General features: G+C 35.0%; 1 protein-coding gene across 1 annotated transcript; it reads right to left on the bottom strand.

The window, feature by feature from the left end:
• Positions 1-45,592: 45,592 nt before the first annotated feature.
• On the bottom strand, positions 45,593-57,743 carry LOC149224449 (uncharacterized). The gene is given in 7 exon segments (XM_089388183.1): positions 45,593-45,606; positions 45,822-45,876; positions 45,991-46,120; positions 46,232-46,338; positions 46,507-46,650; positions 47,054-47,193; positions 57,449-57,743. Coding segments are annotated over 7 exon segments (885 nt in total).
• Positions 57,744-72,089: the final 14,346 nt, after the last annotated feature.

Here is a 72,089-nt window from a genome sequence, read left to right as displayed (position 1 = left end):
TCTGTCATGGCTCCTAATTTATAGACATTTTACATCAAAAACCATAGCTATGACTGAGCCATTCTATACAAAGCAAGATGAACACTAATTACAACATATTGCTAACAATACTTTTAAGGTGAATTGTCGCTAATCACTAAGATCTTCTCCATATCATATTGGTCTCTTTTAGAAGAAGTTGTTATACTCTATGTGTTCTTTGTTGAATACTAGGGAAATATAGCGTGCTTTATCTTCAATCATGAACCTAGAAAATCTCTTACAACTTAGTTGACTTGCCAACTGGAATTTTTACCCACCGGTCTTCGCTCTTAACCTAAGTGCAGGAATCCCCATACTGGTGCAGGAAACCCAAAATGTGTAAGGTTACTTCCTGTCAAGTACCATCTACACATCATATGGGTTAATGACTCATGAAAGATAAACATCCTTAAGAATACATCAAATGTAAGAATTTTAACCATTAAAATTAAGCTATCAACCTTTTTTAAAGATAAGAAAATATATACCCATATTCTCATGAATACAACAATAGGAACTAGGAAATGTGTGCATGAAGGTCTTTAGATTGTATAATAGAGGGTAAAAAGGAGGGTTACGTCGCTGAAAATTGGGACATTCTTGGGGTGTGACATTGTTTTAATGAAGAAGAGGTGAGATTATTTTTTTCTGCCAAATATTAATTTTATGGAGAACATAGTATACACATGCCTTGGTTAAAGTTGCTACTAGATATTTGAAATTTTTTATTGCTTCATCCTCACTGCAAATCAAAAAAAAAAAAAACTCATGTAAGATGACAACACGCTCATGTGTCTCACATATAGCTGGAAAAATGAGATCAACAGTTGCATGAAAGAAGTAGTTCGCTCAACCATTTAGATCCAAAATTTAATGCAGGTTCATACGATTGTCAAGCCAAACTTCACTCATCTTCAGCAACACTAGATCAAGATTTATTGAAGAGCATCGATAGGTTTTCTATTTCATTCTTGGGAAATATTTAACCCTAGATGTGAGCCTGAACTCAATGGATTTTCTTCGACCCTTATAATTGGGAATTGTCGATCTCCTTAATCATCAGATATGCTAGTTCTATATTCACGAAGTTGTATTTACAAAATTTTAAGTCACTTTTATTTTATCTTGGAATTATTTTCCTCCTGGAAAAGAGGAACTTGACTTGAAATGCAATAGAATTCAAATAGATTTAGCATGTATTTAATTAAAAAATTATCTTTGGTGGTGCCTCTTGTCTTTGACTTGGACCAAAATTTTAATAGGGGGGTCAACGACATTTTGTGTGTAATGGTGTGTAATTCTTGCATTCTTGATGCTGCTATTTTTTTTCAAGTTTTGACATAAATCCAATTTACCATGCACCACAACATATATGGATTACAAGGGAACTAAGTAAAATCAAGGCAAACAAATAATATCATTCAATCATAAAAGCACATGTGATCAAGCACCCAAAATTAACAAGTTGCAAAGAACAATTCGAGCAATCTACATTAGGATTTCAAGGAAAGTCTACAAAGCTATATCAACATTCATAAATTCAAATAAATCAATTTCAGTATTTTATTTTTTGTAAGTGTCAAATAAAAAAATTGTCTTGCATTGTGACTTGTAAGTTGAGTTAGAATGTTGAATAGTATTGGGTGCATTCTCAGTTGAACCCAACACCCTAGCCCCTATTGAGTCGTTAAGTCAGAAACGATAGGGTAGAGTTCTTTCAAAGCTAGGTAACAAGTCATTTGAACTTGTCATCCACTCATAAAATCATAAAATCATTAACTTGGATGCATTTTCAGTGGTAGTCGACACCCTAAACTTGTCAAGTAAGCGTGAAATTGAAAGAAGCAAAATTTAAATCCAAGATAAAATGAGCATGAAAATAAAATAGGTGTTAAAATCAAGCGAGCGTGAAATTCAAGGGTTTAAACGAGTGAGTTCAAATGAATCAATATTAAAGTATTCGATTATTACAGTTACTAAATACTTTGATATTATTTACTGCTGAGGACATAGTGAAAATAAGAAAAGCCACTCTTGTTGATATTAAAATGCATCTATATCATGCACATGAGATGAATGAGTTTCAACAACTTTAGTCAAACTACAACAAGATGAGTTGCAGTAGAAGAGTTATGTTTTTGAATAATTTCTAGTTCATAACAAATTGATTTTTGAGTTTAATGATGAATATAATTTCAAGCCGCTCAACAATACAACTACAAGTGTGGAAGATGTACATGATAAATTTCAGCATTCTCTTTCCAAGCCAATCATCAAACCATGGGAAGAAATTTAGTACATAAAAAATCAGTATGGTTAAGGATATGGAAAATATGACAATAATTTGCATATTCCTAATTATTCAAACCCAATCAAGTTCATCATTGGAGGATTTCTTGATCAAGCAACATCAGAAATCAATGAAAAAGTTGAAGAAAAGCCATAATGTCAACATTGTCAAAGAACTGGTCATATGGAAGATATACTTTTTGGATCTCCAACCTTGTTACCATTGTGGAAAGAAGATTCAATCGTCAAAGAGATATTACAAATGAAACATCGTAGCAAGATTGAAGATTGATTATGCATGGATTGAACATTGGAGTAGTTATCAATAGTCAAATGATATATATATATATATATATATATATATATATATATATATATATATATATATATATATATACTACCAAAGAATTCAACCTTTAGTAATTACATGGTGTAGCTAATAGTCAAATGAAGATCGTACTCTCATGTGCTTGAAAGGGGGACTACAATGGTGAAACTCTCCTACATCTTAAGGGGGGAGTTCAAAAATCAAGTGAATCAGTCTCTCCTTTTAGATGAAAAAGGGGGAATTGATGATGAAATTGATATTGAATTGATGATGATGGTTTTTATACTAAAATTTTGGACAATAGCACAATTTTCCAGTGAGAAAGTAATTGGGATGTTGATTGGGAGTAAATTAGTCAAGATTTTTGTTCATTTGTATGGTCATTTGTATGATCATTTTGGATTGTATCTTGGAATTATATTGAGTTGTTAATCATTTTCAGGGATGTATCAAAATTGTAGTTGATTCACTTCTCTTAGTGTGTTCTCTTAATATTTGAGTTTTCAACATCCCGTTTTGGTGATTCTTCAAACAATTCTTCATTGAGGCTCAGCACAGAAGTTTCAACATCAAGACTTGGAGATGGTAGCAGTACAAGTTGCATTTATGGTATTATTTCTCAGACGTGTGACTATGGGGGAGTATGTTAGCCTCTTACTCACATAAACAATCATTAAGTCCTAATGTACCAACTTTATTTATTTTACATCTTAGGATGTAGTTTTTATCCTAGGTATGCTTCTAGAGTTTCTAGATTCTATATTCTAGAGCTTAGACCCTATTTTATCTCTTCTATGAGATGTCAAGGTGAGAACATATTAGTTGGTTTGTTCATTGTATTATAAAAAGTGGTATCATTAAACATTGAGATAATGAATACAATCATATTTCCTCTTTGGCCAATTTCAAGTTTCATTGTCTGATATTATTATTTTTTATATTTGCCATATTTCTTCAAGACCATTTTCTAGAGGATAATATCAAAATTCACAAATCGAGACTCAACGAAGGGAGATTTAAACCATTTTTTTATTATTTTGGAAATTGACTCTTCCATTCCCAACTCTGTTATCCCTTTTGAAATTGAATCCCCATTGGTTTGGATACTCATTGTTCTTTCAAGCACTAAAGGATGTCCAAAGACCACACAATCCATCCAATCATGCTTATCCACCTCCCGAGCTCCAAGTAAAAATTAAATGATCAAATAAACTATTATATTTTGGATGAAACAAAAAAGGAAGGAGACAACAAGAACCTTGAAGAATTATAAAAATGAGTATGTGAATTTTTGGAAGGATAGGAGAGGGTTTTTCATAAAAGTAGCATAGATACCTATTGAAATCTCTAGAGGAGAAAAAAGAAAAATCCTGACGATAAACCACACTAGATGGTTTGAAACACGTCGACATAGCTCTTATGATGTTATTTTCACAGAAATGTTTCTCATTATTCAAAGAAAAATCTTACTAGAGGGATTCTATGGGGCATAGTAATAACAATATGGGGGCAATAGGGGCACAACAATATTAATAAGGGGTATAACTACAATAGTAATGGGGTAATCACTAGTATTATAGGGACCTAACATGTGGAATCTTCAGCGGATAAGTTCTTCCACTTGATAAGATACTCTGAAATTGAATGATTTCGTAGCTGTCGAGTTCTTGTTTCTGTGACTGCTTCCGGTTCCAATATAATTTTTCCTTCCTCGTCAAGTTCTGGCAATATTGTTTGAACTGGGAGCTTGTCGCCTATAACCTTCTTTAAACATGAAACATGGAAAACTGGGTGCAATCGAGAAGCTGCAGGAAGCTCCAATTTGTATGCCATAGTACCAATCTTTTGCAACACCTTGTACGGACCATAATACTTTGGTGATAATTTATTATCCTTCTTAGCTTGCTTGAGGGACATTTGCTTATATGGTTGTAGCCGTAGGAATACCCAATCACCTACATCAAAACTTCTTTCACTGCGATGTTGATCTGCCTGTTGTTTCATTCTATTCTGTGCCAACACGAGGTTATCCTTTAAGAGTTGGAGGACTTGTTGTTGATGTTCGATGTGATGTTCCACTGCCTGAACCTTAGAATTTTCTCTTAAATATGATGTGATGGATGGTGGTTGATACCCATAAAGTGCCATAAATGGGGTCATTTTTGTTGCTGTATGGAAGGAAGTGTTATACCACCATTCAGCCAGAGGCAACCATTTGACCCATTGTGTCTGTTTATCAGATACAAAGCAACGAAGATATCCTTCCAAACATTTGTTTACTATCTCAGTTTGCCCATCAGATTGAGGATGATAAGATGAGCTATGAGCTAACTGAGTACCAAGACAAGAAAATAATTCTGTCCAAAAATTTCCAGTGAAAATGGGATCTCTGTCACTTACAATAATCTTTGGGTTTCCATGTAGCTTTTGAATTGTTTCCATAAATGCAGTAGAAACTGTACTGGCTTTAAATGGATGTGATAATGCACAAAAGTGTGCATACTTGGTAAGTCTGTCAACTACCACCATGATGACACTCTTTCCCTCAGACTTGGGTAAACCTGTGATAAAATCCATTGAAACCTCCTCCCAACGTTGGCTTGGAATGGATAAAGGTTGTAATAGACCCGGTGTCTTAATTGTTTCAACTTTATTTTGTTGGCAAACCAAACATTCAGCCACAAACTTTTGAATATCTGATTTAAGGCCATCCCAAAAAAATTCCTTCTTAACCCTGTGGTAAGTTTTTAAAAATCCTGAGTGCCCTCCTAAGGGAGAAGTGTGCAATTCCATAAGAATCTTTTGTTTTAGCTGGGAATTCTTACAGAGGTATAAGCGATCTTTGTACCATAACGAATCATTTTGCCAGCTAAATGTACCAGACGTACTGGAATCTTGTTGTAACTTTCGAATAAGTGCCCACACTTCTTCGTCATTCTTCCATTCCTCCCTTGCTTCATTTATCCAATCTGGTTGGATAATAGAAATGGCGCACAACAATGCTTCCACATCCTCATCCTTTCTTGAGAGTGCATCTGCCACCACATTTTGCTTCCCTTTTTTGTAGATGATTTCAAAGTCATAACCCAACATCTTTGTGACCCACTTTTGTTGCTCTTCAGAGGATAATCTTTGTTCTAAAAAGTATTTAAGGCTATCATGATCCGTTTTTACCTTGAAGTGTCTTCCCATTAGGTAGGGTCGCCATTTCTTAAGTGCATGGAGTATTGCCAACATTTCCTTCTCATAAATAGCTTTGCTTAAAAACTTTCCCTTGATTGGACGACTTTCAAAAGCAATGGGTCTTTCATCTTGCATTAGAACAACACCAATTCCATTTCCTGAAGCATCACATTCCACAATAAAGGTTTTTGTGAAGTCCGGTGTAGCTAAGACCGGTGCTTGGCACATTGCCTCTTTAAGATGTTCAAAGGCCTTTGTTGCTTCCGAAATGCATCTTTCTTCAATAATGTTGTTAGAGGTGCTGCTATTCTCCCATAATTCTTAACAAACTTGCGATAATACCCTGTCAACCCGAGAAATCCTCGCAGATGCTTTATGGATGTGGGGATTTTCCATTCCTTAATGGCTTTAATTTTGCTAGGGTCTACCTTAACTCCTTCATGAGATACAATATGACCCAAATATTCCACCTCCTGGACTCCAAAGAAACATTTGGATCTTTTTGCATATAATTGTTTCTCCTTCAATAGTTGTAGCACCTTGTCAACATGTTCAACATGATCCTTCCAAGACTTGTTGTAGATTAGTATATCATCAAAAAATACTAACACAAATTTTCTAAGGAATGGTTTGAAAATTGAATTCATCAAACCTTGAAATGTTGAAGGTGCATTGGTAAGGCCAAAAGGCATGACCAAAAATTCATAATGACCCTCATGAGTTCTAAATGCTGTTTTCGGAATGTCTTCAGTCTTCATTCTGATTTGATGATATCCTGAACGAAGATCCAACTTGGTGAAGTAAATTGATCCATGCAATTCATCCAGTAATTCATCAATGACAGGAATGGGGAACTTATCTTTAATAGTGAGCTTGTTGAGCTCCCTATAATCCGGACACATGCGCCATGATCCATCCTTCTTGTGCACCAATACTACTGGAGCAGAGAAAGAACTTTGACTCGGTTGAATTATACCAGCCTCTAGCATTTCTGCAACCATACGTTCAATTTCACTCTTTTGGACATAGGGATATCTGTACGGCCTGATGTTTGGAGGAACACTTCCTGGAATCAGATGAATAGCATGATCATGATCACGCATAGGTGGGAGACCTTTGGGAGTCTCAAATACCTTGGAATGATTGTCCAGGACTTTTTGGAGATCTGGAGAAATAGATGATTCCGATGTGGAAACATCTAGCGAGCATAATTGTGCAATTACACCTCTTTGCTCCTTTTTTAGAAGCTTTGTCATACTATTAGAGCTGATTATCTTTCCTGGTTTCCCTGCAATACCCCTTAATTCAACTTCCTTTCCTTCCGTAGAAAATTTGATGAAAAGTTCTTGAAAATTAAAAGCTATTGTACCCAAGGATTGTAGCCATTGGACTCCTAGTACAACATCAACACCTCCCATTGGAATGGAAAGCATTGGGCTAGTCAATACATATTCTCCCATGGATAGCTTGATATTATGGCACTTTCCAGAGCAATTTATTGTTCCTCCATTTGCAATCATCACTTGACACTCTGGTGCTGGATATAGGAAGCAATTCAATTCTTTTGCTACCTTACAATGAATAAAATTGTGGGTGCTTCCTGAATCAATCAACACTATTACCTTTTTCTTCTTGATTTGTCCTTCTATCTTGATGGTTTGAGGAGTGGTAATTCCCGCCAATGCATTACAAGATATGGTCGGATTTATTTGTTCTTCATCTAGGCTTTGTTCCTGGAGTATATCCTCTTCTTTTGACCTTTCTTGCTCCTTTTCTTCTTCCTCTTCACAATCTATGTAGAATAATTTCTTCTCAGCACACTTATGACCTTTAGTGTATTTGCTATCACAACTGTAACAAAGCCCTTTTGCTCTTTTTTCTTCCAATTGTTGTGGTGTCAACCTTATAGGTTGTGGAAGACTAGGGGCAACAACACTTCCGTCTTTATAGTTGTGAGTGGTATGCTTCCTGGTTGCCATAATTTTGCTTTCCATTTTTCTTGCTAACCTGAATGCCTTCTCTAATGAATCAGGTTCCCAAAGGCGAACATCATGTTGGATATTATCCTTTAAAGACCCTATGAACACATCAATCCTATGCTCCTCTGGAATATCTTTTACCCTTATGTTCAATTTTTGGAACTCCTCAATGTGCTCCATTATTGAACCCTTTTGTTTGAGACTTATCAATTGGCTAAAAAAAGTGTTGCTTTTTGTATCCTCATAATGTGCTATCAATTCTTCCGTAAAAATTGCCCAAGTGATAAATGGTTTACGAGAGCAAAGCCATTGATACCATACAAACTGATTTGGTTCCAAATATAAAGTTACCATACGTACCTTTTGTGTGTTTTGCACATTATTGAGATCGAAGAATTGCTCCATCTGTAATATCCATGTGGCAGGATCCTTGCCATCAAACTTCCTCATATCGATTTTTGGAATATGGTGAGTCTTCGATCCAACATTAGCGTCTATGGAATCATGATTAACATTTCTTTTGTTCTCATCATGAGTTTCCTTTAGTACCCTTTCACCCTTAGGGACCATTTCTTGTAGCAACTTATTCATATTTATCTTCAATTCGTCCATGTCTGTCTTCAAATCTATCTTCAAATCATCCATCTTAGCTTCCACGTCAATCATCTTAGCTTCTACGTCTTTCTTTAAACAATCCATCTTAGCTTCTACACCTTTCTTTAAACCATCCATCTTAGCTTCTACATCTTTCTTTAAACCATCCATCTTAGATTCTGTTCCTTTTTGTGCAAGGGACAGTTGTTGCACTTGGTCTTGTAATTTTGATATATCATGTTGCATTTCTTCCTCTTCTTCATGAGTCATGCTAGAGCTTTCAGGTTCCTTACTAGGTGTTTGCATTTTCTTTCCTCGGGGCATCAGTTACCGATAATAATTCTCTACTATGCCCTTTGAATTCCTTCAAAATAAATTTTCAAACCAAGCTTAAGCAAAAATTTAAGAAAATCTACACACCTTTTTTCACTTTGTAGGAGCTCGATATTGCCTCTGATGTATCTCTGTACTTTCCAATCATCTAGTTCTGAATTTGTGAGCTGTAGTAGTCCTCTGTGTCCTCTTTCCAATGCCACAAGTCTGACCCAAATTGGATTCTCCAAGGAAGAGTTATGTGAAATCTCCCACAGTGACTTGCTTATAGACTAGTTCAGTAGAGCGAACTTGTACGACGTGCCGCGAGTCACTGTTTCGACCTTTGGATCTGAAACATGCATACAAGAAACTACAGTCCGTCCTCTTTCTGTACCTTATTACGAAATTTCAATCCTATCCCCAGAGAGAAAGTTATGACGATTTTCCCCAGGTCACCTGTTTTGAATGTAATTCAGGAGTCTGCAAAAAGACCAACTTCCTCAGATCATATCTCCGCAAATATCGCGCGAAATCTCTAAAATTTGTACCTAAGGTTCAGCGCGATTTCTTCTCAAATGGATTTTTTTGCGACTTCTGAAACGTCACAGAAAAAAAGTTATAGCGAAAATGCCACGATGACCTATTTGGAGCAGCGAAACCCTAGAATCCAAAGCTCTGATACCAAATGTTATGAAACCAGCTCAAGAAAAGATAGATCAACGCCTTAGAATTCAGCCTCTTCGAGGGGGCAACCTCCTTTACATTACATAAATGAACAATTCTTGGATGATTCAAATGACAAAACCTCCTTTCTATATATAGGAGTCTAAGGAGTCACAATATAATCCAGCCGACCTAACAATAATAATATAAAGCCACAAAAATAACAATAGAGGGATTCTATGGGGCACAGTAATAACAATATGGGGGCAATAGGGGCACAACAATATTAATAAGGGGTATAACTACAATAGTAATGGGGTAATCACTAGTATTATAGGGACCCAACAGAATGAAAGGTGGATATTTATGGCTTAAAGCAAGAGATAAAAACACTAAGTTCATTCATCAATTTTCCTACGATAAAAAATCCATAAACTCAATTTGGCCCATCTCTAAACTTGATGTATATCAAGATACCTTATTTCCTAATTTTTTTGAAGAAGGTATTTAGTTCTTCTAAAACCTATAAAAAGAATAATCAAGGGCTACTATCAATGCCATCCTCTAGGTGGTATCCAACTTCCCTAGTTTTATAGATCAAGAAAAAAATTCCTAATTAATGGCTAAGCTATCCAAGGGGGAGCTTGAAAGTGTTCTTTGTAGCTTTCATTAACACAAAAAAACAAGACTAGATGTGCTCACAACTCATTTTTTGATTGGATTCTTTGAATTCATCACAGGAGACTTAATCAAAGTTGTGAGGTACTCCAGAAATTATAACCAGATATGAGCCCCTTTCAATTCTATTAGCCCTTTAGAAGAGATAGATCAACGCCTTAGAATTAGCCTCTTTGAGGGGGCAACCTCCTTTACATTACATAAATGAACAATTCTTGGATGATTCAAATGACAAAACCTCCTTTCTATATATAGGAGTCTAAGGAGTCACAATATAACCCAGCCGACCTAACAATAATAATATAAAGCCACAAAAATAACAATAGAGGGATTCTATGGGGCACAGTAATAACAATATGGGGATAATAGGGGCACAACAATATTAATAAGGGATGCAACTACAATAGTAATGGGGTAATTACTAGTATTATAGGGACCCAACATGCCCCTCTCCTTCAAAAAAAGTGTTGTCCTCAACACTTGAGTACTTCTGGATGCTTCTGTATAAAATTATCATCCTCCCATGTGGAATCTTCAGTGGATAAGTTCTTCCACTTGATAAGATACTCTGAAATTGATCGATTTCGTAGCTGTCGAGTTCTTGTTTCTGTGACTGCTTCCGGTTCCAATATAATTTTTCCTTCCTCGTCAAGTTCTGGAAATATTGTTTGAACTGGGAGCTTGTCGCCTATAACCTTCTTTAAAGATGAAACATTGAAAACTGGGTGCAATCGAGAAGCTGCAGGAAGCTCCAATTTGTATGCCATAGTACCAATATTTTGCAACACCTTGTACGGACCATAATACTTTGGTGATAATTTATTATCCTTCTTAGCTTGCTTGAGGGACATTTGCTTATATGGTTGTAGCCATAGGAATACCCAATCACCTACATCAAAACTTCTTTCGCTGCGATGTTGATCTGCCTGTTGTTTCATTCTATTTTGTGCCAACACGAGGTTATCCTTTAAGAGTTGGAGGACTTGTTGTTGATGTTCGATGTGATGTTCCACTGCTTGAACCTTAGAATTTTCTCTTAAATATTATGTGATGGATGGTGGCTGATATCCACAAAGTGCCATAAATGGGGTCATTTTTGTTGCTGTATGGAAGGAAGTGTTATACCACCATTCAGCCAGAGGCAACCATTTGACCCATTGTGTCTGTTTATCAGATACAAAGCAACGAAGATATCCTTCCAAACATTTGTTTACTATCTCAGTTTTCCCATCAGATTGAGGATGATAAGATGAGCTATGAGCTAACTGAGTACCAAGACAAGAAAATAATTTTGTCCAAAAATTTCCAGTGAAAATGGGATCTCTGTCACTTACAATAATCTTTGGGTTTCCATGTAGCTTTTGAATTGTTTCCATAAATGCAGTAGAAACCGTACTGGCTTTAAATGGATGTGATAATGCACAAAAGTGTGCATACTTGGTAAGTCTGTCAACTACCACCATGATGACACTCTTTCCCTCAGACTTGGGTAAACCTGTGATAAAATCCATTGAAACCTCCTCCCAACGTTGGCTTGGAATGGATAAAGGTTGTAATAGACCCGGTGTCTTAATTGTTTCAACTTTATTTTGTTGGCAAACCAAACATTTCGCCATAAATTTTTGAATATCCGATTTAAGGCCATCCCAAAAAAATTCCTTCTTAACCCTGTGGTAAGTTTTTAAAAATCTGAGTGCCCTCCTAAGGGAGAAGTGTGCAATTCCATAAGAATCTTTTGTTTTAGTTGGGAATTCTTACAGAGGTATAAGCGATCTTTGTACCATAAAGAATCATTTTGCCAGCTAAATGTATCAGACGTACTGGAATCTTGTTGTAACTTTCGAATAAGTGCCCACACTTCTTCGTCATTCTTCCATTCCTCCCTTGCTTCGTTTATCCAATCTGGTTGGATAATAGAAATGGCGCACAACAATGCTTCCACATCCTCATCCTTTCTTGAGAGTGCATCTGCCACCACATTTTGCTTCCCTTTTTTGTAGATGATTTCAAAGTCATAACCCAACATCTTTGTGACCCACTTTTGTTGCTCTTCAGAGGATAATCTTTGTTCTAAAAAGTATTTAAGGCTATCATGATCCGTTTTTACCTTGAAGTGTCTTCCCATTAGGTAGGGTCGCCATTTCTTAAGTGCATGGAGTATTGCCAACATTTCCTTCTCATAAATAGCTTTGTGTAAAAACTTTCCCTTGATTGGACGACTTTCAAAAGCAATGGGTCTTTCATCTTGCATTAAAACAGCACCAATTCCATTTCCTGAAGCATCACATTCCACAATAAAGGTTTTTGTGAAGTCCGGTGTAGCTAAGACCGGTGCTTGGCACATTGCCTCTTTAAGATGTTCGAAGGCCTTTGTTGCTTCTTGAGTCCATGAAAATGCATCTTTCTTCAATAATGTTGTTAGAGGTGCTACTATTCTCCCATAATTCTTAACAAACTTGCGATAATACCTGTCAACCCGAGAAATCCTCGCAGATGCTTTATGGATGTGGGGATTTTCCATTCCTTAATGGCTTTAATTTTGCCAGGGTCTACCTTAACTCCTTCATGAGATACAATATGACCCAGATATTCCACCTCTTGTACTCCAAAGAAACATTTGGATCTTTTTGCATATAATTGTTTCTCCTCCAATAGTTGTAGCACCGTGTCAACATGTTCAACATGATCCTTCCAAGACTTGTTGTAGATTAGTATATCATCAAAAAATACTAACACAAATTTTCTAAGGAATGGTTTGAAAATTGAATTCATCAAACCTTGAAATGTTGAGGGTGCATTGGTAAGGCCAAAAGGCATGACCAAAAATTCATAATGACCCTCATGAGTTCTAAATGCTGTTTTCGAAATGTCTTCAGTCTTCATTCTGATTTGATGATATCCTGAACGAAGATCCAACTTGGTGAAGTAAATTGATCCATGCAATTCATCCAGTAATTCATCAATGATGGGAATGGGAAACTTATCTTTAATAGTGAGCTTGTTGAGCTCCCTATAATCTGGACACATGCGCCATGATCCATCCTTCTTGTGCACCAATACTACTGGAGCAGAGAAAGAAATTTGACTCGGTTGAATTATACCAGCCTCTAGCATTTCTGCAACCATACGTTCAATTTCACTCTTTTGGGCATAGGGATATCTGTACGGCCTGATGTTTGGAGGAACACTTCCTGGAATCAGATGAATAGCATGATCATGATCACGAATAGGTGGGAGACCTTTGGAGTCTCAAATACCTTGGAATGATTGTCCAAGACTTTTTGGAGATCTGGAGAAATAGATGATTCCAATGTGGAAACATCTAGCGAACATAATTGTGCAATTACACCCCTTTGTGCCTTTTTTAGAAGCTTTGTCATACCATTAGAGCTAATTATCTTTCCCGGTTTCCCTGCAATACCCCTTAATTCAACTTCCTTTCCTTCCACGGAAAATTTCATGAAAAGTTCTTGAAATTTGAAAGCTATTGTACCCAAGGATTGTAGCCATTGTACTCCTAGTACAACATCAACACCTCCCATTGGAATGGAAAGCATTGGGCTAGTCAATACATATTCTCTCATGGATAGCTTGATATTATGGCACTTTCCAGAGAAATTTATTGTTCCTCCATTTGCAACCATCACTTGACACTCTGGTGCTGGGTATAAGAAGCAATTCAATTCTTTTGCTACCTTACAATGAATAAAATTGTGGGTACTTCCTGAATCAATCAACACTAGTACCTTTTTCTTCTTGATTTGTCCTTCTATCTTGATGGTTTGAGGAGTGGTAATTCCTGCCAATGCATTACAAGATATGGTCGGATTCATTTCTTCTTTATCTAGGCTTTGTTCCTGGAGTATATCCTCTTCTTTTGACCTTTCTTGCTCCTTTTCTTCTTCCTCTTCACAATCTATGTAGAATAATTTCTTCTCAGCACACTTATGACCTTTAGTGTATTTGCTATCACAATTGTAAAAAAGCCCTTTTGCTCTTTTTTCTTCCAATTGTTGTGGTGTCAACCTTATAGGTTGTGGAAGACTAGGAGCAACCACACTTCCATCTTTATAGTTGTGAGTGGTATGCTTCCTGGTTGCCATAATTTTGCTTTCCATTTTTCTTGCTATCCTGAATGCCTTCTCTAATGAATCAGGTTCCCAAAGGCGAACATCATGTTGGATATTATCCTTTAAAGTCCCTATGAACACATCAATCCTATGCTCCTCTGGAATATCTTTTACCTTTATGTTCAATTTTTGGAACTCCTCAATGTGCTCCATTATTGAACCCTTTTGTTTGAGACTTATCAATTGGCTAAAAAAAGTGTTGCTTTTTGTATCCTCATAATGTGCTATCAATTCTTCCGTAAAAATTGCCCAAGTGATAAATTGTTTACGAGAGCAAAGCCATTGATACCATACAAACTGATTTGGTTCCAAATATAAAGTTGCAATACGTACCTTTTGTGTGTTTTGCACATTATTGAGATCGAAAAATTGCTCCATTTGTAATATCCATGTTGCGGGATCCTTGCCATCAAACTTCCTCATATCGATTTTTGGAATATGGTGGGTTTTCGATCCCACATTAGAGTCTAAGAAATCATGATTAACATTTTTTTGTTCTCATCATGAGTTTCCTTTACTACCTTTTCACCATTGGTAAGTATTTCTTGTAGAAAATTTGTCAAATCTGTCTTCAAATCTGCCATCCCTGTCTTCAAATTTGTGTTCAAATCTATCTTCAATTTGCCCATCTTAGCTTCTATGCCATTCATATTAGCTTCCACATCATTTATCTTAGCTTCTGTTAGCTTTTTTGACAGTGACATTTGTTGCACTTGTTCTTGTAATTTTGATATATCATGTAGCATTTCTTCCTCTTCTTCATGAGTCATGCTAGAGCTTTCAGGTTCCTTACTAGGTGTTTGCATTTTCTTTCCTCGAGGCATCAGTTACTTATAATAATGCTCTACTATGCCCTTTTAATTCCTTCAAAATAAATTTTCAAACCAAGCTTAAGCAAAAATTTAAGAAAATCTACACACCTTTTTTCACTTTGTAGGAGCTCGATATTGCCTCTGACGTATCTCTGTACTTTCTGATCATCTAGTTCTAAATTTGTGACCTGCAGTAGCCCTCTGTGTCCTCTTTCCAATGCCACAAGTCTGACCCAAATTGGATTCTCCAAGGAAGAGTTATGTGAAATCTCCCACAGTGACTTGATTATAGACTAGTTCAGTAGAGCGAACTTGTACGACGTGCCACGAGTCACTTTTTCGACCTTTGGATCTGAAAAATGCATACAAGAAACTACAGTCCGTCCCATTTCCGTAACTTCTTATGAAATTTCAATCTGATCCCCAGAGAGAAAGTTATGACAATTTTCCCCAGGTCACCTGTTTGGAATGTAATTTAGGAGTCTGCAAAAAGACCAACTTCCTCAGATCATATCTCCGCAAATATAGCGCGAAAAGCTCTGAAATTCGGACCCAAGATTCAGCATGATTTCTTCTCAAATGGGTTTGTTTTTCAACTTCTGAAATGTCGTAGAAAATAAGTTATATCAAAAATGCCACGATGACCTGTTTGGAGCAGCGAAACCCTAGAATCCAAAGCTCTGATACCAAATGTTATGAAACCAGCTCAAGAAAAGATAGAAAAGATAGATCAACGCCTTAGAATTTAGCCTCTTCGAGGGGGCAACCTCCTTTACATTACATAAATGAACAATTCTTGGATGATTCAAATGACAAAACCTCCTTTCTATATATAGGAGTCTAAGGAGTCACAATATAACCCAGCCGACCTAACAATAATAATATAAAGCCACAAAAATAACAATAGAGGGATTCTATGGGGCACAGTAATAACAATATGGGGATAATAGGGGCACAACAATATTAATAAGGGATGCAACTACAATAGTAATGGGGTAATTACTACTATTATAGGGACCCAACAATTTATCCCAAATTATAACAATCCTTCAACTTTGAGGAAACTCTCCTAGGTTGCAGCTCGGAGATGCCTGGTAACATATAATCTTCAATATTGTTCTCTGAAATATTGGAAATGGATGAGGTTTGGATCAAGCCAGATAATCGTTTCAACTATGTTCTCACTCCAAACATGCATGAACACCCTCAGCTTGACAAGGCTTTAGACCACTAATGCTCAATAGTTTGTAGATTCAATGGATAAATGGAGAATACTAACCATACCAGTAGATGCATATATATAAACGCATGTGAATGGCTAGCTACAGGCAATAAAGGAAGAATACTGACTGTACTGGTAGATGCAGATATAAAACACATATGAATGGCTAGCTACAAGCAGTAAAATAAGCTTCCAAATCTAATTTATCAACACAGAGATAAGATGACAATTATCTGGCATTAGACACAAATGAAACCTGAACAACTTGTTCAAGTGCAATCTTAGAACAAAAGAGAAAATGAACATTGAACATATAATAGCAAAATAAGCTTGCATTACTGGAATGAAGATGAGAAGCTACAAGGAACATAGTATCAACGGTCTCCAGAAGTTGAAACCCTATTACATTTAGTTTTCATCCTTTTATAGGCCTTTTACAATGCTCCTGAGCTCTCAAAGGCTCGGAGTCTTAATCTATCCTCTCTATACCTTTAACTATTTGATGTCCTGACTAGGCAAGCATGGGCTCGGAGGTTCCTTCTTCTGACAAAAGAGTAACTGCTTTTGGGTAGCTTGTTGCGTTATCTGGGAACTCTCTCGTGCTAAAGATGCACCACAATTGATTCTATTGTTTTTGGGCTGAGCGTTGTCGATGCCCCATGATGTTTCTGTTTGTTTTGGACAAGCTATGATGTCTGCTCCATGACCATTCTATTTGTTTGGAGGTGTTGCGCGTGTTGTGGCCCTTGTTATTCTCTTTCCACTCTCTATTTCCTGGCAATCTATCTCTAGGACTCTGCTATGTGGTGGAATGGGTCTTCGGGCCTTTGTTTTCCCTTTAAATCTTTAGAGTGACTATTTTCTGTTAAACACAGAAAAATGCTGCAACACTTGTAAAATCCCGCCAAGCTTTCAACATTTCGGACTTCAAAAGTCCTTAATCATGGCCTATCCCTCTATCGGGTCCACCCTTAGGGTCGCTATCGCATGTCGCAGACGGCCTGTTCCCTTGCTTCCCTTCGTATTCTTGGAATGTGAAAAACACTGAAAACTATGAAAAATCGGCCTTGGCGGACCTGAAATATTATATATTTCATTCCCGAACCCTTTCCGGTCTAGGACCTATCTCATCGTTGCTACCCAAGGCTCCCTTTGTATTTCATAAAAATATGAAATACTCAAGAAAATACATTGAAAAAGGCTTTCCCGCAGACCTGAAATATTATAAAATATCATGTATATAATCGTCAGATCCAGTTATATGCCCACTCCCATGTGTATCCGATGCAATATAGCGATGTGATCAATCGCAATCACATGTCGCTCATGCCCCGGGCCCGTGGTTAGCGCTCCTCTGTAATCCCCGATAGCGATCCGGCAACGGATGTGGGCCATTGATCTTCGCGCTTGATCAACGGTCCACATTGCATCACTGATCGTAATCGCTCTGCGTACTTACTCCACCTGCTTCCTCCGCCAATTGCGACCCGCCAATCCGATCATCGGAGATCGCTAATCAAGGGTGTCCTCCGCCAATTCTTAAGTCCTTTGTGCTGGCCGATATGCGATTTGCCACTTAGATCTGGGTCGTTGATCGGAAAGATCTAAAGGCTACTGTGCATTGCTCAGTTTTAGCCTCTGATACTTGCTTTTTCATGGTTTTTTGAGTGTTTTAACCTCCCGATAGTGTTTTTCCTCCCTTTTAAGGGCTTTTCTCCTGCGCTATTTTTCATCTTTGAATGATCCTTAAGCAAATTTCAAAGCCTTTGGTAGCGTTTTGGATCCATTTTTGGGCCAAATGCTTCCAAGACTAAAACTGGCTCCTTCCAGGGATAAAATCCTCCCTGTGAGGTTTCAAGAATCATAGATCAATGCCTTTCCTGTAGAAAAAACATCAAACCTTCCTCCTAGTGTTCCATTGGGCATGGAGTCTATTTTTCAATGAAAATAAAAAATGGAAGAAACATATTTATAATACCAAGGCTTTAAAGCCTTAAATGAAATAAAGTTTCAAAAACTGCCCATTGATTGGGCCATCAAAGACTTGTAAAAGCCTGTTAATTTGATCATCCTCTTCAAAAACTTTGCAACATTTGACTTTATTAGGTAGAGATGGTCTATATTTCACCTCATCTTTGTATGCTTTTAGCCTTGGATGTTTTGCTTGGAAAGTTTTATTGACCTTAAAAGTTAATATGAAAGATGAATCAATGCGTTCCTGTGTGGGGGACACAAGGACTACACCTGCTCCTGCAGTTTCTTTAGAGCAAGCCCCATCAAAGAACATGTCCCAAATTTGTGGGCCTTCTTCCTCTATGATCTAGCCAACTGTTTTTTTAAGTTGCATGGAGGCCAACTGAGATTCTCCAATCTGAAGAAAACAAGCTCCAAAATCAGTGTCTACAGCATAGATGGGATGATTAGTGGGATTCCTTTCATCACAGATAATATAAGGCAACTGAGCCTCTCTGTACAATCTCCTATTTTTGCCTCCAAAAACTAGGACAGTAGCATAGGACAAATCATTTTGCAATGTTCCAACTAATCTCTTGATCCAACCTCTGGAAAGCAACATGCCAAACTTGGGGGGTACATCTTCTACCACAATATCCATCATCATGCTTTTCATGGGAAGCTAGGACAAGGTGATGGCTAGATCCTTGATTAATCCCAAACATTTCACTTTCCTAGAGTCAAAAGAAAACAGGTCATGATAAGGCTTGGTAATTTCAAGACCCAATCTATCCATTACAGCCTTGGGCATTAGATTATGGTTGGCTCCAGTGTCCAGAAGGCAGTTGTGAACGACTTTATCATGAATAGTCAGAGAGACATAGAATGATGGGGAGTTGTCTTCACAATTTTCAATCACTGGGCTGAGAATAACAGCTGGTTGGTCATATTTTAGATTTACATAGTCAGTGGAGGCTTGGATGGCTCTAGGCTCAAGGGCCTCGAGGATGGATCTTTTGAAGGACTCATTCTTCACTAGTTCAATTAGAGGCATAGGTATTCTTAGCTTCTGAATTTCTGATTGAAAACTGAAAGGAGAAGGAGACTTGTCAAGGCCTCTTACCTCTATCACTGGAGCTTTGAGGATGATAGGGTCAACTACTGGTTGCTTCTGCTTATTAGCTTGATATTTTGCAGAGACAACAACTCTTTAAACAAGAGTTTCCCTGGCATTATTCATCTTTGACCTTAGATTATATTTGTGTTGATCTTCAATTTGTATAACAGCTTCACCGTCCCACTCTTGGCTGATATGGAAATTGAATAATGACCTTTCATAGGCATCTAAGTTCAAAAAAGGGGCATTTCCTTTGTATTCCATACAATGGATCTCATCATCTTCATCAAAATGCTCCTCTTCCATGACTAAATTTTGAAAAGGGGTCTTCACCCTTTGGCCTTCATTGGCCTCTTTGCTTCTTTGAAAAATCTGCAACTGCTCATTTGCTCTTCTATATGGATTTGGATTTGGAGGAGAAAAGGTGTTAGGAACTCTTCCTTTCCCATGGTGCTGCTCAACTTTTAATTTGGATATTTCAGAGGCTAATGACTCTATCATCTTGGTCATTTTATCGATCTTGGGATCTGAAGATGATGATGACTCACCCCTCTGTCTTCTTCTATCAATATTTCCCTTGAGCTTCTCTGCAGCCATGATGTTTGGTTCTACTTCCAAGGCTGCATCCTACATATCAGCCAAAGTAGCACATCGCCTCTCCCTCAACAATAGGCAAAAGTCAGAATCAAAATCACTGGCATAGGTAAGTTTAGCAGAGGTAGTGGTGGGTTTTACTTCAGCTGGTATCTTGCTATACATGCGGTTAAATCTCTTATTTAAATTAAACAACAACTCACGATTTTCCCATTTTAAGTTCCCAAACTTAGTGTGGTAGTAGAGGAGATCTTTCTTATCCCCCCAATTCTTTAGGTATGCATCATCTAAAGCCTCAATATCTGCTATAGATCTTGGGGTCAGTTCTCTAAACCATGTTCTAGCCTCTCCATCTAGGCTTTGGACAAAGACTCTCATCCAGACATCATCTTCACTAATGTCCAGGTTATCAACATAGCTATAGAATGACTCAAGATGTTCCTCAGCTGTAACACCTTCAGTCCCAGTGAACTTAGGCCTATATTTCTGATATTCTCCAGTAGGCATGGCATTCAAAGGAGTGGGCAATATTAGAGGTCCATACCTAGCAGCTATGATTCTTTCCATTTTGGTAGGTGCTTGTGGACCTACCATAGCTGTGGTGGCTATAAGAGTACTGGCAGTCTGAATGATAGAGGGTTGAGGAGTGACTGACAAGACTAAAGGAGTATGATGGATAGGAGGTGAGGTTTCCTTTGGGCTTACAACAAAAGGAGAACCTAAAGAATAAGGAGCTTTATGAATCTCTGAGAGTTTTTCTTCATTGCTAGTATTAGATGCTATACTCTCAACATGTATTTGTTCTATTGCAGGATTTTCTTGAAGAGATATAGAATATTGTTTAGGTTTACCTGAACCTAATGCTCCTTTCTACAATACCTTTCTTTCTTTAATGATTTTTTCAGGGTTAGGTACTGGGTCAACTTGTGGCTTCTGAGGATTTCTCCGTGTATGCCTCACAAACTAAGCCAAAACTATGAAGTGGAGTCACCAAGAGGTTCGTCCTTCAGTAGAGTCGCCAGATAGATGATTACAACCAAAAAAGTGCCCAGACTTTATCTATCATCAAAGTTGGATCTGTGTCGTTTCCCAGGGAAGCTGAGCTTCAGTTTCCTCTCCCAAGAAACGGCACCAATTATATTATCACTCCAGGAAACTCTCCTAGGATGTAGCTCGGAGATGCCTGGCAACATATAATCTTCAATATTGTTCTTTGAACTATTGGAAATGGATGAAGGTTTGGATCAAGCCAGATAACCGTTTCGAATATGTTTTCACTCCAGACATGTGTGAACACCCTCAGCTTGAGAAGGCTTTAGACCACTAATGCTCAATAGTTTGTAGATTCAATGGATAGATGGAGAATACTGACCATACCGACAGATGCATATATATAAACACATATGAATGGCTAGTTATAGGCAGTAAATGAAGAATATTGACTGTACTGGTAGATGCATATATAAAACACATATGAATGGCTAGCTACAGGCAGTAAAATAAGCTTGCAAATCTAATTTATCAACGCAAAGATAAGATGACAGTTATCTGGCATTAGACACAAAAGGAACCTGAACAACCTGTTCAAGTGCAAGTTTAGAACATGAGAGAAAATTAACATTGAACATATAACAACAAAGAAGCTTGTATTACTGGAATGAAGATGAGAAGCTGCAAGGAACATAGTATCAACAATCTCCAGAAGTTGAACCCCTATTACATTTAGTTTTCATCCTTTTATAGGCCTTTTACAATGCTCCTAAGCTCTCAAAGGCTCGGAGTCTTAATCTATCCTCTCTATTCCTTTAACTGTTTGATTCCCTGACTAAAGCATGGGCTCGGAGGTTCCTTCTTCTGACAGAAGAGTAACTGCTTTTGGGTAGCTTATTACATTGTCTAGGAGCTCTCTTGTGCCAGAGATGCCCCAGAATTGATTCTGTTGTTTTTGGGTTGAGCGTTGTCAATGTCCCATGATGTTTCTGTTTGTTTTGGAAAAGTTGCAGCATCTGCTCCATGACCATTCTGTTTGTTTGGATGTGCTGCGCGTGTTGTGGCCCTTATTATTCTCTTTCTGGTCTCTGTTTCCCGGCAATCTCTCTCCCAGACTCTACTATGTGGTGGAATGGCTCTTCGGGCCTTTGTTTTCCCTTTAACACATATTTCATTAAATTTGGAAGTTTTTTATTACAAGGCCTTCAACAACATTCATTCTTTTGTAAATTTCCATATTAACTTGATTCAACATTAAAATAATTTTAGTAATCTCAAACCAATTAGAAATCGTGAATGGGTCAAACATGGGGTTGTTATGTACAATAGTATCAATACACAATAGGAGTGTGAAATCAAAAATAAATTACATTTATAAACTTATATGAATACATATAACTAAATGAAATTCAATAAATAACTTCCCATTCATGTCCAGTATCAGCAGTGATTTTGTCTTCAAGTCATATTGGATTCTAATAATGAAATTATTTAAACCACAAATAAACTATTTAAGAATTGAAAATGACAAAATGCTAATATGGATTGGAAAATCAATGTCCTATGGTGCAAAAAGTTTAAATACAACCATTTTTGACCCATCTCTTTAATGAGTCTAGATGGTCCACTTAACACATAATTTGTTAATTAATTATTCCATGTTTTATTAAGAAGAGAATTTTGTTTTGCATAGAGTTTTGTTTCAAAACAATACAATATGAGATTAATACAATCTTAATAAATTACGTGATAGAAAAATAAAAGTCAATAAATGGATTCCTTATTAAATTAAATGAGATGAGATGATTGCATATACAAATAGTTGATTTAAGAATATATGAAAAGAAATTATGCGTTAAAAATTGAATGCCCTACAATTTAACAAGTAGTATTCACTTATGAGCCATCACCCATTAGCCCAAATAGTCAACTTAATACTTATTATCAAGAAATTAAAAGACTTATTTTTTGAAAAAAAATGCATCATAATATATGGATATTATAAATCACATTTATATACTCATATTAATGGACATAACTAAGTACAATTCAATAATATAATTCTAGCTCAAGTGATGATTTCAGTTTATTTAAAATACAAATTTACAAAAAAATGACTTTAAATAATGAAATTAGATGCCTTACAATTCAAAAAGTTCAATGACATAATTCATCCATGATTGTGTCTAATCAAACCTTGATAATCCACTTATCAATTATTATCATCATATATATGTTTTTTTAAGAAATGCAAAATTATTTAGAATACATTTTTATCTCAAAAATTACATATCACATTTATGCACTCATATTAGTGCATTTTATATGTAAACAATGAATAACTCACTTTGTACCTTATTTATTTTCAATATGATATGATTGCAGTTACAACCATTAATTTATTCAATCATATATATTTATTAAAACTATCGATTGAGAAATCACATATCTTATGCTTCAAAAATATCAAATCATTTACCTATGACACATTTCTCATTAGCCTTACTAGTGAATTATGCTTTGTGAATAGTGAATAATGCACATAACATTTATCAACTAAATTATTATAATTTCTTTAGTAAGAGCACCTTTGTTTGCAAGTATTTTATTACAAGGCCTTCAACAACATTCATTCCTTTGTAAATCATCATATTAACTTGATTCAATATTAAAATAATTTTAGTAATTTCAAACCAATTAGAGATCATGAATAGGTCAAACATGGGTTTGTTATGTACAATAGTATCAATACACAAAAGGAGTGTGAAATCAAACTGTTAGAAGAAATTGATTTAAGCTAAATCATATTAGTATGGCAACTCTAACCCCCTTTCCCCCAACCTATGGGGGATTTGTTGATTGAATGATGGTGATGTGAAGATATTATTGTAAATGACAACGATAAGTGTCCCTTGCATTTCTTTGAAACTAGTCTACTAAAACCTTAGTAAAATGTTCTTGTGCTCAATTTCCTATAGTCCCTATGTGCCTTTATGAACCACTAATGAGGGGGTCATCATTCATCTTCATAGCATGCAAACATCCACTATAAAAGTTATACATTGTTGATCTAGGTATTTCAAGAAAGTTAGGCACCATTGATCTATCTCCACTCAAATCCAAGTACATCAAATGAGAGTTCTTAAATGGGTATTCAAGTCATTCCATTATGATGGACAATGTCACAAATTGAAGTAAACAAGAAACTTTAGTGGTGACTTCTTGTAAGTAGTGGAGGCAAGGGTTTTCAAATATTAGCACAGTTGATGGTAGTGTGGATATTGATCTCTCCTTGTCAACATTGTCAAAACCAGTAATAGTCTCGATGTAATTTTAGTGTCAACCAACTGTATGGAAAACCATGATTGATCATTACTTTCACTAAGAAGAGAAAATGATAAGCATTTTTAATGGGGAAGAAATAAGTGTGAAACATAACTCATGTATTTTAGTTGAAATTTATATAAGTCCCCGTGTTCTTTAATTATTAAATACTTAATGTAAATACAAATAAATTATCATTAAGATATTGATTTTGAATATTAAATATGTATTAAAAGGCATTCATCTATGACACTTGATTTTTCATGTAGTCTGAATAAACCACTTAAAGTTTATTATCAATTAATTCTAATTAGTTTTGTATAAGATATATCTTTACTTACATTAATAGCTTTATTTCAAAAATAAATTACAATTATAAACTTATATGAATACATATAACTAAATGAAATTCAATAAATAACTTTTGAGTCTTGTTGGATTCTATGAGATTATTTTAAGTACAAATAGTTTATTTAAGAATTGAAATCTACAAAATGTTAATATTGATGGGAAAAGCATGTCATATGGTGAAAAAAGTTTAAAGGCATCCATTTATGGCCCATCTCTTGAATGAGCTTAAATAGTCTACTTAATGCTCATGGTGAAGTCATTAATCCATGTTTTATTAGAAAATTCATTTTCTTTACATGGTTTTTTATTCTAGAAATAGCAATTTCACATTTATACATTCATATTAAACCACATGATAGTTAAATAAAAATCAATTAATGGTTTCTTGACTTATTGACTTATATGACATGATTGCATATAGGAATAATTGATTTAATAATGCATAGTTAGAAAAAATTGTCAATTCAAAATTGAATAAACCAACTAGAACTCATAAATAGTTGATTTTAAATTATTAATCTTCTAAATATATATATTTTTTTACTTACATTGAGATCTTTATTTCAAAAATAAATTCCATTTATACATACATACATACTAAATATAATTTAATACATACTTGTCTTGTTGATTTCTATGAGATTATTTTAATTACAAATAATTTATTTAAGCATTGAAATTTACGAAATGTTAATAAAGGCCGGAAAATCAAATACCATATGTTGCATAAAGTTTAAATACATTTATTTATGACTTGTACCTTGAAATAACTTTAACAATCTATTTAACATTCATTACCAATTAATTATTCCATGTGTTGTTGGGAAAAACATTTCATATTACATGGAGTTTTATTTATAAAAAAAGTGTCACATTTACACACTTAGATATATGGCTTTATATAGACCACTTAAAACTCATTATCAATTAATTATAATTTGTTTTGTAAAATATATATATTTACTTACATTAAGAGTTACATTTAGAAAATGCATCACATTTATGAACTTCTATCAATGCATATAGCCAAATAGAATTCTTCAACTCATATTGGATTCTATGAAATTATTTAAACCACAAATAAAATATTTAAGAAATGAAAATGAAAAAATGCTAATATGGATTAGAAAATCAATGTCTTATGGTGCAAAAAAGTTTAAATACAACCATTTTTTACCCATCTCTTTAATGAGTCTAGATGGTCCACTTAACACATTGTTAATTAATTATTCCATGTTTTATTAAGAAGAGAATTTTGTTTTTCATGGAGTTTTGTTTCAAAACAATACAATATGAGATTAATACAATCTTAATAAATTCCATGATAGACAAATAAAAGTCAATAAATGGATTCCTTATTAAATTAAATGAGATGAGATGATTGCATATACAAATAGTTGATTTAAGAATATATGAAAAAAAATATGGGTTAAAAATTGAATGCCCTACAATTTAACGAGTAGTATTCACTTATGAGCCATCACCCATTAAGCCTAAATAGTCCACTTAATACTTATTATCAAGAAATTAAAAGACGTATTTTTCGAAAAAATGCATCATAGTATACTCATATTGATGGACATAACTAAGTACAAGTCAATAATATAATTCTAACTCAAGTGATATGATTTCAATTTATTTAAAATACAAATTTACAAAAAAATGACTTTAAATAATGAAATTAGATGCCTTACAGTTCAAAAAGTTCAATGACATAATTCATCCGTGATAGTGTCTAATCAAACCTTGATAATCCACTTATCAATCATTATCATCATGTATATGTTTTTTTAAGAAATGCAAAATTATTTAAAATATATTTTTTATCTCAAAAAATACATGTCACGTTTATGCACTTATATTAGTGCATTTTATATGTAAACAATGAATAACTGACTTTGTGCCTTGTTGATTTTCAATATCATATGATTGCAGCTACAACCATTAGTTGATTCGAAAACTATCGATTGAGAAATCACATATCTTATGCTTCAAAAAGATCAAATCATTTACCTATGACACATTTATCATTAGCCTTAATAGTGAATAATGCATTGTGAATAGTGAATAATGCACATAACATTTATCAAGTAAATTGTTATAATTTCTTTAGTAAGAATAGCACCTTTGTTTGCAAGGAGTTCTATTTCAAAACTTATATTTCACATTTATATATGATTATTGATACATATAATTAAACATAAGTCATTAACAATAATGTGCCTCGATGGTTCATGTAAGATAATTTGAATGGCAAACAATTCATTTAAGAACACACGCACGCGTGCACACACATCTAGAAAAAAAATCGATACAACAAAGTCATTGCAAAAACAATTATAAATAATAAGAAATATACATATTAATATAGTTGGCATCGCATATATTTCAAAAAATATAAAATCATACAAATTGATTCAACAAAAACTATGTCCAAAATTTATTGAAAAATTGGAATGTACTTTTCAACAAATTTATAAAGGAAATTATCTCCATCAACTATGATGAAGTACGTGTTCTATTGAACATTCGAATGTACTCATGTTTTTGTTTGATACGATGAAGTGTCTTAAGAAAGGGGAATAAAACGTGCAAAAGCCACATATCTTTCTCTTTTCCTGTATATGATTTTATCAAGATGTGGTTTGATCGATATCCGATGAATTGAGAAGTATGTTTTTTTGTATCTATTAGCAATACATTTGATTCTTCATAATTATATCCATATTGGGACCACACATCAATCAACTTTTTCTCATAAAATTGTCTTGTTCTCCCTGCTTCCAATTTTGTTTGCAAATGACAATGAGACCTGTCCCATGCAAATTTAAATTCCTCTATATCAATATTTGATTTTTCAAGTACTTTTCGGATGTACTTGTCAGTGACATTTAATGTCCATATTGCGACATCATAATTTCTTAAGCAATATTTTAATACTTCTGACTGAAAAGGCCTTAAAAAAAAGACCTATCACCAAATTGCCAATCTGGTTCTCTTTGAATATGAAAATTTTGTTCATCTTTGGTATATGATTGGAAGAATACTCCTGGCATTTCAAATATCAACAACATCTTCTGACTTGTAGTAATGCCCATCTGCATCTGCACTGTAACCACATGTATGATATTAACGTATCTTCACTTCAACACTTCATTGCTTAAGGACATAAAAACCTATCATTTTAAAAATGATGTTAATATTTATTATGAATTATTTCCATTTGTATGCTAAGGTAATTTTACAATGAGTTCATAGTATCACAAAATACAAATACAATTGCCCCATTAAAATGAACAAACAAATAATATGTTTACTTTATACATACAACCTAATACCTTTATTTAATTTGTATGGAATAAAAGTCTTATAAGAATGCATTTACCCACCGTTTAAATCAATGATTTTAAGACTTATAATGATTTATTTAATTTCAATTGAAAAATATAATTAGAATGGTCTAGTGCAAGTAAACAAACTAATTATATATTATTTTTCACATACAATATAATACAATTTTTAAATTTCAAACCTAATTAATTATATGTTAATTTATAGAGTTTCTACCTTAGTTTCTTTTGGTGCTTCTTTTAGTACAAATTGTATGTTTATTGTTGGTGCTACATACAACTTAATATAGTTTTTCAACTTATATGGAATAATAAAGGTTATAAGAATGCAGTGGGTCATCCTTCACATTACTAATTTATAAGAGGTATAACAATAACTTAAACCACATTTAAAGCAAATAATTGTAATGATCTAATTAAACAAATAGACCAGTTATCTATTAATTTTACATACAATTTAATCCATTGTAAAAAAAATATAGCATGGGAAATTTTGATATGAAAACATTAAATGACCATTCATCTCACCAAAAATAAAGAAAATAAAAATATTTTATTTTTGGTAATGACAAACCAAATCAACAATTCTTTTATTAGTGTTGTGAAATAAAAATAATAATTCATGATGTCATACATATAATAGCATGAAATAGACATCAATAATCTTAAGGTACTTCTAAATGTAATTGAACATCCTTCAAAATAGCTCGCACATCCATAGCCTTGTTGAGTTTATGCAATATTCTCCATAGCTCATTGATCAACCAATTATCCCCTTGATTTGCTCCAATGAATGGAGGGGCAAGAATCACATTTTCTTTTGGATTCTCTTTCACTCTCTCAATTAAACAATCAACTATAATAGTATTGGTTGCGTCATATTGGGTATGCATTTCCCACACTTTTTCAATGATTTAGTGTGTATAACTTTCGTTGGATTGTCAATGACCTTATGTCCCTTTTGTGGTTTACAGTCTAAAGCAGTCCACTTAAACAAAAGTTTATCTTGTAATGTTTCTAAAACCAACTTTTTTAGAAATATTGTTGTGCTTTGTTTCAAAGCTGTCGTCCAAATTGCAATGTCAAGAGATTCATTTTTGAAACACATTTCAAAAAATGATTTTGCATGTGGATGAATCCAAAATAATTTTTTCTCTATTGTGTAATCAACATCAGCTCCCATTTTCTCAATATGCCCTTTGTTTGTTGCTTCATCATCGATGCTATGATAAAAAAATGTCCTTTAATTCAAAAATAACTAGTTTCTTTTCAGTTATTTTGGCTGCAACACAATGGAAAATAATCTAGTCAAACCATTTTATTCATGTTACAAAAATTACTAAAAAAATTGTTGAAATGATACACTTACCTTGAGAGGTTTTCACACTATTTATAGATGAAACAATAATTTCTTTTATCATCTTGATAGAACCTGGAGTAAACATATTAAACCTTCAATCAAATACCAATTGTACTTCCTATTAAACCTTCAATCAAATACCAATACCAAGAAAAACATTAGTAATGCAACCTTTAAAAAGAAAAACACACACCTTTAACATTATTTTGATTGTTAATTTTATCTTTTTTACTTGTTCCTATAATAAAAATATACAATGTTATGGCAGTTACAAGAATTAGAGTTTGAAGAATAATAAGATAAACAATAAGACAAGTTATAAGTATCTGATATGACATTATCTTCATATTTGCAACATTGCACCTCATCATAATATTTGTTACCTTTAGCTGTCTCCAAATTAAACATATAAAATATTTTGAATTGTGAAAATGAATAGAATCATGAAATAATAAGGAAAACAAGTGGACAAATTATAAGTACCTGATGTTATATTTTGTTCTTGATTGTAGTTTTGTGGGACAGTCCCCTAGTCATTATATTCATTCTCTTTATTTCCAACTACAATCAACATATGAAATGATATGAATCACCATAATAAAAATAATAATTTAGAATAATAATAAAATAAATAAAAATGATAGAGTTATGTTGATTAATACCCATTTCTATCTCCATCGTTCCATGGTCATTGTCTTGATTAATTCCATTCATCTCATAATTCCCTGTAATAGTCATCCAAAAATGTTATGAATATGGAAATTAAATAAATTGAAAAATTATCAAGAGCAAAAACCAAAAAAAATATCAACCTGGTATGATAACTTCTTCCTCTCCTCCTTCTCCTCCTATTTCCATCTCTATACTTTTTTCAACATCATGAGCACTATGTTGATTATTTTTTTGCTTCCCACTTTCATCATTCTTTGTTTTAGAATCTCCATCATTAATTATTTTAGTAAACACTTTGACAATTAAGAAATATGAACAAAATATTATCCAAAGTATTATAAGAAAAAAAATAAATGAATTGTAGTACCTAAATTTTCCAAGAAGTTAATGGATCCTAGATTTGATAGTTGAAAAGATTTGTAAGTATTTAACATGATTGTCCTTTGTGTCTCTGTTTTCACAACACATGAAATTATTCTTCCATATGTACAACATGCCTTGATTAAATTTGTCCCTGCATAAAGAGAAATGACCACTTTTGCATCACTACATTGTTGGTGTTTTTCCAATAAATCCATCCAAAAATCATAATCTCTCTCATTTTCATCGAATGTGTCTTCAAATGTGTGAGAGTATTTGATAGCCTCCAAAATTTTTAATTCTGAAGTATAGAAATGTATAGTAAGAACTATATCATAACTATAATTGTTTTGGGACTTATATTCATAAATGCCACTAGTCATTTTATAGTTGAACTTGGAGTTCTTTATGGAAATTTCCAAAGACTGGCGTACATCATTACAAAACCAAAGTTCTACTAAGAGAACTATAGTAAAGTCATTCAACTCATTTTTTTCGATAAGAAATCGAAAAAATTCAATATAATATCCCTTGTGGAATTGTTCTTTTTTCAAAGCTAGTGTATCCAAAACAACAAGGTCAGTATGTAAAATTGGTTGCAACTGACATGGAAAAGAGTGCAAAAGTGTTGACAAAAGATCAGGGCCTCCAAAATGACAACCAAATTAAAAATTGTTGTCAACCTGTTGAACACTTGTCGATCCATTTATTATTTTGTCAAGGACTCCACATGCTTGCTGAGAAAGGGACTCTATCTTTGTATTACGTGTTCCTTTGACATAAGTAGACCCCTCCACCATGTTGCAAAAATTGGTAAATATGATATCATTAATTTCATAATGCTCAAGAATGTTGAATGTGGTAAGGGTCATCTCATTCAAGTTCTGATCATGACTTTGACAATATGTAACCATTGCATCCAATATTGTTCTGTTGGTTTTCAATTTAGAACAATAATCTTTTAATTTTGTGGCATTTGATGGATGATTATGTGGAATAGAAAACCAAATGGTTCCATCCAATAGCTTATCTGCTACTGAAGCAATTTCTTCCATGGTTAATCCCTGAAGGGGTCGAAGAGTAGCTGCTGTCAAACTGTGTAGACTATTTCTCTTGTAGTTCTCAAAATTAGGTTGGCTTGGAGAACACTTTAATGTGCCTAGTTGGTAACAGTTAAAAACAGTGTCCCATTTATCCCAAATAGGTTCCTCAAGATATAAGAGAATTTTTTTATCAGAAAAATTTGTAATTGGACAGTCGAAGAATGAGCACAACATTTCATCATCAACCTGATAAAATAAGAAATATAAACTAATAAGAATTCAATGTAAAAATGAAACTAAATAAGGTGTTATAAACTAATGAGAATTCATTATAAATATGAGAAAATATGACTTATATTATCAACTTTAGTCATTTATCTACAATAAAAATAGATACAATAATAAAATGTTAAATGTAAAAATAATTAAAATTACATACCTTGTCTTCAGTCGTCTTAGAACATCCAATCCTCCTTTTCTTTAATTTGTCATTGGCAATTAAGAAATGCCTTGCCGAGTGCACACAATCAATAAATGGAGTTTTGAAGAACACCTTATTTGCAAAATTTAATTGACAACAAATGCGGATCACCTCAGTGGGTTCAACTGATGGATGCAAGAATCGAGCATTACGTTTTTTATATTTTTTTTCACTTCTATAGATACATTATATTTAGGATTTGTTAAAATTTCTTTCGCTGCTTGAATGGTGTGTTGACCATCAACTATCCAAAAATTGATATTCTTGGAATTTAGATCTGTCTCATTTATAATTTTGATAGAGTTTACAAATGGATCAGACTCATTGATGTCAAATGGAATCAGAATAGCATCAGATAATGAGGTTTGAAATTTTTCTAGGAATGATTTCACTAATACTTGAACATTTAAATCATCTCGTGATCTTAATTTGAACACTTTGGGGGCTTCTATACATCTTTCAATAGCCACTTTTCTACTAAAGGAGTTTGAAAATAGATAGCAATGCTTGAAGGCTTCATGAATCTCATCACATTGATTTGCAAGGTTTGTTTTCTCATATTCAACTTTCCTAGTTTTTTGAAATTCTGTAGTAGGCTTGAAATCACTTTCTGTTATGTTCTCCTCCAAATCAGATAAATATACTCTTCTCAAAGCAAGTAATTGAGAATCAAGTTTATCATCTGGTAATTTATCAAGAAATTTACCTTTTTGTTGTAAATGAAGAAGTACAGATGATGTTTTTTTATTTCTTACATAGCGATATCTCATAACGGTGGCGATGCGTTTTAAAAGATCTACGCAACTATTTAGTCCAGATTTAGATAAGCTCTCATAGTTATCCAACTTGAACATTGAATTCTTTATCGTATTTGTTGAATCAATACTTGAAGCTTCAATCAAATCTGGTCTAAAATTTGTATACTCCACTTGACATGAAATTAATTTTACCTCATTTTCTTTAATCATTTCCACTTGAAAGTCAATGTCATTTTCATTGCAAGCATAGCAATTAATTATTATTCCTAATATCTCTAGTTCTTTTCCATCTATTGATCCAAATAGATACATATCAGGAAACATATTGAGGGAGCTTCTATTTGGATATACCAATCTTGCACAAACTCATATTTATTAGATGTATTGTATTTTTTAATCATTTCAAAAGTAGAAGTAGAAGGTGTTATTGATACTGCCATTTGAGTTGAATAACTTTTCTTTTTCTTAAGTGATAGTTGTAACATTTCATTTGCTTTAGGGCCAACCAATTCTGCAAATAACAACAAAAAAATATTTGCATGAATCAAAATGAAAATATAATTTCAAATATTGTCACATAATGTTCTTTTAAATATTGAAAAATCACCTAATCTAACCATTTCTAAGAGAGTGTACATAAAATATAAAACCACCATACCAGTTGAAGGAGGCATTGTTTGTATATCACTTATTTTTTGTTTCTTCTTCACTACTTTACTTCGAATTTCAGGCACACCAGATTCCACAGTTTCTAGAAAAAAAATTATGGAATACATAAAATACCAAATATTATTAAACAACCTTATAATACACGATTTCCATTTACATGCACAATAATAAATGAGTACATATTTTAATGCAAGTTTACTATATGACACCAAAAGTTATCACTTAGGTAAAATTGCTAGGAAAAGAAACCACCTAATCCAACCATTTCTAAAAAAGTACAAAAAATATAAAACCACCATACCAGTTGAAGGAGGCATTGTTTGTATATCACTTGTTTTTCTTTTTCTCTTCACTACTTTACTTCGAATTTCACGCACACCAGTTTCCACAGTTTCTAGAAAAAAAAATATGGAAGACATGAAATACCAAATATTATTAAACAACCTTATAATACACGATTTCCATTTACACGCACAATAATAAATAAGTACATATGTTATGCAAGTTTACTATATGACACCAATAGTTATCACCTAGCTAAAATTGCTCGGGAAAAATAAAAAAATTACCCATGTTGGTATGGGTTGTCCTCATTAAAACACCACTCCTAAGGCTATTTCCATGGTTTTTATTAATCAACAACTAGTTATTAACATAATGTCTAACGATTGTAACAAAGTATAAACTAATTTAAAATTTTCATACCATTTAAATAATTTGGTGTCGTGTTTCTTGAACTTCCTTTTTCCTTGGATGCTTCCTTTGAATTCTCACTAGCTTCATAGTCCATGGTTTCTGAAAATAAAGTAAAAAAGTATTATCACAGTTTCGAATTATTGAAGAAAATATGAATTTATAAATACTATAACTACTCGCATCATTATATGTGTAACAAAATGAACAAGAACAATAACAAGTGTAGAACTCACAATAATATCTAATCAAATGTAGAACATGTGTTAGATTTCCTCTTAGTGCAAACTCAAGCTCCTAGAAACATTGTAGAATGAGAAATCTAGCAAGTGCTAGATTTATGTCTACCATAAATACAAGAATGTTTCCGACAACAACATTGTAGAATATAAGAATTCTAGATTGTGTTAAATTTTCTTCCAACACAAACACAAGCACATTTAAATTTGAAAGAAATCTAACACATGTTATATTTCCTTCGAGCATAAACACAAGAACATAACAACATTGTAGGACTAAATAAGTCTAATATGTGCTAGATTAACAACATTGCAATGTAAAATAAAATCTAACATGTGTTAGATTTCCTTTTAGCGCAAACTCAAGCACATAGAACATTGTAGAGTGAGAAATCTAGTAAGTGCTAGATTTATGTCTACCACAAATACAAGCACATTGCCAACAACAACATTGTAGAGTATAAGAAATCTAGCATGTGTTAAATTTTCTTCCAACACAAACACAAGCACATTTAAATTTGAAATAAATCTAACACATGTTATATTTCCTTCTAGCACAAACACAAGAACTTAACAACATTGTAGGACTAAATAAGTCTAATGTGTGCTAGATTAATAACATTGCAATGTAAAAGAAAATCTAACATGTGTTAGATTTCCTTTTAGCACAAAATCAATCACATAGAAACATTGTAGAGTGAGAAATCTATCAAGTTGTAGATTTATGTCTACCACAAATTGATGCAAGAGCATCTAGCTCAATATTATCATTGTATTCTAGTAGAAATAGGGGGTCTTGTATTTCAAGGAAGTTGGTTTCCTAAGTATTGGATTTATGAAACTATTTAATGTTTTGAGTGATTTTAATGAGAGTAGGAATTAATTGAATATTGTGAGGCTTTATTGTAAATGTTCTCGAATGTAGGAGAACATGAGAGATTTAGGATAGTTGAGAGATTGAGGGATTGAGAATTGATTGTAAATCTTAGTTTAGGAGTCAGTTCATGAATCTAGGGATTAGAGAGGAGTTTTAGGAACAAGAAGGAGATTTTAGGATTTTGTTGAGGGATTTAGGGATCTAAACCAGAAAATGGTTTTAGAACCCCATTGTATAAATGTAAGCCTAAAAATGCATGAATAGAGGTTGGAGAGGTTGGAGAGATTGAATAGAAAAATAGATAGCAGATTGGAGTGTTGTAAGGCTACGGGCAGATTAGGGAATAGAGGCCACTGATATTGAAAACCAGGCCAAAGAGACAGAGATCTCAGTTTGTAATCCATTGTTGTAGTTATATAGATACAGAGATTAATTAAAATCATGTATAAGCATGTGATTGAGTGTTGAATGGTGCGTTGAATGTATTTGGAAAGCGTACACATATATTTATGCAGGCAAACGTAGTAAGCGCAAGGAGGTAGAGTTGAGGTGGATTACACAGAGGAAGACGTGTCGAGGATCATAATGGATTGATAAATCCATTAGAATGATCAAAGCCAAAGCTCAGGAGGGAGAGAGCAGTTAAAAACATCAAGAGATCAAGCTTTGAAGAAAGCCAGAAACCATAGAAACATTAAAATGGCGCAAACAGAACAGTGAAGAATTGATACTCAGTAGCCGTCGGATCTTGAAGATCAACGGCCCAAAGTAAATCGCAAGATTGAATCGGCGGAGTGAGTCATTCAGGATCGCATCGCATATTCCACAGGGTGGAATGCGATTGCGACGAGCAATCGCCGATATATTGCATCGGCGACAGAACCGTCATCGCATCGGAGGATGGAGTGTGTGATATGCGATGGGTGCGACATGGGATCTATAGCCAGACCCGAAAACCCATCAACCGTAACATAGAAACCCTATCAGGTTCGTAAATCATATCAGGTCAGGACTTTTAAGTGGAAGAGTTAAGAGTTATGACAAGCAATTGCGATCGCGCGATAAATCGTCGACCGTCGGATCGTGATCCTGATCGATGGTCACAATTTAATTGGCCATCGCACATCGGCGCCAATGAAGATCGGAAGTTATAAGCGGGAAGGCTCTAAGGGGCGGACCCGATGCATGTATAAACGCGGGCTTTATAAAATTTGAAATCCGATATATGTGTTATGGAGGAGTTTTTCTTTGTAAATGGGTTAATGATATTTAAGTGCCGATAGTGTATTTTTCGGCTTTAGAAGGGAAATTTGCATATCGGGAAAGGGTGATTAGGAACCATGGACAAAGCCAATAGCCCATTGCGATGAGGTGAAACCTAGAGGACTGTGCAGAGTCTGTACGGAAAGCAGAGAAAGGTATGATTTGTATGATTTTCCTTTGGAAATAGTTTAAAGCGGAAATATGTGCGGATAGAGTATTTATGTGAGGATCATATATTAACCAAAGGGAATGGTTATATATATGCAGCAATGGACTAATTAAAGGCTTAACTAAGATTTAGAAAGGTTTTAACAGTCCCGATAAGAAGGATTGAGGAAGGCTGTAATAAAAGGGTTGTATGAAGGGTTATAAAGTTCCGATAGAGGGTTTAAAGCAGTGTGATTGAGTTCTGACCAAAAGGAGGGTCAATTCCTCGGAAAATGATTTATGCATAGGTATACATGCATACTGTGGGTATGCGTAGGGGTAACCCTGCGTCACAAATATAACCACATTGCCAAAAACAACATTGTAGAGTATAAGAATTCTAGATTGTGTTAAATTCTCTTCCAACACAAAGACAAGCATATTTGAATTTGAAAGAAATCTAACACATGTTATATTTCCATCGAGCACAAACACAAGAACATAACAACATTGTAGGACTAAATAAGTCTAATGTGTGCTAGATTAACAACATTGCAATGTATTATTTCTGTTGGCTCCTCTGCCATCAAAAAATCCTCACAGAAGACAGGCTTCAAAAAAGGGGTATTCATGGACCCTCTAGATGCATGCTCTGCAAGGAAAACTCAGAATCCGCCTTCCATCTCATGATCGAGTGCAAGTTTGCAGTCTTCACATGGCAGGAGCTTCTTGTTGACTGGAATTACAAATTCATCTTCCCCTCCTCAGTTTCGGAGCTGTTCGCGGGCTGGATAGCCAGATATCCAGGTCCAACTCCAAAAAATAAAACAATCAGGGCAGCGTGGAGCGCTCTGCCTAAATTCATCAGCTGGCAAATTTGGCTGGAAAGGAATAGAAGGATATTCCGGAATAAGGAACAGGATTACAGACTAGTTGTCAACTCAGTGAAAAGCCAACTAGTCGAGTGGCTGGTAGACAAAGGAGATGACTCAAATTTAAGCCAGCGGGACAGAGATTTGGGAACCGCCCTCAACTTCAAGTTCCAAAATTCGCACAACTCTCCTCCTACCCTCAAAAAATGGCAAATCAGGAAAAACGAAGAAGAATTTAAGGCCTGGTTATCCAATCAACCGCTTCCCTCTCTCTTCTTTAATGGGGCAGCTAAAGGGAACCTAGGAATTGCTGGAGCAGGTGGGCTCATCATTACCCCAGGAGACACTACTTCGCATAGATTTGCTTGGGGATTAGGCCATTCCTCAAGCATACAAGCTGAAGCAATGGCCCTTTTTCAAGGAATCAAAATAAAAATACAAGCATGTTTCCAACAACAACATTGTAGAGTATAAGAAATGTGGCTTGTGTTAAATTTTATTATTTGATCTTAAAACATGAAAGTAATTCAGATTTAGGGACTTTGTAATGCCTTTGATCCTCGTAATTATCCTTTCTAGTTGTAGGTCCTCTAGATTAGAATTGCTTACCACTGCTTACTTTCATGTTTTATCCTTTTTCAAAGAGCCATGTTTTATTGCATTCTTTTGCTCCAGTTTGTTTGTATCTTTCAGCTCGGGAAATTAGCAGCAGAAGTGCAATTTACTAAATGTAAAAAGAGGAATCTGTTAAGAGTAGGAGTACTATTCCTCTTGTGGGAAAGCCGTGCAGAAATCTGCTCCTCCTTTTGTAACCAAATTTGTGGCTTTCAGCCAATCAGTTAATGAAAATCCCATAACCATTCTTGTTAAAAAAAAAAACAACATTGCAATGTAAAATAAAATCTAACATGTGTTAGATTTCCTTTTAGCGCAAACATGAGCACATAGAAACATTGAAGAGTGAGAAATCTAGCAAGTGCTAGATTTATGTCTACCACAAATACAAGCATGTTGCCAACAACAACATTGTAGAGTATAAGAAATCTAGCTTGTGTTAAATTTTCTTCTAACACAAACACAAGCACATTTAAATTTGAAATAAATCTAACACATGCTATATTTCCTTCTAGCACAAACACAAGAACATAACAACATTTTAGGACTAAATAAGTCTAATGTGTGCTAGATTAACAACATTGTAATGGTAAAGAAAATCTAACATGTGTTAGATTTCCTTTTAGAGCAAACTCAAGCACATAGAAACATTGTAGATTGAGAAATCTAGCAAGTGCTAAATTTATGTCTACCACAAATACAAGCATGTTGCCAACAACAACATTGTAGAGTATAAGAAATGTGGCTTGTGTTAAATTTTATTCAACACAAACACAAGCAAATTTAAATTTGAAACAAATCTAACACATGTTATATTTCGAGCACAAACCCAAGAACATAACAACATTGTAGGACTGAATAAGTCTAATGTGTGCTAGATTAACAACATTGCAATGTAAAAGAAAATCTAACATGTGTTAGATTTCCTTTTAGCGCAAACTCAAGGACATAGAAACATTGTAGATTGAGAAATATAGCAAGTGCTAGATTTATGTCTACCACAAATACAAGCATGTTTCCAACAACAACATTTTAGAGTATAAGAAATCTGGCTTGTGTTAAATTTTCTTCCAACACAAACACAAGCACATTTAAATTTGAAAGAAATCTAACACGTCATATTTCCTTCTAGCACAAGCACGAGAACATAACAACATTTTATGACTAAATAGGTCTAATTTGTGCTATATTAACAACATTGCAATGTAAAATAAAATCTAACATGCGTTACATTTCCTTTTGGCGCAAACTCAAGAACATAGAAACATTGTAGATTGAGAAATCTAGCAAGTGCTGATTGAGAAATCTAGCAAGTGCTAGATTTATGTCTACCACAAATAAAAGCACGTTGCCAACAACAACATTGTAGAGTATAAGAAATATAGCTTGTGTTAAATTTTCTTCCAACACAAACACAAGCACATTTAAATTTGAAATAAATCTAACACATGCTATATTTCCTTCTAGCCCAAACACAAATACATAACAACATTGTAGGACTGAATAAGTCTAATGTGTTCTATATTAACAATATTGCAATGTAAAAGAAAATCTAACATGTGTTAGATTTCCTTTTAACGCAAACTCAAGCACATAGAAACATTGTAGAGTGAGAAATCTAGCAAGTGCTAGATTTATGTCTACCACAAATACAAGCGCGTTGCCAACAACAACATTGTAGAGTATAAGAAATCTAGCTTGTGTTAAATTTTCTTCCAACACAAACACAAGCACATTTAAATTTGAAAGAAATCTAACACGTGCTATATTTCCTTCTATCACAAACACAAGTACATAACAACATTGTAGGACTAAATAAGTCTAATGTGTGCTAGAATAACAACATTGCAATGTAAAAGAAAATCTAACGTGTTAGATTTCATTTTAGCGCAAAATCAAGCACCTAGAAACATTGTAGAATGAGAAATCTAGCAAGTGTTAGATTTATGTCTACCACAAATACAAGCATGCTGCCAACAACAAAATTGTAGAGTATAAGAATTATAAACTGTATTAAATTTTCTTCCAACACAAATAAGCACATTTTAATTTGAAAGAAATCTAACACATGTTATATTACCTTCGAGCACAAACACAAGAGCATAACAACATTGTAGGACTAAATAACTCTAATGTGTGCTAAATTAACAACATTGCAATGTAAAATAAAATCTAACATGTGTTAGATTTCTTTTTAGCGCAAACTTGAGCACATAGAAACATTGTAAATTGAGAAATCTAGCAAGTGCTAGATTTATGTCTACCACAAATACAAGCACGTTGCCAACAACAACATTGTAGAGTATAAGAAATCTAGTTTGTGTTAAATTTTCTTCCAACACAAACACAAGCACATCTAAATTTGAAAGAAATATAACACATGCTATATTTCCTTCTAGCACAAACACAAGAACATAACAAAATTTTAGGACTAAATAAGTCTAATGTGTGCTAGATTAACAACATTGCAATGTAAAAGAAAACCAAACATGTGTTAGATTTCCTTTTAGCGCAAACTCAAGCACATAGAAACATTGTAGAGTGATAAATCTAGCAAGTTGTGATGGATTTCTCACACAAAACAATCTCATACTCATCTCCATATCCCTCCACTTACTCCTCCCCATCAAGGAGATGCATATACATGTTTATAAACCACATCAAGTAAATTGTCTCTCTCACTCGTGTGAAATCCTGGGTCTTTGTAAGATTTCCCAAACTCTGCAAATAGAACAAACTCTAACATTATCATCAAGAAATTAAATCCCCCTCTATGCTCACTAAATCTAGAGTTAAGATGGATCTAAACGAAAAGCATGCACCTTAGAAATTTGATCCCTTTGTAGGCTCAAAATTGTTTAGAAGATTTTAATTTGAGGGCTTAGATGATTCTTATCAATAATTTAGATAAAGAGTCTTACTTTTTAGTTAACAAAATATTTTTTTCCCGGAAATTTGAATCATGATTCTAATTCTCATTCAAGAGATTATTTAACTCTAAGAAAATATAGTAAAAATTACATAGCTACACCAAATTTCATTTTAAACTATGTTGTCTATCTTATTTTTTCACCCATATATATATATATATATATATATATATATATATATATATATATATATATATATATAGATATAAATGAAATAAAATAAAAAACTCTTATATCTTAATAAAACATGCTTGTGGGGTAATTCAATTAGCAGTTGTCATGTTATGAAGTATTATGTAAACTATGAGATTCAAGATTCAAAACCCCTCTGGGTCAAACCATAGACCATAAAAAACCAACCATTTTAAGGATTGGTATGGCCGAGATCAAGTGCAATACCTTAGTGATTTTTACAGTTTAAAGAACCATGGGTTGCAATTTCTTAGACCATACTCTAATCCCTTAAGTAATGGACATGTTAACACACACACACACAATATTATATGTGTGTGTGGGGTTCTTAGCATGTCTATTACTTAAGGGATTAGTTTGTGGTCTAAGAAATTGTGACCCATGGGTATATAAACCGTCAAAAGCACTTAAGTACTGCCCCTGATCTAGATCATACCAACCCTTAACAAGGTTGATATTTTTTATGGTTTCTCCTCTCAACTACCACAAATTTCAAACCTTGACCACCTTACAAAACCAAACCCTCAAAATCTAAAACATTAAAAAAATTACTTTAAAAAAAACTAACTTTAACCCACTTTTATACACGACCCATAAATAATAAAATATAACAAATATTTATTTATAATAATTTTTCATTTTAAAACTATTTTTTTAATAAAACATTACTTTTCTTAATAAATATTATATCTTTAAAATATTTTTGCTGGAGTATAACAATATTCAATTCCCCTTCATTACAACTCTAAACTTTCTCTAATTTTAACCATTTATCTTTATTAATCTTATGGTAAAGAATTGGCCATAAAAAAAATGTAGTTAGGCATTAAAAAGATATATAATTAGGCTATTTTCAAATTTTGATTTTGGATTATTTCTCTATACTATGAGTGGGAATCTTATTAGAATTTTATGAAATGATCAACCATTGAAATAGTCCTAGAAAAGTGGAAATTACTCTAGGCATAGAGCTCGGAAGGCTTGGAGTAAGAAGATAGCCACATATGTTGGTCGGACAACCCTCAAAAGGTGAGCAGTGGCCGTAGTAGAAAATGATGTATGACTAGAGATACACAAGGTTGCATACACAAGAGGTACTATGTACGGTTGCAATATTAGGAATTACTTTTAGGCATGGGTGATCCTCGAAGCATGGGACCATGCAACTCGTCATTTGATGTTACATGATGGACCTATACACCTAAAACTTATGGATTGAACCTTATTAATAGTGTACTTCACATGAAATTTAACATGGTTAGTTATATGTGTGCATTTTGATCTCTCCGTGTATATGTTACGTAGAATCAGAGTTTTGTATTTTATAAATATAATAAAATAAATATATTATAATTTTTTAATAAAATTTGTAATTTATTTTGGTATCTAGAGAAATTAGAGAAATTGGTAACGGGTTAATCTCATACTTATGTGATACAGATAGGATCTCATATTCATGTGACATAGATAGGATTGATTTAAATCATTATCATTATAAATTCTAGTGGCGTATGTATGTTTTTTTAGCACATAAAAGAAAATTAGAGAGAAATGAACACTAGACCTCATACCCGTGTGACCTAGATAGGATCAATTCCAATCGCTATCATTATAAACTCTAGTCGTGTATGTATGTCTTTTTAGCACATAAATGTAAATTAGAGAGATTTGAACACTAGACTTCCTCACACACAATACGTCATTCACATAACCATTTCCTCTTGAATGTCTAGAGGCTTATAAGCATGGAAGTTTGAGGCTAGAGATTCTACTCGCAGTCATGCTTGAGAGCCCCCTAAAGTGCCATGACCACCATTTCCATGTTGGCAAAGAGCTCGCTAATGAGTCATGGTTGTTGGAGGTAGCAAGATGTCACAAAGTCTAACACAGGGATGGGAGGGAAGCTACATGAGACAATTATGAAAAAGATAGGTCGTGATAACTTTCTAAGCAAGTTGCACCAAGGACGAGCTCGGGGCTAAGCCTTTTCCATCAGAAAAAGTCGCTAAGGGAGGGGGGGAACCAATGAAGTAGACAAAAGGAAACCCACCCAAGAAACCAGATAGGAATGTGAGTGCATGGTGGGCAAGGGAAGCAATAGGAGTAGGTGTCAAAGTGTTAACTAAATCTTGAGCTAGTGGCCAAGGATGAAGAGAATATTGGAGTGAACCCAATTCATATAGATGAGCAAAAAAAATAAATAAATAAATAAATAAAATAAAATAAAAAATCATGCCAAAGGGCTTCTTCTACACTCCTTGGGAGGCGAGGTCCCATAAATTCACTATGATGTGGTGGCATGAATAGGAAGGAGGCGGTGAGAGGGCACATCAAATCCAATAGGATCCATTTAATTCCCATTATAACACCCCATCAGGTTTCAAAATTACTAGGTGGTGATTTCTTGACATTCTTTAAGGAAGTGTATTTTGATGAATAATATTTAATATATAGTGGGAGGTATAAATTTGGAAAGGGTCATCCATATTATAAATATTAAATGCATTATAATGTAATTTCAACCATTTAAATTTAAAATTCTGAAATTCCGCCAGCAATTCAAGCGGTTTCTTTCTCAGCCGAGAATGAAAATGGAGCACTGCAGCTCTGGTTTTGTAGGTCCCATAGAAATCAAGGTATCAGATGAATCTTGGCTGAAGGAAGCATGATTGAAAATCGAATCTTGTAATTAGTTTCGTACCCTCTCCAATCAAAATATTTAACTTAACTTGAACATTAGCTTAGCTTGACAGGCAAAATGAAGGATCAGTAAAATGGGTATCAGAGATAGATATTCTACTACACAATTAAAATCCACAAAACCATTCACGATTCTAATTTGTGATTCTTTTAAATGCAATTCCATCCATTACAGTGCATGAGATGCATAAATCCGAGTGATGTTAGTACATGAATTTAATTGAGTTGGGTTTTAAAGTAACTATCCATGATACAGACTCAAACTGCATCTTTATTGAAGGGTCCCTGGCACAGACAACCAGATGAAAAGTGCCTAAAAGCATATAGCTTAACTACCCACCCACTATTTGCTAGGATTCCATTATTATCTGAATCTACAAAATTCTCTCTCTCTCTCTTATCCAAATAATAATATAATGGTTCAACACACTTACACAGAACCCAAATTGTAGAGGCCCCAAGGCCACAATTGCGGTACAGAAAACAGCAGTTGCAACACTCCCCTGTGCATCAGAATCTTTCTTGCCTTTGTTCCTATGTTTCCTTATTTTGTTGTGCTTAGTACCATGATGCAGCAAGGGTTGCCTTAAATTACCATTCTCATCTATTCCCTTCTCCAAATCATTCTTAGGTTGTTCCATTAGGTTTCCAATGGCTCAAATTCTTAGAATTTTCAAGATTACTTAACAAATTTGGGTATTTATCTATAACAAATGAAGAATAATATCCGCTTCTCAGATGATGGTTCTCTCCATAGAATTTAAGAAATCCAGATGATGAGATACCAAAGGGTTTTCTCTAGATATAACAATCCTGCAAAAGCCGCGAGTCTACTCTTCAACACCATATTCCTTGACTGCACAGACGATTTGCCTTTATGGGCATACCGTGAATGAGAAGTACACGTCATGTGTGACTGTTTTTCACTCTCTAGATTAAGATTTTATCGAGAATTACCAGATACGGCATCCTGAGTGGAAAACTTTTGTTTTGTGGTTGTGATGTGAACAACAGTCACACATGACGAATCTTGTTTGGACAGGGGATTGTTTATTACACAGGATTGCATAGCAGGAGATCTGGTTCTATTCTGTAATCCTATTGCGGACACCATGAAAGAAGGAGAGGCTCTAGACCATATCAGTTTAGGGATGCTGTTCATGTCTCGGCTTTAAAGAGCTACCTGCTACCAACTCAAACTATTAGTTGCTTCTAGTCTCCTTTATTATTAAATGTGTTTTGTATTTTAATATATTGCATAGACACAAACTTTTGAGCGCAATTACTTCTCCAGATTTCATGTTTTTCATGATCTACTAGTATCACTCTGGCAGTTGGGTGTTCATAAACGTATGTTGTGGAAATGAATTCTGATCACATTCACTTTAGAAGTTGCATTCATGGTTGTTAGCCATGTTTTACATTGTCCAGTGACTGGAGCTTCTTCCCTGGTCATCTCAATTTCAGCACTGTGATTTGATGCCAGCCTTGATCACAATTCATTGCAAGCTGCATTTTCGGTCTGAGTTAGCCTTTCTTATCTTGGATAACGTGTCTTTCTTATGTAAATATTTATTCTTTTCTAGATGTGCTATGCTACCTCTTCTTACTTCATGATGTCAATTTAATATTGACTGAGGTTTTGGGGTTGCAACACTTAAATCATTCTTAACTTCTCACTCAAACAATAGTCTTTTCATCCATTTGTAGTCTATTTTTCCCATGTTTCTAAAAAGCCCCTTTCTCTGGTGACTGTTTTGTATGGCTATATAATTCTTTCTGATATTTACATGTCAATCCCATTTGATTGTTTGGTCTAATATATAAATCATGAAGTCAAATCTGCATAGGTAAATGTCTGTTATAGTCATAATCTCATCTAGTGTTTTAAATCACATTTATTCAGAATAAGATAGGACAAGGTGAAGCAATTAACTTATCAAACATCAGCATAAACCTTTTGGACCATGCATTTCCAATATGTATATCATGATTGTAAGTACTCAGTTGATCCAGAAGGTGATATGAAAGATCTCTCATTCTATCATCAATAATACCGGAATGTCCATGCACATGAATATTCAACAGCAACCCTAGAGCATTCAAGTAAACCTGAGAACCCAAAAGACAGCCGATTGCAAATGAAAACCAAGAGCAAGTAATCTTAAGAATATCTTAGACCAGGTCACTCTCCCAATTTAGCAAAAATGGAGAAGTAATCATGACGTGTGAAGGATCAATATTCTCTCTTTGCAAAGAAGCCAAGATATGGGAGTCATATATATGGAGCACTTTACTCAAATGTGCATGGCCTTCCAAGTAACATAACGCTAGATGCCACCAATTGTGAGTATACCTGGCACCATAAAATATGTCAATGCTTGATCGAACCCACTTTGCAAACTACCTGCCATCTGTAATGTATGGATCACTGAACAGTGATAGAAGAGGGAAAAGACTACTTCACATGAATGAACAGCAAGCATTCCATGAATCCAAACATGTTTTCATAAATTGGACTGCCTCCTTAAAGCGACATTCATGCTGAAACACATGACATAGTTGTACCAAAAACTAATGGAGATCAAAGACATGTTGTAAAATGATTAACACAAATAAAGTAGGTGCCCCCAACCAAAACAAAATACTATTTTTCAATTGCAGTGCAAAAGATAAGCCATCAATCTTGGATAAAAATTTAAAATACAGCGTGCTAAGTGTCTGCTGTTTTTTGGCACACACCGCATGCTGAGACCATGGGTCATCACTTTTGATTGTCAAGCCTTTCCTTGAAGCCAATTCTGCATCCCACATTCACCCAACCTCCAGTAAAGAAAATTAAAGCATTCCATATATATAGTTTTCACCTTGCTTTGCTGGCAAAACCTGCCTTGATAAGTCAGAATCTATGAATAGAAAATCTCAGACTCTTCTGAACATATAATTTTCAGATTGAAAGGTAGAGTGTAAGAGAAATGTCCCGACTCCTGTTACAGGCTAAATTCTATTGATTGTTTAATTCTTTCTGGCATGCATAGTAGATAAAAAAAACCTAGAAGGAAATGAAAGAATATCTTTCTTAACTGCTCACCAAAGCAATTCTCATTTCCATAGAAAACCCCGTATGAGTTTAATCATCTTGCATCTTTATGAGATACACCATCTGTTTTTTGAAATACCATTCAATTAGATTAATAATAAATATAATAGGTCTCTAAAACTTATATACCATGTCAAGGTCTTCAGAATGCGTATTAGACATATACCTGACAGAAAGGGGAAGCAATACCTGCTCTACAAGTTGAAGAGAAATATCAGGTCGGCCAATGTAAAAGAAAAGCACCTGGGTTCTTTTCAGTGACACCAAATCCTTTGGGAAGTGCTTCAGGAGCTGCAAAGAAAAATAAGTTGTTATTTCAGAAATTGACACTCACAAACAAATTAGAAAAACCCCATTTTATTCAAAATTCATACTTCTTGCTAGCTAGTTATTAATCATAAAAATATAGCAAAACTAATGAAGGAGAAAAGATGCAAGTGTGTGACAAAGTACTACATCGAATGCATTATGGTTGTATCCAAAAAAGAATCTATCATTGGAACTACCCAAGGAACTGAAAATAACAACAGAAATATGATAGGAGTGAAACTCAAAAGATAGAAAAAAGAAAAGAATGAAACTAGTGGAGGCACCTGCACACCCAATGGGTGGATTGCACTTGCAAATCAGGATTAATGGACAAATATTCTCCAAAGGAAATTTTTGATTGTATTTCTGAAATGATAAATGTTACAAATGAAAGGGGACTCTTTATACCAAATGAGGTGGAAACCCTAAAACTTAAAATCTCTAGTTACTAATAAAAGTGATAAGACCCTTATTACACAACAATGGCATTTTACAGATATCAAAATATGGTATTATAAATACCTAAGACAAGAACATTATTACAAAATTATGAGCTTACAGACAAAATAACTTATTTATATTATGTAATGTCTAAAAGCTTATGTGGTGAGGTACACAGCATGCCCTCCCTTTAAAAAGTTTTATCCCTGTCTCTAATCAAATCAGTAGGGTTGTTGAGGTCCATGCAACCTACTCTGATTGACACACACAAGATGAGGGCCCACTGTCGCCCAAATCCCCACTCTTTAAGCCCAGCTACCTCCTTGATGGCTATGAGAAGATTCCTTTAGAATACCTCACCCAATCAATAAGATCAATGCCTTAAATTGGATCTATGGGTGAAACAGAGGAGTTAACTATTTGTTGTCCTACTGGCTGACTATGTATGAATTAAGGTGGGTAATTACTAATAGATTATGATGGTCACCTTTTTATAGGACTTGTGTAAATTAATACATGTAATAAGCAGTGGCTTTTTAGGTAGGCATATAAGGTGTCAAGTTTGGAAGTTGAAAGGTTAGTTTTATGAAGTTGCAATTGAATACAATATTGACATCTAAAAACATATGTAACCCTACAAGGGTGGATGAACTTTCCAAATAATAAAGTTAATATTATTATCAGTCTTGCAAAGGGAATATATTGCCAATGCTCTAGAAATAAACTTATCTGAAATATAGAGGAAGATATTGGAAATCATTGGAAAATATCAGCACACATAAACTTGGACTGAAAGCTCAGAACATATTGGAAACATTGGCACCCTGAAAAACTCAGGAAAAATTGGAAATATCAGAAGAATTTGTAGATTTTTCAACATTGATTATTGTCATCTCTCGTTCTCTCTGTTTTATGTGTACATTATCTGAAATTTGAAGTTTTAAGCAAATGATTTGCATACATAATTTTGCTGATACAATGTCCAATGGCAAAAATTAGCAGGGAATCCTTTGTAGGAAACTACGAGTGTAGTTTTGTCTTGCACGCAACTACTAACATTCCACACCTTATCTTCTCTTTTCATAAGTACAATACTGAACTTGTGCTAATCTGTAGGACTTACAATGTCAAGTTCCAATTATACATGATCAAGTGTTCAATGTATATCATTGATTAGACAAACTAAAGTCTCATGGACACTTAAAAATGTTAAGATTTTTGGTTTTGGCTGTGTATGTCAATGATGGTCTTGTGGACAGAAATATGCTTATTCTTAGCCAGTGGGTCATTTTCTAGATCAGCTGTAGTTTTTGTCTGAATTTGAAATTCTTGCACATATTTAGGATGGTGTATTTTACGATTACTTCTAGCTTTTTTCTAAATTTTTAATTACTGTAATAAAAATCTGAGCTATGCACAATCCATTACTCAAGGATAAGTTGGGGTAGAGCTAGTTTACTTTTTGGTAAATTGCAACTTTCATTCTTTACAAATTTGTATTAAATGCTAGATATGATATTTTAACTCTCACATAAAATGTATTAATATTGACCATTTTCACACAGGTTTTCATCTTCTTGACATTTTAATTTATTGCATTATGGGACATGTTTCTTCTCACTCCATGTTCAACCAATTGTGTATATTTCTTAACACCTTTTTGATTAGAAGTTGGTAATTTTTCCAGTCATTATGGCACCAAGAATGGCTCCTAGATCTTTTGGCAGTATGGGCACTTACATTTACTAATAAGTTTTCCATGTTCGTGATTGCAGTGAGGGATATGAAAGCTGGTGATGAGATCACTTTTCCTTACATCTCTGCAATCCACCCCTTTTCAGAAAGGAAGCAGATGTTGAAAGAATGGGGCATTCATGACTGCTACTGTAGCAGATGCAAATTTGAAAACAACAATGATAACACCCTTGAAATAATATTTACTCTCATTTATTAAATATTTTGTATTTCCACTTTTCAACTTGAGTGACAAAGAAATAATAAATCTAGTTAACGATGAGTAAAATCCATCAAAAGTGTTGCCTAAAGTCATAGTTATTTGATATATTACAAATGATGAAACTATTTGTGAAATTAAAGATTTCAATATGTGACATAGTAATCAAGATCATTTATAGGAATTCTTACCTATAACTATTCATGTGATACATAACTTTGGTTCCATTACAAGAGATATTAAATAATTAGGCCATGTTCATTTTAGCAATGATATAAACAATAAGATGGGATCCTAGTTTCTTGTTTACAAATTCTCATTTTGTATAGTCTAAGAAAAGGTGTTTTATTTGACCTTTGGTATTATTCAAGTTTATATTGTAACTTCTCTCTTATACATATTTATTTGCTTCTTGTCAAGCACGTGGCAGTCCTTTGCCCACATGTCACCATTATAAAATGGCATATCAACTTCCACGATAGCTTACCTATTCAATTAATTTGGCTATTATATCCACTATCGACCACTTGGGAAATATCACATTAGTTTAAAACTTGCTTACTCGGTCTTCACATAACCAAACAATGGGTCATCAATTAACACAGTTACCTTTCCATCATCTACCTTATCCATCTGCCAGATCACTAAGCCGCTATCCCCCTAGGACACTTAATTCTCTATACATACTTACTGTCTCGATACTCAACACCTAACATACAGACGAGCTTGTAGATTGAAGCCCTAATGTCTCAATACTCGATATCTTGAAAGGCCAATGGTCGGGCTATCAAGCGATCGGGCCCTCGGAAGAGGCTAAAGAGTGTCATTGATACTAATTAGCTGATATATTAACATCCAAAAGCCCAACATCCATGTCATCACTATATGGTTACCACCTAGACATCACCTTGGTGCCTAGTCAACCTTCCATTGCCATGTCAACATGCCACATCACTTGCCACATTGGTATGCCATGTCATCTAGACCCACATTGGTGCCACATCATAATGAGATGTTAGCATGTCAAATCAACTGCCACACAATTGACTGTGGTATCCCCGGATCCACGTCCACTCACCACATCATTACTCTATCGATACCAAGGTTTCTTGTTGGTGACTAGTGTCCTACTTACTAATGTCTACTACCCAATATTGTGACATTTTGATAGGTTGATGTACCAACAACTAATACATTGCATTAGTGTTGGTTGACCTTGAGGTGTCCTTAACACAGTTAGCCCAACATTTGACCTCTCGATGGACTATAGTCCCCAACCATCAAGTGAGAGTCCTTGAACCCTCTATCTCCATGAGATAATGGATAATGTAGGTTGATATGCTAATATAGAGGACATGTTTGACATGGCATCTAGGTTAGTTGGGGATTTTTGCACAATTAGGTGATGGGGAGCACTATTTTCCATCATTATAAACCATAGGTATATAGATGGTGTATGGGTGTTAATGTGAGGATAATTTTGCCCCACAAGGATGGCTTTGTTTGGGTCCTTGGACATCATCTAAGGAGAAACACCATTATCATCCTAGGGCCTAGTACGAGTGGTTTTTAAGGCTTAGTAATAATACAGACTATGCACATGGTACAAAACCACCCCCCAATGCCTCTAAGGTGAATAGTTGGCCTAGTGGTGCTCATGGAGACCATCTAAGGGATGGTTCTTAGGCCCTTGAACATTTTTCAAGGATGAAAACTAGTCCCTGAGGGCCTAAAAGAGGTGTAAGATAATGCTCATGGTCCATGTATAAGCTCCCAAGCCACTTCAATACAACACCTACAAAGCAAATATTTTCCCCACGTATGTTGTATGGACAATGTTTATTTCCCTTTAGTGGTTAATTCCTATTGAAAAGTGTTTGAAATTTTTCATGTTATATGTTGATGCCTATTGCTACACTTTTTGTCTTTCAATCTCTATTCTTCTAGCAATATATACTTGTCTCATATACAACCTCAAGCAATATGCTTGGTAACACCCTTGAAATAATATTTACTCATTTATTAAATATTTTGTATTTCCACTTTTCAACTTCAGTCACAAAGAAATAATAAATCTAGTTAACAATGAGTAAAATCCATCAAAAGTGTTGCCATAACAACAAATGGTTGTACAAGATTCTCCACCTCCTCCTATGGGTAATGTGGGGAAATGGTAATATGGTCCTAATAACAATGCGTAGGTCCTCATGTTAATTCTCACATTTATTTTACCATGAGAGAAAAATCATATGACCCTCCTGAGTCAAGTTCTACTTCTAAGGACTTGACCACCCCTTTCACTTCCACTAGATCTCTCAGATCAGATAAGCATATGGAACTGCTATATCACCTGCCTAACAGTGTATTCCAAAAGTTAACAAACAATCCTAATGCGCGTGCTTCCCAACATTATAGTATTATTGAAGAGTTAGTCGAAGCATCATGTGTCATGTCTTCCTTAGAGGATTTTCAGTCCCGCCTCATGTAGCGCAAATCCTTATTGACTACTATTAGAGGGGTAGATCCCTTGGAATATGACTAGGATCATTTTACCACATGGGTTGTCACTCTGCCTATTGAACATGACTCCCTAATGACAAATTTCCTATGGAAAAATTCATCATGGAGGTCATGGATTCACCTATTGACAATCCTAGGGAGATTATGCGTCTTGATACCTCTAGTCTCCCCAAATGGGAAAAAGTAGAGATTGGTAAACTAAATCTCGAATTAACCTAGGGGGCATTTTCTCAGCCATCCTTGGAAGTGTCACCCTTGGACCAGGTAACGTTTTTGGTTTCTAATGTTGAACTTTCCAGTGAATTGTTAAACACACATCCATCATTCAATGAATTTCTTGTCACCCCTTTATGTCTTCGTAGTCCTTGTCATGGAGCCATAGTAGCTCACAAGACCACTCACCTTTTATGTCCTCTCAGCTCTGGTTATTCCTAATAACACTATGATTCTAGGTTTTCCTTGTTATCATCAATCTTTAGGAGTCTCATAGTTAAAATTTGTATGGCATGGCCCCATCATGGCACACCATATGGTACCTCAACTCCTCCCTGAGTTCATGTATGAGAATCCTTTTCTTGTGTCCAAAATAGGCACACATTGACATGATTGTTTTGATTGAGTTGTGATTGTACCTTGTACATAGAAGTGTGTGTGTTGTTTTGTATCCTTTTGGTTTGATGTGTGATGTGAGAACTTTTCTACTATATAATTTTTGAGAAATTTTACCAAAAACTTCTAGGGAATGAAATATTCTAGAAAAAATATATGGATGTTGGTTAGAAATGACTAATCTGATGCTTTGAACGCCAAACAATACACTAAGTATGGATGTTGGTTAGAAATGACTAATCTGATGCTTTGAACGCCAAACAATACACTAATTATGGATGTTGGTTAGAAAAGACTAATTTGATGCTCTCAAAGCCAAACAATACACTAAGAATGAGTGGAGGAGGCATATTCCTAGTGTTGAACCAATGTTCGTGCTCCAACAAGCTCAAAATGAAGGGCCCAATATATGCAAAAGGGTAAAAAACATAATGATGACTACAAATAAATATAAGGAAGGAAATTGGCTGATAAAACTTCATATTATTTTCTTATGCCATACGTAATACACTAGGATTATATTTAAATTTTAAATTAATATTAAGTATAAAATTTATTAGATTTGTAGCATGTTGAGAATTGGGAAAGAATAGACTAATCTGCCATGCATTCTAAATTTAGTGATTAGTTGAAAATTGCGGGGAGTTTCCTGGAAGTGTTAGGGTTTGCAAGAGTTCGTGGGAGTTTCCATGGAAGCACGCAGGGGAGGGAGCTCCACTCCCTCTTATAGGCAGGCAATGGCTAGTTGAGGAAAGAAACCATTAGAGAGTGTCATAGGTCCTTCAGGTGAGGGGACAAGGATTATAGAAGAGGAACAAGATTCAAATAAGACAAAGGAGAATAACATCAACAAGGAAAATGAGCAAGAAGACAAGGAACAGGGAGTGAATAACAAAGCACAAAAAGGGCCATGTAAACCGAAAGTTGAGGTCACTCCCAGAGTAGTTTTAAATGATCTTGCTCTGCAGGCACATAGAGACCACATGAGGACATATGCTATCATTTGTAAATTCATGGGAGTATGGCCCACTAAAAAAGCTTTACAGTCATGGATTAAATATAACTGGAAACCAAAAGGAAGCATTGACCTACATCTTGGGTCTAAGGGTTTCTTTATGGTAGTCTTCACAAATATTGAGGACAAAGACAAAGTGTTTGAAGGAGGGCCCTACTTCTATGCAGCAGCAGGCCTTTATATGCGACCGTGGATGATGAACTTTGTCCCTGAGAGAGAAACATTCACTTCTGTCCCGGTCTGGGTAAGACTCTACTCGTTACCCCTTGATTACTGGCAAACGGAATCGTTATCTGCTATAGGAAACAAGTTAGGGCATTTTGTCAAAACTTCTGAAGCCACCAAGAAGGGTAAGTACACTTCCTTCGCAAGAATATGTGTGGAGATGGATCTCTTTGGAGCTCTTCTGGATGAGGTCATTTTAGAAGTTTTGGATGAAGAATGGGTGCAAACAGTTGACTATGAACATATTCCTTTCAGATGCCGAAAATTCCATGAGCATGGGCACCTATTTAGAAACTACCCTCTCAGCAAAATAGAGAACAAAAGTAAGGCGAACACAAAGAAAGATACTGAAGGCTTTCACAAAGTGGTTCATAAAGGAAAAGGGGGCAAGAGGGGGCTAAAGCAGCAGCAGATAGAAGGACCACAGACTAATCTGAATAGGTTCCAAGTTCTAGAAGAAGAAGAAGAGATAACAAAGATAGATCAGGTAATGGAAGGAAGCCTAGGGTAAAAGGAGAAAGAGGAAGACACAACTCAAACACATGATAGTATCAAACAAAAAGAGACTATGATGAGCGATGCATAACCAGAGATGGACCAAGAAATGACCCAAAGTGAGATGGAAACGGAAGATCATGAACTGCAGGAGATTCTTGACAGGGAACACCTAGATCTGGAAGGATTCTTGAAACAGGGGACCATGAGTGGGGTAGACTCTTTACTGCCATAAGAATTTAATAGGGTACAACAACTGTTCCTATGGAAAACTCAGGCTATAGGGCTGGACAGATAAGGAAAAAGTGAAAGGCAGGGCAACGAAGGTGTGAAAACCATGAAAAACACATCGAGATTAGCTCCCAGAATTCTAGGAAAGAAAAGAGGTAGGAAAAAGCATAACGAGTTACTAATGGAATGTGGAAAGCTAATGATAGATTCGGTAAGATGAAAGATATAACCAGCTACTCCTTTACAAATCATTAATAATGAAGTTTACATCTTGGATAGGTGCACTTTTAAATTTTCCAACTTCTCCTTAGCATCATTGCCATCCAATATCACGTTTAGCATATTCACCTTCACATTACACTGTTTCTTGTAGAAAAATAAGGACACTTGCAGTAGTTTGCAACCCGACTTCTAAGCTTGCCCAAATTCACACGAAACACATGATTTTCCTTAATTCTCTATACATACTTGTTATCTCGATACTCGACACCTAACATACAGACGAGCTTGTAGATTGAAGCCCTAATTTCTCAATACCTGATATCTTGAAAGGCCAATGGTCGAGCTATCAAGCCACCGGGCCCTCAGGAAGAGGCTAGAGAGTGTCATTGATACTAATTAGTTGATATCTTAACATCCAAAATCCCAACATCCACGTCGTCACTATATGTATACCACCTATACAACACCTCAGTGCCAAGTCAACCTTCCATTGCCATGTCAACATGCCACATCACTTGCCACATTGGTATGCCATGTCATCTAGACCCACATTGGTGCCACATCATAATGAGACGTTAGCATGTCAAATCAACTGCCACACAATTGACATGCGGTATCCCTGGGTCCACATCCACTCATCACATCATTACTCTATCGTTATCAAGGTTTCTTGTTGGTGACTAGTGTCCTACTTACTAATGTCTACTACCCAATATTGTGACATTTTGATAGGTCAATGTACGAACAACTAATACATTGCATTAGTGTTGGTTGACCTTGAGGTGTCCTTAATACAGTTAGCCTGACATTTGACCTCTTAATGGACTATAGTCCCCAACCATCAAGTGAGAGTCCTTGAACCCTCTATCTCCATGAGCTAATGGATAATGTAGGATAATATGTTAATATCGAGGACATCTAACCTAGACTAGGTTAGTTGGGGCTTTTTGCACAATTAGGTGATGAGGAGCACTATTTGCCAGCATTATAAACCATAGGTATATAAATGTTGTATGGGTGTTAATGTGAGGATTTTCCCAACAAGGATGACTTTTGTTGGGGCCTTGGACATCATCTAAGAAGAAACACCATTATCATCCTAGGGCCTATGAATGGTTTTTAAGGTTTAGCAATAATATAAATTATGCACATTGTACAAAACCACTTCCTGGTGCCTCTAAGGTGAATGGTTTATAGAATGCAAATGTGTGTTTATATAATTTATAGGATGCAAAGGTTAGTTAATATTATATGGTTTGTATTAATAAAATAAATGCGCAAATTAATAGAACTGCTGGCAAATGAACATTTAAAAAATTATTATGATGAAGACTTTTCAAACAATTTTGTGAGAAAATTCAAAATTTTGTGGGAAAATTCAATTAATAGAACTGCTGGCAAATGAATCTTTAAAAAAATATTATGAAGTAGTTCAAACTTTTCTGTGAGAAAATTTAAAATTTTGTGGGAAAATTTAAAATTTCGCTTATCTCCTTGGCTGGGCTTGGCTCGTCTCGAATCGGCTGTTCTTATGTCCTTGGCTCGAAGTCCCACCGCGTGAACATTCTCTTCCAACGATTGATTAAGGTGTCACTGTCAAGGTTCACACCCAGTAGGAAAGCTTATTTTCTGAACCAGCTGTCTTATATTATTATATGATATTTGGCAAGTTGGGCTCTAAATATCTGGTATTCAGCGATTTGGGAAACTTTTGAGCAGACAGATCAGTGTGCTTGGAGGAGCAATCGCCAAGACAGGTTTACTAGCTCTGCATTTACTGCTATTTTTCTGTGAGGCCGATCTTCCATAGTCTTTTCCTAAAACAGGTATGTGTTTTAGCTTTCTCTTTGTTTTCTTAAAAAATAGCTCCTTGAAGATAGGGTGTAGAAACTGCAGGCAAAATTTTCATGTATGTTTTAGCTTCTGGATCCTCCCCAGTGCCATTCCTGCCTCCTCAGTAGCCTCCTCTATATCCACCTCATGCACCTCCTTAGTTGTTCCTGGGGTCACCTCCTCAACTAGAAAATAATTTCTTTTCAATCATTTTTCGATTGTATGGAGGGCGCAACAGTTTTTCCTTGGGTTTTCGATTGTATGGAGGGCACAAAAGTTGTTGCTGGGGTCACCTCTTCAACTCGAAAATAATTTCTTTTGAACCATTTTTCCATTGTATGGAGGGCACAACAATTTTCATTAGTATTAGTATTTGGAGGGCATTTCTCTATTGAGGCGTACCATCCCACTTTCTTTGGTTATCAAAGAGTTTTCCTTGATCAGTTCCTGCCCTGCAATCATCTTTGACATTGCTTGCATGCCCATCATAACTGAAAATGGGCGGATGAATTCAAAGGCATCTCAACTTCCCCTGAATTGCTTTTGTTGTTTTCACATCAAATCAAAGGTTTGAGGAGATGATTGATCAAGAGGGGGCACATGTACGCCTAATGCCAATTTTGGTGGAGATTGAGGGGACCCTCTGCTCTTAGTTTTTTTTTAAGTTATGATTATGCTTAGGGCATATCTTATGAATCATTAGGGGAGATGGATCCTTTGGGTAAAAAACCTTGAAAAATTAGATCTCTTTTGTGGAGAGTAGAGTGAAGGTTAGCCATTTCGTCTGCGGACGGGGAAGATTTGCGATCGCACACACAAACATTTGAATTGCAGAGACGGAAGTAGAAGAGACAGGGACCATAGCAGAACGAGGAAAGTAGAAAAGACGCACAACAAGCGATATCATAGCAGAACGAGGAAAGTAGAAGAGACAGGGACCATAGCAGCTTCCTCCCACTCCAGCGAGAATCATTACATCCCGTCGTATACCCTACCGGATTCCCAGTCGTTGCAGATTTCGTCATAACCTGTCATCTCAGGGTTAAAATTATATTAAAACACCCGTGACTATTGACCTTCCAAAAAATCATAAAAATTTTGTTCTTGGCACTTCTGCACTTGCTAAGACAGCGATGAAGGAAAAAATACTGGTTGTGGCTGAGCAGTATACGGATATCTACACCGCAACCCAAAACTGGGTGAATCTAGCCGATCTTGCATTGCAAGACCTTGATAGGGGTATACCGATTTTATCAATAGGATACATATGTTTGTATAGTTTTTTATTGTCTTAATCATATGATGAAAACCAGAGTACAAGAATATGGGTTTCAATGCTTCGCAACTGTTAAGTTCTTGAGGCTCGGTTGCAACTTGGAGAACTAGGAATATTTTGAGAAGAGTATATATATTTTTTTCAATCCATGTCCTTGCCTTGCAGGACATTGAGAGGGGTATATAGATTCTTCTCAATGGAAAACAATTGCCGTTTGTGTAGTTGTTTATGATCTTGCCATTTATTCACGTATTTTTGTAATATGTAAAAAGTTGCAACCTCATTAAATGACACTTACACAACTAGAATACACCAGTGCTACCTCTAGAGAGATAAAATCAGCTGTGTTCATCTGATTCCTCAGTGCTCAAGATACTGGCCCATTGTATACACATAATCGAAGGGAATATCCTTCGCTTTGACAAGTGAAATAGCCAGTAAACTCAAGGCAGCAATATCAAGATGAGTCCATATGTGCTACATTATTAGATTGACTTGGTAAACTGATATCCTGTTGCCTATTCAGATTGTTGGGGCTACCTTTAGATTCTTTATTTTTTATTGTACAGACTTTAAACACATACCCAACCCATTTCCTTGTAAGCATTACTAAGCATAGGATGATAATATGGGGCATTTTCTTGGATCGGATTCCAGCTTAGTAATTTCCTCTGCTTTTGGGCATATGTAAAGCTAAGTGCATTTTAATGGAATGTGATTGCTTGTTTTTGTGTTAAGATATCTGCAAATTTCCTTGCTGACACTTTCACATCAATGTAAGAGAAGTCCTTATAATCAAATGAGTATTTATCGCAGGAGTTTATTCTTGCGCATTATCACACTTTCAAGGCTTGCATATGTGCCATAAATCATAGACAAGTACCCAGACTTGGAAGAAAACTCAAAGTTAGAACCTCTTTTGATAGCGTATAGGTCCTCCTCATAAGACAGTTGTAGAGACTTCTCCGTTCAATGCGGTTATGGATTTGTTATGGATTTGTTGTAGAGAAATACTTAGTTATGGATTTGTCTGTCTCAAAAAACAAAGGAGTTTTTTATATCTAAATATGGAGGGAAGTAGGGCCTTTTTTTGGAAAATTTGCTTTCAATCTCATAATATCCGACCACTAGATTTCAATTTTATTCTTCAATATTTTATTTAAAACCTCCCACGACATTTTGCATTTAGTGTAATAGAATTTGGCCTTTGTTCCCAAAAATATTTTCTAAACAGAGTGCCACCATTTACGAAGTCCTAAAATTTGAGTGATTTCCTCAATATTATTTCAATTGTAACCTTTAGGATTAGCTTTTTGTTTGCATCATCTTTCATTCCAACATTAGAATTCGATATTCTCCTTTCTAATGCCATCCAATTGTTCTTAAATATTCCAGCTATTGTCACAGTTATCTTTATGTCAACTTGCATAACTGAAAGATATACTAGGGTTAATTATATGTTGCAACATTACAATTTTCATCGGGCTTAGAATTAATAATATATAAAACAAGATAATGATAGCTGGCCAAACCAAAATTTTGGACTCTACCTACATCATCTCCATGTCTGATTTCTCAATATTTCCATGCATTCTACAGGCGTAAAGCAAGGAACTGTAAATACTTGTGAAAGATAGATTTTCAATAACACCATATGCATCATTCATGCACCCACTTAGACTGTAAAGTTTAACCAAGGGCATATTGCATTGCTCTGGGGAAAATTCCATAATATTGACTTATGCATTGAAAATAATGTCAGTTCTCATCAAGTAAACCTGAATGGCTACAGGCAGAAAAAGCACCAAGAAAGTGACATGATTGGGCTTGATGTGCTATGTTTAACCTTATACCAACTAATGCCTTATTATTATATTCCATAACAGACATCCAAGAATATATGTGTGACATCAATTTGCTTGATTGCACATCAATTCTATCTTTAGGGGAAGAATGTGCTTTTAGCATTGAGAAGACGTGATCGTTCAATGTTCTCGACTTCTTTGCATTTTCCAGATCCTATCCATAATTCGTTGGTTTTGATGTTTCTCTTGATGTCAAATATGTTATTACTACATTCTCCACTTCTACAACATTAATATTTTTATACACAAAGTCAAATAGGTCAAAGTGAAGTTGTTGACAAAGCAAGTATATTATTGTACAACCTCCCCAAGCTACTAAATCACCAAATCGTTGTTGATTTCCTATTAAATCTTCAATCATCTCTCCACAAAATACAAATTGAAGGCTGCTATAAATCCAATAGAAATCTCTTGAGGAAGTAATGTCGATGAAACCTTTCTTTAGAGTTGGATCCCATTTATCACGCACCATGTCCAAGGCTACACTCATGAAAGCAAGAGTGTAGTCTAAAACACTTCCTATCTGTATATTGCTGATATAGAATGAATAAGTTGCTTCAACTTGATTGGACATGGTATGAATGATGATGGCTATAAGCAAAGTGGATGTGACAAAAATTCATTTTTTGCAGCATTAAAAACAGTTACAATAAAAATTTTACCACCTTCTAGAATTATTTTCTATTTTCATATGGAGCATATAGATTAAGGATACGAAATCTTGTCAAATAACACCGACAATATCCTGATAAAATGATGCCAACGAAGGATTTGTAAGCCAAAAGGGAGAAAATTTTGGGATTCCATATAGCGAAAAGACCTCTAGAATTCTCTAGTGGATTGGTTGTGTAGACCACCCAATTTGGGCATAAACTCAAGAGGATATTTTGAGCTTTGTCCCTATCTACCATTGTTTTCTGTAACAACACCAAAGCAGGCTTTCTGGTTTGAATTATATTATGCAGTGTTCGACAAGACTGTAGTGATCCAAAAATTCTGATATTTAATGACATGATCCTCAATTAGATTGGGTTGCTACGGGATAGTCTTCTATAAGGACTCGTGAATCTGAGGTCTTTGTTTCTTCGTATTAGTAATAAGAAGTTCCTAGATCAATGTTTGGATAGAGAGTTGCTTCATTGGTTTTAGAAAAGTAAGTGTTGAGCTCTGACCCAACTCCATTACATGAGGATATATTTTTGTATTTAGTATCCTTTTTCTTCTTAGTTGATCCATTTCTAGGGAAATCCATATTAGTAAAAGACTTTGTCTCCTGAGAAAGGTCTTCTTAATTGACAACGATTCGAGGCCCTGTGATTCATCCATTTCTAGATTTTCCACATCAACATCAATTAAGACAGGGGAAGTATTTGCTTGTATATTATCATGTTGAGAAGGATATGTTGCATAAGGCCTCAATTTTGGATGTCAACTGGGTTCATTTCCTTTTGTAATATATCGAATTTGGCCAACCTCCGGAGTGAAATTTTTATCTTCATTATTCGCCGAGTTTCCCCATCCATATGGCCTCTCTTGGGAATCTATTTCTTGAGTATTAATTCCTGGAGTTGACATACTATTATCCTTTCTACTACTATTATTTATAGGAACTTATTCTAGCGCAGGCACCTACACTTCATTTGGCAGCTACCAAGGGGCATGTTCTTTCTTGGGAAAAGTATGATTCTGATTTATGCCTATAGCCTTACCATACATTTTGATGTCATCCCAACCAAGTCTACGTAGGAATTTTTCTATTAGATGTATGGTATTATGGCATCCCAAACATCTAAAAGGGATTCCCCAGTAATCCACTCGTTTTATGATAGACTGTGTACTCTAATAGATATCAAGGGTAGCCGGGAGACCTTCTATGGAATCTGGTTCAATGAAAAACCATGCTACTCATTTTTCCAGAAGGCCAACACACCCTTCATCGACATAATAGAATTTTCCTATCTTGTTGGCAATTTCCATGATTTCCTTCTTGGTCCATAGTTCCAAAGGAAGGTCAGGGAGTTTAACCCATATGTATTTTCGCTGGGGATCTTCTTTAATAGGATTAAATTTAACCGTCTAATTCTACAAGCATAAAAATCCCCTACCTTTCACGCATGAGATTGAGCCAATCCTATCTGCATCTTCCACTGTCGTGAAGTGGAATCCAAACCAACTATTGAGGAGCATGCTTACCTTCTATCTATTTCCAACAATACAGAACCAACATTCTGCACCAATTCTTTCATTTTTCCACTAGACATCCTAATGTGTTCCCAGTGGCCCACCAATACCTTATGCTTCATCTTTACCACATTATCCCAATATATATCAATACCCATAATGAGTTTTTGTATCTGTTCCTGGGTCTTGATCGATTTCTTTTACGTTTGTCTATTTTTTTTTGGATCAGGTTCCATTTGAAGATTCCTTTCCAAGATATGTATCTTAGTCCTCATGTTGGGATATTTTCAACAGGCCAATGGATCTGGGAACTTGATTTGGTCTTCCCAGTCTCTCTGCAAATTCATTTTCTATGACTATCGATACTTCTATAATTTTCTTGTCATCATAAATCTATTCCATAGAAAAAGATTGACCAACCATGTCAATATTGACTATTAGAACTGCATTACTTTTTAAAGCCAACGTATTGGTCAGCACAATGCTACTACATATGGGTGAAAATAAAACCCAAATAAAATATGAAATTGTGACCGATTTTATTTGTACTATAGAACAAAGGCTAGTGGGTTAATCTCCTAAAACAAGGTGTTAACATAGTCTGTCGAGAGGTACATTTTGCATCAGGATAACCCCTAGACTGCTATCTTTTTATGAGGAAGCAAAAACATGGAAAATGTATGGTTAGGTAGGAATACCACTTGTCAGTTTTGTCTAGCTTGAGTGACTAAAAGAGAAGGTTGTTAGGCTCTCCACCATTTCATGGATTGATATAGTAATGAGACAAAAGAGGCTCTCTCTTGAGACTTGACTAGGTGATTCATAACAGTTGTGGTGTTGGTGCCTTAACTTAGCCAGAAAATGCCAAAAATCTATTAATGCACAAAATTTATTACTTAATCTACCTCAGAGTATGCCATAGTCACTGAATATGACATGCATGGTTTTACCAAGGAGGCCCTAAACTTTTGAACAATGAAACTTTACATTGGTATCCTGGCAGTAGCTGCATTGGTCTTATTAGCATTACACCACTTTTAATATGGGTCTTCACAACAGAGAATCACCATTACACTTTGTTGATTTGTGTTAAAAAGAAACATAACACGCAATAGATTTCTTTTGGCATGCAATGTTGTTGTTGGTAGTTTTCTTGTATTTGTGCCACATGTAAAGCTAACATGCGTTAAATTTCTTTCACCTTGCAATATTTTTATTGGAAACGTGCTTGTGTTTGGGCTAGAAACTATGCTATATTTCTTTTTCTTTGCAATATTGTTGCTGTCAATTTTGTTGTTTATGATAAAAGGAAATCTAGCAAGTGTTAGATTTCCTTCACCTTGGCAATGTTATTGGAAATGTTGTGCTTGTGTTTGGGCTAGAAGTTGTGCTAGATTTCTTTTGCTATGCAATATTGTTGTTTTCAATTTGGTTGTTTATTATAGAAGGAAATCTAACATGTGTTAGATTTCCTTCACCTTGGTAATGTGCTTTTGTTTGTGTTGGAAGGAAATATAGCATGCACTAGATTTCTTCTGGCATGAAATGTTGTTTTTGGTAGTATGCTTGTATTTATGCTACATGTAAAGGTAGCACGCGTTAAATTTATTTTACCTTGCGACATTGTTATTGGAAATGTGATTTTGTTTTTGATAGAAGTTGTCGGATTTGGTTTTCCCTACAATGTTATTGTTGGCAATGTGCTTTTGTTTATTCTAGAAGTAAATCAAGCGTATGCTAGTTATCTTTCACATTGGAATGTTGTTTTTGGCAATGTGATTGTGTTTGTGCTAGAATAAACTTTAGAATGTGTAATATTTCTTTTACTTTGAAATGTTTTTGTGAGTAATATGCTTCTATTTACGTTAGAAGGAAATTTAGCATATGGTGGATTTCCTTCGCCTTAGAATATTCTTATTGACAATGTGCTTGCTTGTCCTAGAAGGAAATCTAGCACGTGCTAGATTTATTTGACCATGTAATGTTGCTTCTAGCAATATGCTTATGTTTGTAGTATAAGGAATGATATTGGTTGTTAGCTTTCATTTGAGGAAACAATGTTTCATTACATACAATATTACTACCATACTATTTTAATTTTTGCATCTGTATTACTTTTTCGTAAGTTGTGTGTTTTTGTGAAAATATAAAGTCACACTTTACACAGTTCAACCTTTTAATTACAAGTTATGATTTAATTATTGTTACAAAATTGATACAAGATACAATGGAAAATATAATTTTGACAAAAGGGGACTATGTTGATCTCCTTATTAATGATCAAGTCATTGGGCTAGGAAGGGTCGAATCTGCAGAGTCTGGAACTTATTATGTTAGAGAAAGGGTTAATGATGGTTATGTTACAATTTTGATAATTGATGTAACTCAACCACATTTGATTGATGAGGATGTTAATCAAGGGGACATACATCCATGGAAGATCATGGATTTGAGACACAACATAGGTAAATCAAAATATTGAAGCATGTGTTATATATTATTGATAGCATAATAAATGCTTTTTTTTGAGTAAATACTAACCTTATTTACATTCGTTTATAGGTGCAAATGTTTCTTCCATATTTTATATTGGAGCCAAGGTAGATCTTCTGCAACATGGAGTGAAGGTGGGCGAGGGCTCCATATTCAATACAGAGCTTGGGCATAAAGTGCATGGAAAGATGGTAAAGAAAGGATGCATAGTGGTTAAAATCAAGAAGGTGTTAAAACATAATGCTCCTCTACCACATCCAATAGGATTTGAGCATACACTTGGGGGTGCATTAGAATCTTATGAAATTTGGCCAGAATCAGATTTGGAGCCTCACTGTCATGATCATGCCACAAATATTCCCAAGATAGGGTTAGATTCATATGTACAAAGGTTTCTCTTACACATGAATGCATGGGAACAAGCATGTGCATTGCCAAAGGAATGCTAGTTAATGTCCGCGAGGATGACATTGTTGAGGGTGAAACACTAGGTGAAATGGATTTTGGTATTTTTCTAGAAGAGATAGATGGAAATTGTGAGATATGCAGAATTGGGGATAAGTCTATACACTGTTTGGTTAGATGGCCAATAAATAAGTTGGTGGACAACAAAGGTTTGATATTAAGGGTTAAGGAAAAATTCAAGGAGCCACCCAAGGAAATGGTGATATGGGATGTTATAGAGGACACAAATCCCTTAAACAATTGGGATGGGTAATTTTGTAATGAAAAAGACAGAAACTCAATTGATATGCATGTAACAAGGCCATATAAAAGGATTAAACGAGTTATGGCTACAAAAAAAATTGCAAAATGTCAAACAAAAATAGACAAAGAGAAAGAAATTCGAGTTTTGGCAGCAAATGTATGTTGTAGAAAACATTGTCTTCAACATGTGGATAGGAAGGCCATTGCAGGTGCTAGAAGGGATATGAGACAAATGAATAAAAATGGTATTAGAGAATTTGTCTTGAATTCACTCATGTCAAACACAGTCATGTCAAAGGGCCATGGCCATGACCTATTACTAGAAATGTAAAGGACATGAGATTTAATGGGAATATTATTTGTAAGAAAGCATGGTATAAGATACATAAAATTCCTCAAAGCACATTCTATAACTACCATCATTATTTCCAACATGGACAGATCAAAGCTATTCATGGTAACACCAACACATGCAAAGCAAGAGCTCACACAGTGGCAGCCATAGAAATATTGCACAAAATTGTAATGGATAATTCAGATTTTTCACCAAACCAAACACGTCAAGTTGAAGAAGATGGAACATCTGCTCCTTTAAGATTGCTTCCTTCGACTTACACACAAAATTCTTTGTTAAAAGAGATCAATGAGGCTCTTGAAAAGCTCAATTACCCATCAATATCACAGTCAACAATGAGCAAGATCTGGAATACTAAGTTTCGAGATGTGGCATTTTCAAAGAACACCAACTTCAGTAAATGCAGTGAATGTATTGTGTTGAAAGCACAAATGAAGTCAGCAACTAGAAAAGAGTTGGAAGAAAAGGCGCGAGGTAGGTTGAAGAAACATAACAAGATTGTTATGTGTGGAAGATATTGCTACTATGCCCATAGAATTATGTCAGAGCGGTTTCCAAAGGAGTATTTGAGCATTATCCATGATAAAATGGACAAAACAAAGACTTCAATCCCAAGGCTACGTGTCAAATCAAAATCTATTGTAGGAACAAATTTAGGTTTGTCATTGACAGGTATGCTTACACATGGGCATAAGGTAGGAGGTTTTGGTTATTTCTCCTTACCATTTGTCCATATGGGATCACAATTTACTATTACATCTCTTGCAAAGTGCTTAAGGGACCTTGAAGACCCACAAATGGATATGTATGGTGATCTACTTTATGAAAGTGGAATTTCAAGAAACCCACTTACAAATGCATTACTTGACACCTCTATTTACTCAAAATGTCAATGGTACAAGGATTATTTTATATCTCATGGAAGTTCAAAAAGTCAAAATGTTGATTTTAAACCTCTTCCTCCACATTTGTTGTTATAGTTGGACAATGCAGCAAGTGATAATTAGAATCGCTATCTTTTCATGTTTCTATCACATTTAACTGCACTTGGTGTCTTCATCACTATTGAGGTTGGGTTCTTGCCTGTGGGGCACACCCATGAAGACATAGATGGAACCTACGGAAGAATGTCTTCCAACCTAAAAAGTAAAGATATTTATTCTTTACCTAAAATGATGGATACATATCGCACAATTGAAGAAAATCGAGTGTTTCCACCTACACTTATTGATAAGGTCTATGACTTCAAAAGTTTCCTTAATGGATACATCAAGGAGGGAAAAAATGCACTAGTTGGACATCTTAATGTCCAATAATTCCAATTTCTTGTACTCAATGATGTTCCAATACTAAGGTACAAAGAATCAATTAGAGATATTAAGTGGTCAGAACCAGTTGAGTTATGGAATATAGATGATGAAGGCCGACCTATAATTCCCATAGAGAAGCCATCTTTCTTAGCTTCCAAACAGAATGATGTCTATTTAAAAGAACTAAAGGAAGGGATAGCATCATACATAAAAATGTGGAAAGACACTATTGGGAATGAGGATTCACCAATTGTTACAGAGGAATGGAAAAATAAAGTAGTGTATTGGGAAAAAGTTCTTGATACATTAGATGGAATCTATAATGATCATAGAATAATAGATGGAAGTGATTCATCTTCTGAGGATTTCTGGCCCAGGACAAGGCACATTGTTGATGTTGATCGTAATGCACTCCAAGTAATGTCAAGTATTATGGATGGAGATTTTGATAATGTGATAGATGAACCAATATATGTTGGACCCAAATGCAACAAGCCAAAACCAACTTTCAATCCGATGATTGATGTTGAGAAAGGAAAGATGTTGCTAGTTAGATCAGGAAATGAGGATGCAGGAGATGATTTGGATGGCAAAATCCATCTCAAATATCTTTAGGGATAATGAAAGTGATAATTTTCATGTAAAGGTTGATTGGTGGAAGCCTATGTCAGGGAAATACAATGGAAAATTTTTAGAGCAATATTGGGTACCAAATCCTGATGACACAGAACTTGGCTTTATTCCAATTAATACCATAGTGTGGGCATGGATGCAAAAGAAAGAACATTGCAAGAAGACAAAGATAAATAAATATGGTGTAGAAGCCATTCTTGATCTACTTGAACGAATATCTTAAGAGTAGGTTTATATGATTCATGAATGCAATTTTTTTTTAAGGATCTATTAATATACATTCATACACACTTTTCCATATTTGTTGTATATTGTTATCACTCAGGTTGTCCCTTTTGACTCCTAAAGGGATACGGCCGAGGTAACCACAAACCAACTTTGGATTGCAGGCCCTAGCCTGCCTGCAGTCAGAGAGGGCTCTCTCTTTATGATTTAGCTTTGTTGAAAGGGGTGATTTTAGGCTAGATATGATGCACAGGGGTTTGATTGAGTTTTGGCGGGAAAACTGACACTTTCAGGCAGAGAGGTTGAGTATAGTCTGAATGTTTCAAACCATTGGGCGTGGAGTCGAGGAGGGGAACTGCTGGTGTTTTTCTTTAATAACAGTGAGGGGAAAATGGAGCGAGATAACTGAGGCAGAAGCAACTTTCAGGTTCAAGGGATGGCAAGAATGATAAAGAAAGAGAGGCAGTTAAGAATCTCTCCAACAGATTAGCAGAGGAGACAACAAGGCGCTACCTAGGAGCAGTTAAGAATCCCTAGATAATTGGCCAGCACAAGTGAACTGGGGTAAACATGAGCCAGAAGGAATTCAATGTTCATAACCAATTCATTCAGAAGAAAACATCAAGAAACAGCAGGAATTGAGCATAGAGAGTATTTAACTAATTCTAGGTTATTCTTTCTTCCTGCTATTTAGATAATGGCAAACACATAAATAGAGATAAGAGGCACTTATTGCTTCAGGCCGCAGTGCAGGAATTCCATCTCCAACTCTTCGACACATTCATCAACAACAGACAGTTCTCTCTCCAAGCTTTAAGCAATCTTTGATTACAGAAAAATTCAGGTATACACAGCGAGTCTCTCGGGAAAATCTCAATTGACCAACCCTTAAAACTATACAGAGGGTGGTATATATAGGGCAAAACTTTCTATCTACTGCTTTTATTACAACTTGACCTAATCAGGTCATAAAACATCATTTATTGACCTAACTCTATCTGGAATTAAATGCAAAGAATGTCTCGGGCCGTGCTCAGGGCCGATGTGTCAAAACTAAATGAATGATGTTGTCCTCGGTGGCTTGCTGCAGTGCTTTCTGCAATAAATGGGTATGGGTCTCTGCTTCCTTGCTGTCCTGGTGCCTTAAATGTCTTGACGGTGATTTGAAAGCAAGGATGGGCTGATGCTTATCGATTTGATTTTCTGGGGGCTTCATCAATGTTCAGGTGCCTCGAGCCCCTAAAAAATTATGACTGTTTCTTTCTGGCGTCCTTTCTTCCACTGATACTCTCTGACAAAATCTAGGCTGCTGATCTGTTGTGCTGCGTGTCTAATCACCAGTAAATGGCCGATGTTCGGCCTCTGTATCATCTGGAATTGTCTTCTGATCATTTTGGTATGCTCTGTGAAGAAAACGGATCATTTCTGCGCCTTTTCGGGCTTCCTGGGGCCGCATGGGGCAAAGATTCCTTAAATATTCCCTGAAGATTCTCCATTCTGGCCCAAAAAATCCTAGGCGCAAATCGCTCATCAAAAACTGCCTCAGAATTCGATTCTGGGGCTCCGAAGTGCGATTTTCGCGCCTCTGCGTCCAAAAGGGCTGATGACGTCAGCATTGTACGGCGGGTGACGTCAGCATGGCGACGTGGCGGGATGACGTCAGCATGACGTCATCACGTACGGATGATGACGTGGTAGGTACGGTGGCGGGACACGTGGCAGTGACGTGGCAGGAGGCCACGCAGGCGGGTGACTCATTGGATGACTGTACAGGGGGGGTGACGTGGGCTGTTGACTGTGCAGGGGTGACGTGGGCTGTTGACGTCACCGGGCGGTAAGCGGTATGTGGCGCACCGCTTATGGGGGATGGCGGTTTCGGAGGGAGGGGCTCCGCCACAGCCCGGCGCCTGACGCATGGCGGGAGTACGACGGCAAAACCGCCGAACTCCCGGACATTAAAGGCCGGGCGCGTCGGGGATGAGGATGCCCGCCAGCCATTGATTTACGGGGCTGTGGATCGGACGGCTGGCGGTGAACGCGACGGGACAGGGGGTTAGCGGGAGGGAATATTCGCAGGAATATTCCGAGTTTAATGTGCGCGGGGGGTGGGTAAGGACTTAGGGAAATGGGTTTGAGGGGTTTTTACAGCGGTGGGGTGGATCTTTACAAGGGGGAAGGTGAAAACATGGGTTTTTTGGGGGTTTCTGGGGTTAAGGGGAGGTTAATAGCTGACCAGATGTCGAACTAGCTCCTCAATGACGCCGATGGGCTAAAAACAGTCCCAGATGAACTGAGATTTCCCGGACTTAGTAGAATTGTGGTTATAGTGCCAGGAAGGGGTATTTACATAGGGGGATTTATATACATGGTTTTAATAGGGGGAGGGAAAAACTAATAGGGAGTTACATAATAAGGGCGATGAAAAAAGATGTTAGTGAACTCCAGCCTGAGTGCCTCCAACTGAAAAACTGCCTCAAAGCAAAAATGTATTGCTTTATCAAAACTGGAACACAGCAGTGGCCTTTAGACCAGCCTACTCTCATGGATGCTTTCTGGCCATCTGTAGCAAATATGGAGCATTGCAGCATGCATAGCACGACATATTTGGCATGTAAAATTGTCGATCATGAAAGATGATTAACCTGCTGTAGCAGGAGGCTAACATATATCAAATATTCTCTTCATATTCTTTTTGGATGAGTTTTATATTATTTAATATTTCAATGTAATCATGTGTTATACAAATTGCATGACAATGCCATAAAATATTTAAGTTGCCATAAAATATTTAAGTTTTCAAAGCTTTATTTGACCAACATGACTTCTCACCATATCAAATATGCATAATCAAATTCAGTAATGCACTTAAAAACATCTTCTAAACTTGGTCTATTAAAAAAACAATGGAGTACCTAATTAGTATTCTATTTAATATAAACCATTTAAACACTTAATGAATAAATTAGACACTAGATATAATGTTTGAGGTGAGTTTTCCTTCATTTTCCTTATTATAATTGATATAAATCAAATTCGCTATTTTGTTGCACTCTAATTTATATAAAAAAATATTTTGATCATTGAACAACACAACTAGAATTATAAAATATTTCCTCTTATAGATTTTGAAGTGGTGCCAACATTGTACTAGTATAATTAATTTGTACTCAACGTAGGAAAAATAGTTACTGTCAATTTAAAATGGTCAATAATAGTAAGAAAAACAATATTAGTATATTCTTAAATAACTTTATAGGTAAGTTTTTTTTTTGCAAAATCTATTATTCACGAGTCAAATTTAATACATAAATATAAATGTTAATGATAATAGAAATAATGTAAGGAATCTAAGTTTTATATGAATGTTTCTTTTCAATATAATATCTATAAACAGTATAGGAATATAAACTAAACATTTGTAATAAATATCTTAGTAAATTTTCTTTCTTTCCTGTTGTATTTGAAAATAATCAAATTGTACTACTTTGTTACTATTCTAATTCATGATTGATTTTGATCATTATGGTCAATAATAGTAAGAAAAACAATATTATTATATTGTTAAATAACTTTATAGGTAAGTTTTTTTTGCAAAATCTATTATTCACGAGTCAAATTTAATACATAAATATAAATGTTAATGATAATAGAAATAATTTAACTAATCTAAGTTTTAGATGAATGTTAATATGTTCTTTTCAATATAATATCCTTAAACACTACAGGAATAAAAGCTAAACATTTGTAATAAATATCTTAGTCAATTTTCTCTCTTTCCTGTTGTATTTGAAAATAATCAAATTGTACTACTTTGTTACTATTCTAATTCATGATTGATTTTGATCATTAAAATGATTAGTAATTGAGACAAGAGGCTCATTTTACAACGCAATATGGGGGGGAAATAAAAATTATGTTCTAAATAGAAAAATAAAAAAAATGAATATTCTGTAAAGTAATTAGAAGTATATAAAATGTGTGAATTAGATTTTTAAATTTTATACTTTTCAAAAAATTTCAGCTAGAGATACAGAGAAACTATTTGAAGATTTATGTTAACTAATTTATGTCAATATCAACTTCATATATATCTATATATAAGAAAAAAGTTTTTTATGGTTAAAATTTTTATTTGGTCGTATATATACTCTATTTAGCATTAAAAAATACAATTTCAACGATGAAAAATAACACATTGTATCTTTCATTCAAAATGTTTGCACGTGAAGAAATTTGATCCCTACATCTGCACTTAAAATGGATCTATGATGGTATATATTGGACACAATACTATGATCATTTGTCATTAAATAACTTTATAATTA

The sequence above is a fragment of the Pinus tabuliformis genome, chromosome Q (genome assembly GCF_031772625.1).
Source record: "Pinus tabuliformis cultivar Carrire ecotype Pingquan chromosome Q, CPIR1, whole genome shotgun sequence".
In the NCBI taxonomy this organism is placed as follows: domain Eukaryota; kingdom Viridiplantae; phylum Streptophyta; class Pinopsida; order Pinales; family Pinaceae; genus Pinus; species Pinus tabuliformis.
The sequence above is the reverse complement of the archived record's forward strand: the minus strand, read 5'-3'. Positions and strand labels throughout refer to the sequence as shown.